The sequence below is a fragment of the Notothenia rossii genome (genome assembly GCF_949606895.1).
Source record: "Notothenia rossii genome assembly, chromosome: 1".
Taxonomy (NCBI): Eukaryota; Metazoa; Chordata; class Actinopteri; order Perciformes; family Nototheniidae; genus Notothenia; species Notothenia rossii.
In genome coordinates this window covers 58,920,160-58,992,248 of record NC_136912.1, presented here as the reverse complement: position 1 = coordinate 58,992,248, position 72,089 = coordinate 58,920,160, and the positions used below count along the sequence as shown (strand labels likewise).

The following is a 72,089-nucleotide window of genomic DNA, read 5'->3' as shown; positions in this document are numbered from 1 at the left end:
AGTAGACGAGAATAGCCGATCGCAGCCGGGGGAGGTCTCAAAAAGCTTGCCTGACCAGCCCCGGAGTACAGGCCGGGCCAGAGGGTCTGGCCCTCTACCAGGGATCTTCCCCTTCATGTGGTGTCACGGAAATTGGCACCTAGGTTGATAGGCCCATTCCCAGTGACCAAAGTAATAAACCCTAGGCTTGTTTGAGACGAGCTGCGGCTCGCCTCGAAAGTAGACGAGAATAGCCGATCGCAGCCGGGGGAGGTCTCAAAAAGCTTGCCTGAAGTCGGACAGCTCGGAGTCGGCTTCTTCTTCTTCTTCTTCTTCTTCTTCTTCTTCTTCTTCTTCTTCTTCTTCTCTCGGTTTTTTGGCGGATTGCAAACAACTTTAAGGTGCATACCGCCACCTCCGGAGTCGGCTTGACTCGGTTTGCATTTATAAAGAATGCACAAGTGTGTTTAATCGTTAATGTCAGATATGTACTAAGTAAATACATTTGTTCCTGCTCAAGATTAGATTCAACTTTATTGTTATTGCACAGATTACAGGTACTGAGACAACGAAATGCAGTTTAGCTTCTAACCAGGAGTGCAAAAAGCAGTAAAGTTAAAAGTAATGTACACAATCTACAGAATAAAAGATAGAATGAAGTGAATGATGAATAAACAGTGACGAGGGGTATGAAGACACTAGATATACAGATGTAGCGATTCATTTCAGACAGTTTGAAACGCGAGTGCCGTGATTGGTACGTGATCTGCCCTCGCTCAAGGGAAAACCTCCAGCTTAACTTGAGACCGCCCCCGTGATAGATAAATGTAATTATAATGAAGCCAGCTGCAATGGATCATTGATCCACCAGGGGGTGCAGTGGGGTTCCACACTGGAGCTCATGTGAAATAAAGTGAGATACAGTATGCTGGATGTACAGCGGAACTTTGTTAATATCCATATGTCACGGATATCATACTACTGTGCTAAATAAGAGACATGTAATCATTTACAAAACATCACCATGTTGTTATTTAACAAAATAATGTTGTTATTCGAAAAAAACGAACGGGAGGAAATGCAGCCCGGCTCTCGATTTTTAATACTAATTTAATCATCATCTTCACCACGATCATTTATGTTTATGTTCCCCGAATTGACATGAAATCACTGACACATTTGAATATACTGTATTCAACTTCATTAAAACGTTATTAACGTGCCTAAACTAAGTAATTCACCAAAAATATTTATATTTTAATGGAGCTTCGTCGGTCGATCAGGATCCCAAAGTGTAGGGATCCTCATCTGGATGAAGGGTGTTATTTTCCACATAAGGAACAAGTCGCTGAAAATTATCCCGCTTATTACATGGCCACATTCTCAACAAAGTAACGACATGACTCCCAATATTAATTGAAATGCTTTTATGGATTTAGAAAATGTTTTCATTGATTTAAAAAATAGTTGTATGTATTGATTTAAATTGACATGCATCCGCTAAGAAAAATAGTCCGTTGTTACCGTTTTTTAAACAGTCTGAATGAAACGGCAGCTCTCAGCTGTGTATTTACACAACTAATGGCCCATCAACCACAGCTCTCTCCCCCCCTCCCCCCCTGATCTTTCTTCTCCAGCAGCTAAATTAAAAGTAGGTTACTCTGAGTGACCATAGACTGTATGTGACAAGCTTACAGTTAGTGACGTAACAACACCATGGTGGGTTGAAAGCAATACGGGAGGTAAAAATAACTAGAATAATTGTGATTTATTTATTGTGGCTTTTATGTTTTTAGGTATAAAATGTTATGTAATTCAGGCTTATAGTTCACCCTTCTCTAAAAGCCTTCAACAATGACAATATTCATTGTAATTTAATAAATCCTTCCAACACACATTGTAAAAAATAGCCGACTGTAAGTTAAGAAATGATTCCAATATGTACATCTTCTGATGTAACAACAATAACATTATAAATAGTAACATAGCTGAACATGGTATTGCACATTTAGCTTTGAGTGTTACTGACCTGAGATGTTTTTATTACATGAATTCAGGTGACTGAGGCTTTTTAACATACAGGGATGCAAACTCATCAGGTATGAAAAAGGTGACAAGGATCCGAGGCCCCGGCTCCCCCACCCCACGGAATAACAGAGGATTTTAGCAGTCAGAACAACTAAAGCAGCAGTGTTAATAATAACAGAAACGCCAAAGAGTCACATCTAATAGAAATATATAAAAGCATTTATTTTAAATTGTGTAGCAGTCAGTTTATAATTTTGGCAGCACTGTTGAGCATTTTGAAAATGTATTTTCATGCCTCTGTGCAAGGCTTAAGTCTTTTTATCTTTATAGCCACATGGTGTAAAGTAACTAAGTTCATAAACTCAACAAGTACTATACTTGGGCACAATTTTGAGATACTTGTACTTTATTTAAGTATTTCAATGTTTTGCTACTTTGTTCTTCTACTCCACTACAGTTCAGAGGTACATGGTGTACTTCGACTCCACTACATGTATTTAATACCTTTAGTTACTTTACAGATCTGGATTAATTAAGTAAAATATAATCAAGTGTTAAATCAGACTTTAGTTCCACCTGGAGTAAATCCACAAGCTACCCTGCAGTATACAAAGTCCTTCAAACTAGCTGCACCTTTACCAGCTTTGAGAACACTTTCATGATCAATCATTATAAAACATATCATATCTATTATTCTGAAATGGACCAATCTGCACAATGACTACTTTTACTGTCGCTACTTTCACTATATTTTGATGATAATACTTTTCTACTTTTACTTGAGGAACATTTTGAATGCAGGACTTTTACTGTAGCAGAGTATTCCTACACTCCGGGACTATTACTTTTACTCAAGTACAAGATCTGAGTACTTCTACTTTTACTCAAGTACAAGACCTGAGTACTTCTACTTTTACTCTAGTACAAGATCTGTATGCTTCTACTTTTACTCAAGTACAAGATTTGAGTACTTCTACTTTTACTCTAGTACAAGATCTGTGTGCTTCTACTTTTACTCAAGTACAAGATCTGAGTACTTCTACTTTTACTCAAGTACAAGACCTGAGTACTTCTACTTTTACTCAAGTACAAGATCTGAGTACTTCTACTTTTACTCAAGTAAAATATATATATACTTATAGCACCTCTGTTTATAGCCTATGAAAAAAACTATTAGAAATAGAAGGCTAAAGCTAACGTTCGCAGATAGTGATAGTATGCTAGCTAGCTAGCTCAACGATTCCTTAAATAATATTGCCACAGAAAAACTTTTCAGTTCACATCACGCTCTGTCGCTCCGACAGGGAGCTCTGCTCTGAACACCTGAACGGCCCGTTCTAACAGCTGTTTACCAGCGGTCCAGTCTGTGCCACAGTGACTCCGGACGCACAGTTAATATTAACGAACGCACCCGTAGGTAATGTAGCTGCTGAAGCTAGACCATCATCTCGGAGCAGCAGAGCCTTATTATACATCCATGACAGTAGAGCCGACAGGCAGGAAGACTCGAGCACACAGCTCGTACTTCATTATAATATATAAAAAAAGAACACCATGCGTGTCATGATGGCACATAACAGCTCACGGCCGCAGATTACTCCGGGTCCCAGCCCCCCCCATACCCCAAAAATATTTGTATTGCAGATCTACATGAATCACACAAACGACTTATTTTGGATTCAAAACGGCGAATTTCGCCGAAAGGTGACAAGTTTGCATCACTGAACATAGACAGAGCACAACTGAAACATAACATCTGAGATGTAACGACATAATACACTTTTTGGGGATGCTTGGGATGTGAGGAGTGAGGGACACGGCTTAGAACGGGCGTGTCGCCTGGCAGGACAGGAGAGTGTGTGCACCAGTCTGCCTTGATCTATGAATTCATGTCCGTGACACTCACTGCTGCCCACAGCTGTTTTATAGAAGGAAATTCCTTCACTTCATGAAAGTGTTTTAACCACACACACCTCTACACACACATGACGGGTGTTATTTTCCCCATAAGGAACAAGTCACTGCAAATTATCCCGCTTATTACACGGCCACATTCTCAACAAAGTAACGACATGACTCCCAATATTAATTGAAATGCTTTTATGGATTTAGAAAATGTTTTTATTGATTTAAAAAATAGTTGTATCTATTGATTAAAAAAATTGTTGTATGTATTGATTTAAATTGACATGCATCCGCTAAGAAAAATAGTCCGTTGTTACAGTTTTTTAAACAGTCTGAATGAAACGGCAGCTCTCAGCTGTGTATTTACACAACTAATGGCCCATCAACCACAACTCTCTCCCCCTCTCCCCCCTTGATCTTTCTTCTCCAGCAGCTAAATTAACAGTAGGTTACTCTGAGTGACAAGCTTACAGTTAGACACAACACTGTCATTGCATGTGACCCTCAGTTAGTTGACTTTTATGTTCAACTGCTAAATTCGTTACTGATAAAAAAGGGCTTCTACTGTACCTATTACCTTAACACTAGAACCGCCAGAGGTTTTTGTATAGGCCTACCTAAACCTTTCAAATCCCGCTATTAGAATGCAATTTTTAACAACATAGGGTGCTACATAACACACTTTCAGGAAAAGTCACGGACTGGGAGACTTTAATATTTTATTGAAAAAATGTTACATTGCACACACACAACACACATCACACAAATTGACCCGATTGGCGGTTCTAGTGTTAAATAAACTCACTAATTAATTAAACCAGTTCAATACACATTATTCTTATTCTTATCATTCTTTATGAGCGCAGAAATAGTCTTAAAATCAGATCTGTTTTTTAAATGAAATCTGACGGCAGGCAGTTAGCACTGATCACCTATGATAAATGCGCCGCACCTAATCGCTGGCCATTCAGCCACAGACACTGTTCGAAATGGGGGGGAGCTAGAGGGAGCTTGGCTCCCCCGAAGAGGCAGGGAGCTCCCTTGATGGCTGACTTCGAGATAAATAGGGGGAGCCCAAAACAATCGTGCTTATTTGTGTCACACAGATTAGAAATGTTGAGTTTCTGTAAATAACAGTTTTTGAAATAAATAATAGTTATTGTTCATTACAGTTTCTGAATATTTGTTTTATATTTGTGAATATGTCTGGGTGTTGCCATCTGTACGTGGCGGCGCTGCATTCTTACTTACGTTGCTATGGTTATGGCGGTGATGCCTACGCGGTATTTGAAATGTTCATATTGATATTTTTTTAACTCTGGCTGTGTAATAAAAAAAGATGGCAAAACAAAACAGCCAAACGTCACAGCTTTTGGATTCACAAGCAAAGAAGCGAAGGAGTCTAAAAATGACAACGTGAACGGAAAACAACTTTTAGTTGGCCGGCTGTAAGCGGCGTTAGGGTCGAGCTTGACAGCTCCACACCGAGGGAGAGGCCTGCCGATGCGGAGCCTGAAGAGGCTTCAACAACGGCCACATCCGCCGGCATAGTGACACCTTCTGTATTAGTAGAAGAGTGTTTTTATAGCAATTGATCGCATCTGCGCTGCTGCGCCAGTCAACAGAGCGTGCGTGTGACATATTTAGTCGCAGGATGTGCTCTGAAAAATAGGGCTCCCCGAAAGCAAATGGGTAATTCGAAAACTGACAGAGCTCCCTCTATACAAATCAAACTGTAGACGGTGTGAAAGCACCTATTGTTTTAAATAATGGTCGGAATGTGACCTGTGAGCCTTCTGAATTACCGTGGGACAGCACATTCTAAACTAAAATGTTCAATCAATAAAGTAACATCTTATCTTATCTTAATAATATCTTCATATTAATAATAATAATAAATCATACAGTATGTGTCCGAAAGGGAACAGGAGGAAGCAAACACAAAAATTGCATATTAAAGCAAACGATTGTAAAGGTTAAAGTATGAGCATAACAAATAAAGAAGTGTAATGTAAACATTTACATTATGATTATTTAATATATAAAGACTATATATTATTGAATTCCAAGATTAGATATACTTTAGTTGATCTAAAATATTGATGTGTTCAAATGCTCTTCAAAACACAACTGAAAGTCCATGAAACTTGTCTTTCTGTATTTGTGAATGAAGCGCCATCTCCTGGTTAAAACCTGAAATTGAAAATCTGGCAACGCCCTCTTGGAAAATAGTGGGAGGGCTTAACATTCCTCTATACTGGTGTTAGGCAAGTCGTAGGCAGGAAGCTGTAAGCTGGAGTCCGAAATTCAGTGCTACATCTGTACACAGCAGCCTGTGAGCAGTATTAACAGTGAGTATGAATATGCTAAGATATATAAAGTATGAAAAGGGTAACCAGTGCAAGTATAGTATAAAAATATATATAGATATTAATTTCATGATGATAGACATTGTGGAACAATGAGGAAAAATGTTAATGGAAGGGGCGACGTAAAACTGACACAAAACAACAACAAACCTTTGCCAAGCCAATTGGAGAGTTTCATCAGCAGTACGGGGTAAAAACCACCAATGAGCGCTCAGCTCGAGATACCATCGAGTCGTTTCCCATCAAGCATTTCGCTTCCGCAGCCCGTGGAGAGAAACTGCGCCGCCCCGCCTCGCTCTCAAGTCTGCGGGCATCTTTGTCCTACGAGATTTCAACGTCTCATGTAGGCGAGCCTCCAGAGCAAGTCGGACAAAATGACTAACCATCATGCAACGCACTAGCAAGACGTTGATCGCAACTGCGCAGGTCTCGCTTGTCTCAAACAAGCCTCCTGTCTCTGTCTGCCTTCGTCTCCTCAGGTCTCTGAGGGTTCATCCCACTTTCCATGTGGGACGACTGAAGCCGGTAAAGGAAAGCCCCATGGCTCCCGCAGCCAAACCCCCTCCACCCCCCCGAATGCTCGACGGCGGCCTGGTCTATACGGTCAAGCGCCTGTTGGCGGTCCGGAACAGAGGCAAAGGGAGACAGTTCCTGGTTGACTGGGAGGGTTATGGACTAGAGGAACGCTCCTGGATCCCATCAAGATTTGTCGAGGATCAAACTCTCATTAATGACTTTTTTCGCCAGCACCCTCAAATTCCTGGGCCGTCAGGAGTCGGCCCTAGAGGGGGGAGTACTGTCCTCTCTCGCAAATTATGTTAGTTTAGTTAAATGTTTTTTTGTCTTTGTCTAGTGATTTTCCCCTTTTAATTTTGAATAGTAATCTTTCCTCTCGTTTCAGATACTCTGACCTCCCTTCCTTGTGTGTCTCCCACTCCTGTGATTGTCGACCACGCCCCTGATTGTTTCCACCTGTTCCCCATTACCTGGTGTTTTTATTGTCCTCGTCTCCCTCTGTCCTGTGCCAGTTCGTTTCGTTTCTTGTGACAGTCAACCAGCGTATCATGCCAGAAAGAATCCCAAGCAGAGCTTTGAGCCACGTCTTGTCTAAGTATTCTTATATTCATGCTCCAAGTGTTTTTTCCTCATTGAAGTGATTTTGTTTTGTTAGTGTTTTTCCTCATCAAGAGCGACTTTGTTTTGATACTGTTTTTCCTCGTTAAGAGTGATTTAGTTTTTGTTTCCCACTGTCGTTGAGTTTTGGTTTGAATAAAACCTTTTTTGTAAAAACCTGTGTGAGTCGTGCAATTGAGTTCAAACCCGTTTATTCAGTCGTAACAAACCCTCTGATAAATTAAAAACCTTCTGATCTATAATGTTCAGTACATATACTATAGTATTAAAATAAATCATCCTAGAGATATTACATTATTGTTCAAAAAGGAATGGACAAAATCTCACGTAAAAACGTATTGCACGTCTGTTTCTGAATTAGGAATAAATTAGATGAATGTCTGTTACTCTGAGCGCTCTCGGGCCCCTGCAGGGTCTTCTGTTATAAGGATGTCCATGATTGGACGAGGACCCTTTGAGAGGGCGAGTGTTTGTGCCCTGCAGACCCTGTTGACCGGTAGGAGAAAGAAGGAGAATTACAGCTAACCTTTATCCCTGATGGACAACATGCAGTTTTTTACTCTTTAAATATTTATTATTTCTTTTTTTTTTTTCAGGTGGACTAAGTAATCAGATATTTTACCTGATAAAATAGTAACACCAGAATGTAGGAACACTCTGCTACAAGTAAAAGTCCATCGTTCAAAAGTGTACTTAAGTGAAAGTACATGTTTCAGTATCAAAAGCACTCAAAGTAAAGTATATCATTCTGCAAAACCACTCAATTCAGAAATATATATATAAATTGTGGGATTATCATTTTTGATGCATTAATAAAAGATGGAGGTTTTTAAAAATAGATCTTCTTCTTTGTGACTCCTCAAAGTGCATTAATCCTTCACACACATACAGAGGCAGAGGTTACCTGCTCACTAGGAGTGATACACATTAACACACACTTACACACCACTGGCTACCGCTTCAGGAGCATCTTGGCTATCAATATCTTGCCCAATGAAACTTCAACAGGAGGACCATAGGCGGAGTTTGACATTTGCGCTTGGGGGGGCAAACCGTTTTTACTGACGTCACTCAGTACACAGTCCCAACCATTTCGTGCTCACCGCACTGAGTATGATTTTTCCACATACGAACACAACTCGTTCCGTCATGCACGCCTCATGCCCGCCGTACACACACACTCATATGGAAGGGGCGGTCTCTCCCCCCAACAACAGTGCATTACATAACTGTAAAAAACGTATCAAAACTGTGCATATCTTATACTTATTTGATAACTACTATATCCCTTGGTGTCCTACCTTAGTTCAGAAGTAGACGCCGTTTTTTACGCTCCGCATATACGTCCACTATCCCCTCAGGTGACAGCTGTGCGGTTATGTCGTCCTCAATGTGAAGAACCGCAAGTGAGGAAAATCTTCTTCCTCTCATCGTTGACCGCAGCCAGTTCCGAATTCTCCTCATTGCAGAAAAACTTCTCTCAGAGGTGGCAGATCCGATAGGCAGAGTCAGTGCCAACTGGAGCATCTTGTATAGATTTGGATAGCTCTCCTTTTTAACAGTCTTTCGGAGATGCTCAAGTGCAACAGGTGCGACAGCAGAGGCTTTAACAAGGTCCATCTCTGATCCAAGAAGGAGAGGGTGAATTTTGAGCAGCTATGCGTATTTTTTGTACGAGAGGTTCAATTCCTTTTTTCTCACATTTAAACACTGCTCCACATGCTCGTGCCAGCTCTATGGACTCTCCCGTGAATCGTCTGTCTAGTTCGTTGATGAGGGTGTCCAGCACAGGGAGATTGAGGTGCTGCTGATATCCAGCTGTATCACTCTGTGACATTTGTGCGCCACTTTCATCAGTTTCTCTTTGGCCCAAAGTAGTTGTAACCAGGAAACTGTCGAGGGAGGTCGGGGGTTTTGTAACCCGTTTTCTTTTGGGTGCAAGGGGACCCGGAGTCTGACACTCAACATCTGCATCCCCAGGTACTGGCACGTTGTTGTCCCGGCAGAACTGTTTCACTGATCCCCACATATTGCTCCACGTATCTGCTTGTCTCTGAGATTTGAAGTGCGCCTTCAGGTTGTCGGTAAGCGCTGCAGCTTCGGAGAGTGTGCTGCTGGAGGACTGTAGGGCCTTGTGCGTAACATGAATCACACGCAGTATGTCTTCCAATACAATAACACATGTAATGAAAGACATTCTGGTCATGTGGGCATAAAGGCCACTGGCCTCCACAGACCACTTGTCTCCCTCGTCACTCATTTCTCTCAGGCACCCTATAATTGCAGAGTAGTGAGTTTTAACGGAATTCACAGATCGCCACTTGTACGCCCATCTTGTCTCACTTGGCTGTATTATTTCAGTTTGTTTCAGATTCAGTGATTTCTGCATTTCAATGAATCGATGATGGTTTGACGGCTCTGCAAATACAGAGTAGAGTTTGTCAATGACGTTCAGGAATGTTTTCACGCTGCGGTTGACAGCACAACATTCCACAAGCACCAGATTTAGTTTGTTTGCCATGCAGTGTACACTGCGTATGGGTGGGTCTCTTTGATGCGCTGCTGCACACCAGAAACGTGACCAGACATGACGGAGGCACCATCGTAACTCTGGGCAACAATTGGGATATGTTTCAGTCCACACATCTCAAGTCCTTTGTTTATTGCTTCCACAATCCCAGCCGCGTTGCGAGATGCTGAGCAATCAATAAAACACAAAAAACGCTCCTTGATTTCAAGCTGCTCTGCATATCTGATACATACTGATAATTGTTCCGTTTTGCAAGACCTGGCCTCATCTGCAATTATAGAAAAAAATCCAGTATCCTGCACTTTCTCTTCAATTTCTGCACGAACTAAGTTAGCACATATGTCAATGACTTCGTTCTGGAAATCCGGGCTAGTAGCATTGAAATAGTTGGACTGCATGTTTTTAAAAGCAGAATCATACTTGGAGAAAAATCCACAAACCTCAAGAAAATTCCCACGCGACTCTGACTCGCTTCCCTCCCGATGCCCACGAAAAGGCATTCCGAGTTTGGACAACAGCCTCACAATATCAACAATTTTGCACAAATAAGATCTGTTCTTCTCAACAGAATCTTTGTGGCTTCGGGAAAGTTTTGCTGCAATAGATCCAGAAGATGCAGTCACTTTATAGTTATCCCATTTAACCATGCAGTTCAGATGGGCCTGGGATTGTGCATGTTTCTCCAGTTTGCTGCTTAGTTTTTTCCAGTCACTCAGGCCCTTTCTAAAGGAATCCTCCACACCGCTGTCAGTCTGGAAGTGGCGGCATGAAAAACAGAAGACGGCATCAATTCGTACTGAATATTCCAGCCTGGGATAGTTCTTGTAATAGTACGTGGAAAATGATCGTTTCGTTTTCCCAAACATTTTTGAGGGGAAATCGGATAAAGTAGGCTGCTTGGGACAGCTGTGCTTTTCCCCAAGATCATCATGACCCACTGACGGCCCCGGTGCCGGTGGTCTCCCTGCTGTGGGGTTAATGTTAGCTGGTCCTGCTAATCCAGAGCTCTCCGCTGTGGGGCTAACGTTAGCTAATCCAGAGCTGCTCATTTGCGTGTCTGCCACTTGACATTGTGACGGCTGCTGGTTGGTAAAGTTAGGCTCAGTCGGTGGCTCTTCTGTTGTTGAAGCTGAAGACGAAATTGAACGTTTTAAAAATCGCCGAATATCCATTACTGCTAATACAATAGCTGAATCACTTGGATACAAAAAAAGCGAGGGAACTTTTGTCTTTAACCTCACACGTCACACACACACACACACACACACACACACACACACACACACACACACACACACACACACACACACGTCACAACCCTTTATATATACAGTCTATGGTCACAACATGCGACTGCTCAAAAATGAAATTATTTCAAACAAAACATGAAATTATTCAGATTTGTATTGTAACAATCATTTTATTACATCTATTAAAATATTTATATATACAAAATATTTGTATTGGAACAGTTTTAGACTTAGTAATGCTATAACATATTTCAGCCACCAGGGGGGGCAATGCCCCCCCTGCCCCCCCGCAAAATCCGCCTATGAGGAGGACCACTCTACCTCCTCAGCCACATAACAGGTTTGTTTATACTATTCTGAATTAATAAAAAACTAAAGATGTCAAAGGTACAATATGTGCTTCTGAATTGTCAAATAAAGTGCATTCTAATAGTATTTAAACATTTCTAAATTGAATGAATACAGAAGGCAGACACACCACACAAAAGTTAATATTAATGATATAACATCAGTCTTTATTTATGTTTGGAGGTGCTTGGTGTCAGCTTTACATAGAGATGAGTTCATGTGACTTTGCTCCTTCATGGAGTTATAATTACAGTTAAATGTCTTTGTGATGGTTAGCCAATGAGATCGTCCCACAGCCTCGCAGCATGTGACGTTGTGTGAAACCAGTTGTGCTAAATTAGGTGAGACAACATCCCATCCACAGGGAAGAAACAGCTTTCAGATGACTGACCGCAGGAAACACACCGCAGGGAGAGAGGAGGAACACTGGAACACTTCTCTGTCCTCTGGAAAGAAATGACAAAAGACATACTGTTGGTAAAAAACTCATTTGCTTAATTATTGTTCATCTGATTTAATTATTGTATTTACTGCTAGCAATGAATATATTTATTTTCATGTAATTATTATATTCAACATGTATTATTATTATATTTGTATCTCTAGTTTATTATCTATTTTCTAAATATTGTCTTTTAATAATTGGTGAACCTTTTTAAATTATTTATGATATTCTATTCCTGTTCTGTGTTAATTGTATGCATATGTTCTCTTATAAAGCACAAATAAATTGGATTACTATTAATTATGATAATTGTGTTTATTTTAACTAACTTGAATCTGCCAGTCCGACAATGATAATTCCCCTAAAAAACTAAAATGAGCGAACAATTATTGTAATATTTTCAAGAAACAATTCATACAACATTAGAGTAATCAGCATCTAAGAATTTAATAACATACAAATTACAAAGTTGGTGAACTTTACAGGCAAAATACAGCTTACATGTTAATATTGGCGAGGAAGAATGACTTAAAACAGGTTTGTGAAGCAATAACACAGAGCGGATTTCTAGAGCTGGGAACAACGTAGGGCTGCTCAAGATATATCGTTAGAATTTGAACACCACTCCATGTGCAAAGAGTTAAAGAATATTAAAGAAAAAGGGAATACTGTGTGTATGATTTAATATGGTTTTAAACAGCAGGGATTTAGAATCATCGCTCAGATTGTTTCCACAGGACAAAGAAGCAGGTTCTGGGGAAATCTGATAATGTATGTCAAATAAAGCTTTAGATTAAGAAGGGGGGGGGGGAAAAGGAAGAAGGAACTCCTTCTACTTCTTTTAAAGGCATATTGTGTTCAAACACTTACAAAGCCTTTTTTAATTTAGTCTTTGGATGCCAAACACTGCAGTGACGGAGGAGAGAGTGAAGACCAACGCATCAGCTCAAGTTTCTTTCTTCTTTTAACCAGTGCATTGGTGCGGTCTCAGTGGGTTCCCTGGGGGTCCGATCAGTTGGGGTATTGAAGCTTGAAGTGGTCAGAGCCTGGTGCTTCACCTGTGCCCCGCCGCCAGCTTCTCAATGGCTGCCTTGCGTTCCTCTGCTTTCTGCTGGGAGCGCCGCAGGACGTTCCTCAGCTCCTGCAGGTGGTCCAGCGTGCCCACCAGCTCGCCCTTCACTGTTTTCATCTGGCTCTCCAGCAGCTGTGTGTGGTGCAGCGAGCTCCTCCTGTGGCGCCGGCTGGAGCGCACCTTCTCCTCCAGATCCTCCACTGCAACCAAAAAACATTAATGTATTGGGTTCAGATATATACAAAACATGTCTCTGAAGCGTTTGGCTCGAAATACCAAACAGATCATGCATTGCAGCATCCCATAATCCCCTCTGTTTCAGCCCTGTTTTCAAAGTGCTGATTCTCTGTCTGTTACTTTAGATGAAAATAAGGAGCCCCTCCCCAGGCCCCTCTGAGAGAGATTTGGTTAAAAAGAACACAATGGTGCTCTAGGACAGACTTTTCCAAACTTTTCAGCCCGCGACCCCCAAAATAACAATGCCAGACTGGCGACCCCCTGTCGATGACAGTAATCATCTCGCAACCCCCACTCGGGGTCTCGCGACCCCCCCCACTTTGGGAACCCCTGCTCTAGGAGGAGATTCAGGTGATAGGGGGGGGGGGGGTGGTCACCTTGTTTGCTGATTGGCTAATGGTTACACAAGACAACACATCGTTATGACATCATAAAGTGGCCAAAATTTGATCAGCTCATTTTCAGACAGGTTTTTATGTAAATGGGTTAGGAGAAAAAGTGAGCTAATCTTTTTTCCTGAAACTTTCTGAATTTCTTTACACATGGTTATAAAATACATGACAAGTGGATTTTGCATAATAGGTGATCTTTAAAGTCAACGTTTCAGCTTTATCAGTGCACCAGATAGAGATTTCAACAACATTTAGTAGGATGTGTCAGTGGTACAGACCCATGTTCTCCTGTAAGTCCATGCTGTCTGAGCAGGATTCTGTCTTCCTGTCCAGCAGGTCCTTGGTCTGCTGAAGCATCTTCTCCATCTTCACCAGTTCAGCAGCCTTAGTGTCGCTGTCCCGGCGAATTTTCAATAACTCCCTCTGCCTCGGAGTCAACTCACTGTGAACATTACTCATGTTGAAGGTAAAAACTCTGAACCTGTAAGTAAAACCAACGCAAGGCCACCTGCGACACAAGAGCCAACAAGAGTCAGTGAGCTCGCGACACCAGGAGGACGCCTCTGATCCTGATTTCAACATCCAATAATATTCCACTCTGAGACAAACGCTTTCTCTTCTGAAATGCTGGTTTGTTTGCAAACGGACAGCTGGGGACTTTTGGCTTTTTATAGCTTCTTCTAACCTCAGCACATGTTTGAAAGTTCTCTGTAAACAGTGGATTCTCAGTACACACCATTATAATTGGCAAGTCATAAGACTGGCTTCACAAAGCCCTCCAGGAAAATTGATCATTTTTACACTTCTTAAAAGGCAGAAGATAGAAAGCGTGACCATTTGCAGGATTTAAATAAAAAGAAACTGTCTTTATTTAAACATGCGTGTTAAAAGAATACATAACAGGAGCTAAACAAAGCTGTAAGCTATTCTCAAATGTATATTGGTGTTAACATTTAGCATCTACAACAAAAACAATTCTGGACAGAGCAAAACATCTAATATCAAATACTAACAAGAGACAAAGAATGCTTTATTTTATTTGCATTACTATTCATCATGTACCAAGAAACATATCAACCCTGTAATTGTATTGCATTCATCATAGAACAGTCAGTATGTACTGTTTGTCAGTGACCTACTTAAAGAGTAACTTGAAGAATATGGAGCTCTGTGCAAATGATCTTCCCCAAAGTCAGACTTATTCCCACATATCATGCAAGCATTCATTCTTAGAAAAAAGAACGTTTCATTGCGTATCATTTGTACTTCTCTAGCAGTGAAGATCTCCGAACAAATCTTATCTGTTAAGATAAATGTTTTATTTAAAAGTTTTTTGTATTTTTTTGTTTAAGGAGGCACCCCAGAGCCAAGGGCAGGCCGAGCAGACCGCCTCCTCCCGCCGCAGGCAGGATCAAACTCTCGGTCCGGCAGCTTGTGAGACCTGCGTGCCGACGTGTCCACAGAGGCTTACTGACCGGAAGGACTTATTTTCTGCATATCGAGCAGATCAGCTTGGATGGTGCCCCTCTAAGAAATACATTGAGAAACAGCTGATTTTGACACACACACACACACACACACACACACACACACACACACACACACACACACACACACACACACACACACACACACACACACATACATGTTCATTGAGGAACACAGTATCAGTGTCTTATTTTATATTCATCCCAGTGAATGCTGAACTTGCCGGACCATATACTGTAGTCGAAAGTACACAATGAAACACTGGCTTGCCTGTTTCAAATCAATACATCCCATACATCATTGGAACAGGAAGAATCTCAGCTACAACACTAACTCCAGTAAACACAGCCTACATGGCAAGCCTTTTTATAATATACAGTAGGGCTGCACGATATTGAAAAAAACTGACATTGCGATTTTTTTTACCGCTGTGATATATATTGCGTTTTTTTTAACTATATTTAACCGGATGAAGATAATGTCCTCCTGTGCCTCGCTCATTTTTTACCGGTGTTTTTGATGGTCTGCAAACTAGCGGGGCGGGGCCTGCTGTGATCTGATCAAGAATTATTGTGATTGGTGGTTTGCTGTGCATGCAGAGCCTGCATGTCACTCACTCAAGTACCCCTGACATGAGAGCCGTGCAAGTTTTTCTTTTGTAGCAAGCCGCAAAATAATTGTAACATGACATCTTTGAGTTAATTCACCTACTTAAGCACTGAGCCTGTTTTTCAGGTCTCAGGCTCGAAAATGACATTCCCAGAACAAATGACCATATCTTCCCTTCTAAAAGGGTGAAAAAAATGAATAAATGAATAAAAGCGCATGTCCCTGCGGTGTGAATATCGCGCATGCGCATATCGCGGTTATCGCCATGACACGGTACATCGTTCAGCCCTAATATACATTAATGTATAGTAAACACTATCTTTGAACTTACTGCAAAATTATAACATGAAATTCACCCCTGGTGTCATTCTGTCAGTCACCCCTTGATTCTATTTACTCTGACTGTTCAAATGAGATGTCAACCATCAAAATGGGATAAGGGGTTCCAGAAATATCAATAGCCAATTTTGTCCGAAAATAGTATGGGAAGGGGGGTATGACCGAACACAAGAGAAGGGTTACCTTAACTTAGGTCATTGCAAATAGAACTTGTTAGAAGATGTTGTAGGAATTATTTTTATAAGATACAAATATCCTCATTTAGCAAACATGCTGTAATTGTTGGTCTTATATTCATATTTATAACATCACATGTTATGTTATTGTTATTTGGTTTTTATTTGTGCTTTTGTCGTTTTGAAGGAAATATTGTATTGAGTTGGTTTCTTCTGTTTTGGAAGCCTTGTATATCTTTTTGGTCTTGTTAGAAATACCCCATAGTAAAACTGTGTTCTAGCAGCAGTTCAAGAAGCTTAGTTTGCTGTCTTAGGCTGCTACATGTATTAAGATGGTTTACTCTATCACAATTTACACTATATACAAATCTGTGTATTGTTCTTCTTGCCTTCATATTCAAGCATGTTGATTGTATATTGGCTATATCTTGACATTATGTTCATGTTATCATACTTGCCAATTGCCATACATTTATTTTAATTGATGTAAATGTTCTCTATACATATTCAAAACACAAAATCCTCTCATCATACTTAATCCTAGACAATAGCACATGGTAGGTGACCAGGGACAGTTGTAACACGGGACAGTTGTAACGCCTTCAATATCTCCAATCACAAACAACTAGAGTGATGAAACTCACTCTGCACATGCTCAGTTAGATGGAAAGATTGCTGTGAAAAAAAGGAGCCACGTTTACATCTGTCGCGAAAGATATCAGATACTGTCTTGAGGTCAAATGTCTAGTATTATTAGAATCACTGTTTTGTTAGCTAAACATATAGCTAAATATGGGTCAAGCTAGCAATCAGGCAGGTTCACAGGGGGTGAAAACATGACTGGTGGTCGTAACACGGACCACCTGGGACGGTTGTAACATGGCACATTTACAATGATGGCTCATTTGCTCGAATTATCAATATTGTTGATTGGTGTACATTGTCCCTGTAAAAATAAACAGCATAAAATACTGTACGTAAAGTGTGTGCGTGTGTTTACAGTATGCCAAATATCAGAAAGAGGAAGACAGACAGGGGAGTGCCACTTCCTCTGCTGCAGAGGGCCTCAAATTAAGTTTAGGAGGGCAAATTGGTCAGGGCACTGGCAAAGTCCCATGAAATATGCCAAGTCACCCTGTACCGGTTCCATAAAAAGAGGCTGAGGTTGGAGAGTCAGGGAGTCATAATCATCCCAAAGAGTAGGCTACTGGACACCCAAGAAGGTGTTCTCAAAAGAGCAAGAGATGCTTTTGAGAGACTACCTGATGGCGGCAGCTGATTTATACTATGGTCTCAGCTCAAAGGAGGTAGGTCTACATAATTAAGGTAGAATAGACTATACAGATGGAAGTGACTTTTACACCTACATACACAACGGTGAATCAGATTAATTCCATCTGGTGTTCTGTTTTAGGTTATGTTCATTGTTAATTGTTTGTTGGAGGATGTGTGAAACCCCATTAAAATGTTGTTGCCTTAGAATTTGACAGCTTTCCCTCTTTTTTGTCATGTAGTGTGAAAAAAGGTAACCGTTATTAACATGTTACAACCGTCCCTGCTGGCATGTGTTACAACTGTCCCTGTACACAGGGACGGTTGTAACAGTTGAGTTAAAAAAAATTAAAAAAAATTTTTTCTCCAACCTGTACTTATTTCATAGAAACATCTTAAATACATTGTTTCAGTAGTTGACACATTGAAAATGTATAATATAGCAAAATAGCTATCCTAGTGTAAATGTTTTTTTACTTATTGGGGAAAACCCAAAAAGTGTTACAACTGTCCCTGGTCTCCCCTATATATTAGTACGACTTTGTAATTTTTGAATGTTGATATGTATTCGCTCATACCCTACTGTGCCTTTCACGCAGACAATAAAAGTGAATTTTTGTTTGCATTTAAAACGTGTTTTCAAACCCTTTTGTTCAAAGTTGATATTTTGTTTCTTAAAAGATTCAATCTTTAAAAACATGCTTTTTGCGACTTCCGGTTGACCGCGGGAACGAAATGGCTGTGTGAGTTTTGAACTCCCTGACAACATCCCACTATTATTACACATTTAAGTCATTTCACGCCGAATTATCTGTTGGAAAGCTATAAGAATGCCGGAGGCAAAGGGAAAATCGACTAAAACGTTGAAAGATGAAGATATTAAATCCATCGACGAAGTGGTGACGACCAGTGGCGGCGCTAGTGGGTGGCTACTTGGGCTCAAGCCCCGGATGTTTTCTGAAAAGCCCCGGATGTTTCACTTAAAAAAAAAAACGTCTTGGGAGTAATGTGCAGTACCGGAGTCCACCAGAGAGGCAGCCGCTGCGGGACAGTAGCCTGCGTACTGCGTAGCCTTCCCTGCCCTGAAGAAGAAGTGATCCATAGTGCCCAGCGCCATATGGCTCTGCTAGTGACTGACGAGTTTTAAGCTAATAGCCTATAAAGTTATGGATATGAGAAAGTTATTTTCATTGAAAAAGGCGCCACAAGCTGTAGCAGCAGCAGTATCAGCAGTTGACAACAATGTCATCACCAGCAGTGAAGAAATGGATGATGTTTCAGGTTTGTTAATCTAATGGTGATATCTGCAGTCTGGCTGACTGAGTAAGAAGTGAAAAAGAGCGATGTAACGTTCATGTTATAGCTAGTAAACATGGAGTAACCACACTAATTATACCCTTATATGTTAGTATGTATACAGAACATGACTAAAAATTACCCTAACATGTAACGTTAACCATTCATACCTCAGTCTACCTTTAAGACACTAAAATAACGTATTCCAATTTTTATATTGTTTTGGTATTATACCGGCTCTCGTTTCAGTACACTTAACAACGGAACCATAGCAAAGGAACTGACAGGGAACGGAACTGACAGGCAACCCTCTGAATCAGACTCCGATTGGCTGTGACTGCATCCACTCAGAGTGTCCGATTCAAAAACGTGAATCTAGCACTCTTTACGTCACAAACAAAGATGGTGGATGAGAATAGGTCTATAAACAATAAGCAATGCGCCAGAATCAAGGTGAGACTATCCACATCCTTTAAAACTCTACGCACATTCGTTTCACCGAAATAGGAAACGACTGTATTTGAGTGAGTTAAGGCATTAGTTTGCTTCATTAAAGGATGTTAATGAATAAGTGTTCTCCAGTGCCTTTTGTCCACTTTAAGGTATTATTAAGGTAGGGTTAATGTTGCTCTCAAAGTGCACCATATTGATGCTTTTAACTTCAATATTTAAAAAGAAATCTTCCCGGGGGAGCATGCCCCCGGACCCCCCTAAAGGAGGCGACGACCCCCTAAAAGGAGGTTCGGTCCACCCCCCAGTTGTAAAAAAATTCTACCCCTGCACCCCCCAACAACTCCTGGGCTAAGCCCCGGATCTCCTTCAATACTAAATCCGCCACTGGTGACGACCTTGCTACGTGAGGAGCTAGATGCTAGCCTCGATCGAGTAGCTAACAAGATTGATGCTATGCACTCAGAGCTAGCAACTGTAACGACAAGGATTACTTCAGCTGAAGGAGAGCTGGATGCTTTGAAAAATAGCACTAAGAAAGATTCTACCGTCCTTTCCACCGTTCAAGAAAAAATGCTGGGTTTCGAACAGAAGATAGCGGATCTTGAGGACCGTAATAGGAGGTGCAACATTCAGGTTTATGGTCTGCGCGAGGACGCAGAGGGTGATGCCCCGGTGCAGTTTCTGGAATGCATGATACCCACTTGGTTCCCGGCTCAGAAGCAACTTAAACCTGAAATAGAGCGTGCCCACAGAATCTTTCGCGGCGGCCCCCCTATACGGAGGGAGAACGACCCCGGGCTTTTATCTTCTGCTGTCTACGCTTCTCCACACGCCAAGCTATCCTCCGTGAGGCGAGGAAACACCCCCCTTCAATCAGCAACAGAGCTCTCCGCTTCGCTGCTGACTTCAGTGATTATACAGCTAAACGCCGAAGAGCATTCTCACGGGCTATGGCTTTGGCACGGGAAAAGGGAACTGATGCTTTCCTGATTTACCCTGCCACTCAAGATTAAAATGGGTTACTCCCCCCACTCTTCACTTCAGCCGTGGATGTGGAGCGGTTTTTGGAGAAGCGCCCCTTCTCATGTGTTGAAATATTCCAAAACTATAACAAGACTAATAAAGAATAATTATACAGACATGAACAACAAGGTTCTCCAGGACCTCAATAGGTGGTCGAGCCAGCCCAACTCACTACAAGCCAGAGCTTCAATAATTAAAATGAATATACTGCCTAGAGTTCATTTAATCAGTTCAATGCTTCCTTTATTGCCCCCCAATGGTCATTGGCAGAAACTACAGTCAGCTATTTCAAAATGTATTTGGAACAACAAGCGGCCTAGACTCCAAATGTCCACTACTCAACGGAGGAGGCTTGATGGGGGGCTGGCAGTACCACATTTTAAATTGTATTTCTGGTCCTTTTCACTAAGACCATTGATTAATTTGTTTGACCCCCAAGCTGTGGTTTCATGGCGGGCTTTAGAAGTGAAGTTGGTCTCCCCATGGAGACTTCAGGACATCATTTACACAAACATATCTATCAAACAATGTCAGCTTAGGTTCGGCCCTCTGATTACTCATGTAATTCAGACTTGGCGAAATGCACAGAAAGTGCGCGCTATTCAATGCCCCTGGCATCTCAATTCGCCAATATTTAATAACAACCAATTACTCATAGGGCGGAGGCCTATTCATTATTCCCAATGGGGGAGGAAGGGTCTTCACACCTTGGGAGATATTTAAAGTGACAGTGGAGCCCTTCCATCCCTCCAACTGCCTCTTCACCCTCCTGCCTTCAGGGAGGAGGTTCTGCAGCCTGAGGTCGAGCACAACCAGACTGAACAACAGCTTCGTCCACCAGGTTGTCAGGAGGCTCAACTCTCAACCTTCTCTCCCCTCCCTCCCCTCTCTCCCCCCTGGACTATAACTCCTCACACACTCAGACACTCAATTCCAGCACCAGACACTTTTTTACGCTGCTATGGACAATCTTGCACTAATGTACATTCCCTAAGATATTGAAGTGACTGTTATTTTGTATATATTGATTGTTGTGTTTTATCTTAATGCATATGTGTAAATGTTTCTGTTGGTTGTATATAAATAGGATATACATATTTTATACATATTTGTATACATATTTTTATAATTTGTATTATTGTATTTGTGTATTCGGGATTATTGCAAACGTTATTTTGATCTCTCTGTCTGTACACACAAACTGAAAGATTGACATTAAAGTTGACTTTGACTTGACTTTTGACTTAATACCTTTAGTTACTTCACAGATGTGGATGAATGATGTGAAATATAATCAAGTGTTGAATCAGACTTTAGTTCCACCTGGAGTAAATTCACAAGCTACCCTGCAGTATACAGTCATTCAAACTAGCTGCACCTTTAGCAGCTTTGAGAACACTTTAATGATCAATCATTATAAAACATATCATATATATTATTCTGAAATGGACCAATCTGCACCATGACTACTTTTACTTTGGTACTTTAACTATATTTTGGCGATAATACTTTTGTACTTTTACTTGAGTAACATTTAGAATGCAGGACCTTTACTTGTAACAGAGTATTCCTACAGTCTGGTACTTCTACTTTTACTGAAGTACAGGACCTGGTGGGGGGAGTACTGCCCCCCCTCTGCACACTGCCTGTTCCCAGTCTCTCCCAGGTCCCTGGCTCATGATCCCTCTTCTTCCTTTTTCTTCCAGACTTGTCTTTTGCTGTTTGGGTTCTGGCATTGTGTGGGCACATCATGCACGGCCATGCCTTGAGGTGTGAGCTGATGCATATAATATGTGGTATCAATAGAGACTCTGTTGTGCATATTTAAAAAAAGATTGAGAATGTTTTGTACTTTTTCAGAGTCACGCATGCAGTCAACAGTTTCCAATTCTTCATCAAAATGTTTGAAAGAGCATATTATTGGTTGTCCCCTATCAAATATATCTGCTGCCTCTTTTTCATACTGAATTCAGCTTTATATTAATTAACACATACAGAGTGTACATTCAAAGTAATACATTCACTGACATGAATGACATGGATATGGCGCCACCTTGTGTCATGTTTACAATGCATATTATTGACATTAGGTCTGGCAATACAGTCCATCAGTATCCAGGGCCCAGGAGTTCAAAAATTTGAATCCCTATCTCATCAGATCAGATTTGGATTTTGGGGAGTTCAAAACCAAAAAACAGGATTAGGATCACTTTGATATCCGATCAGATCAGGAAATCCAATCCAAGCTTTAATCTGGATCAAATCTTCAAAATGGGTAGTTCAAACCGACAACACAGGATTGGGATCAGTTTGATCCCAAAAAACTGGATTATCCTGATCCCACCAGAGGGGTGGATTTCCAGAGCAAAATGTACTGTACAATTTATTTTAAAATATGTTTCAATTTAAATAAGATGGCAATGTTTGTTAACTGAAATAATACACAATTTTTAGCCTTCATGGGGAATACATTTCATTTTTCCATTTTTGCTCACGTTTGTGGTGGCCTATTTTGTTTTCAACCAAATGTTGATGACATAAATGTTTATGCTCATAAAAGTATCACAGCAAAGATTGTCAATCACAAATGTAATTTAGATTAATGAAAAAATATCTTCAACAAAAAAAAGTCCACCATCTGTCATCACCTTTCAAAAGTAATTGCGGACAATAGCATCTCGCGTTGCACCACCACTCAGTCTCTCATTTAGAGGGAGATCCATAGGTGGGCCTGATCATCAGCAGAGGCAAGAGGGCTCTGGGGGATCATCGATGTCAGAGAGGGTGACTCTGCGATGGACAGCGATATTGTGTAGCACAATACAAGCCAGTGTTATTTGGCATGCTCCTTGGGGTTCCACTCTCAGATAGTTGAGGCAGGGGCGGATCTAGAAAAATATTCATGGGGTGGCCAGAGGGTGGCAGGAGATTTTGAGGGGTGGCATCCCCTGGCAGAAGTATATGCTGATTTAATCACAGTCATATCAATCAATGTTAACTTGGAAAGCCTCAATATTAATATTCTAACTCAATAACATTTGGTGACATTATTGTGGCACATCAGTAAAGCCTTAAATAGAAATATATAAGGTGGCAGACTTCATTTAATGAATTTTAACTGAACAATAACTGAATGAGTTTGTCTCACTCTTAGACCAGCAGGGGTACCAAATCTATGCAGACTGCTGCAATGAGTACATTAATTTACTGTCTCATCGATGTTTGTCTGAATGAATAGAATACTATTAACAATCATATTATTCCTATCAGTTGTCAATCACTGTTATGATTCACGTATTCAGTGTTATAATTAAATAAACTATATTTTTTGGAGGAGTTAATGATGAATGTTCCTCAAGATGCTTGCTCACCCTCCTTCAAATTTGAAAGACAAGTAATTATATAATGTATCAAAAGAATCAAAGGAACAGTTCTGTGCCCCACAACTTCATTGCAAACAGTTACAACCTTGACTTTACATCAGAAAGAACAAACATTAAAGAATTGACTAACTGCATCAGTTAGGGTTAAAAAACGTGTATTCAGCTAAAACATATACATCGCTGCAGTTATTATTCAGTGGAAAGCCCGTACCTACTGGCCTAGTTAAATCAAAGTGGTTACTTTTTTTTGGCTGGGCAGTGAAGTTTTACATCTTATTTGACTTTCTCAGGACTTGAAACTGTTTTTTGGGGGCAGACCCCTTCAAAGAAAAAAAAATATTTACACACGTAAGGTCATCATCTTAACAGTTTACTATGCTCATCGACTCATCCGTGAGCAGAGCATCAAGTTGGCATGCCTATAACAGGTGAATGCGGCGATTACCATCTTGTTCAGCAAAACACCTCACAAACTTATTAAGATTTAAAGCTATGGTGCATTTTGATTCAATGCTGACTACAGCCTGAAGAACATATCAAGGATTAAAAAACTAATGTCACAACAGGATTTAGAAAAGCTTGTCCATGCTTTTATCTTTAGTAGACTCGACTACTGCAATAGTGTATTCACAGGGCTGACAAAAAAGTCCATCAGAAAGCTGCAGCTGATTCAGAACGCTGCTGCACGTGTCCTCACTAACACTAAAAGAGTGGATCACATCAGTCCGGTTCTGAAGTCTTTGGCTTCCAGTCGGCCAAAGAATTGATTTTAAAGTACTATTGCTAGTTTTTAAATCATTACATGGTTTAGGACCAAAGTATATTGTTGAACTCCTACATAATTACGAGCCATCAAGGTGCCTCAGGTCTTCTGGGACGGGTCTGCTATCGGTTCCGAGAGTAACAACAAAATATGGAGAGGCAGCATTTAGCTATTATGCCCCGACACAAAGGAACAAACTACCCAAATCATGCACGTCCGCAGAAACGGTTACTATTTTTAAATCGAGACTAAAAACATATATCTTTGGCTGCTTTTAATTGAGCTGCTCATATTCGCACTATACAGTATGCCTTTTAAACGTATTGTATAGGCCTACCTGTGGTGTTTATTTGTATTATTTTATTATCTTTGATTTGTAATGCCTGTTGTACAATTCAATTATATAGGCCTATGTGTTTTTAATGTATGTATTCCTAAAAAGTATTTTAATTTGTTTTGTAAAGCACTTTGAATTGTCGCGTTCAGAAAAGTGCTATATAAATAAACTTGCCTTGCTTTGCCTTACAGCCAAACTTGACAGGCTCTTCTCTGTCATTGTAGACCGCAAATACCTCATTCCTTCCGTCTACTTGGATCCGAAATGCTTCTCGTTTTGCGCTGTCCCCCCCGTTCAAATGAAATCGCCGCCAATCATATTTCAAGGCTCGCGCCAGGGCCGGGGGAGGGGTTACAAGGCTCGCGTCTTGTACTGCATTCACTTGCACTCGGACATTAGAGATTTTCTCTCATAAATGTTGGATGATGTGCCACAACTTTTCTTTCAAAACAAAGCTGCCAACTGGGGTGGCAGCTGGGGTGGCAAGGCATTTTTCTGAGGTGGCAGCTGCAGGGTGTAAGGAACAATTATGACTCCATTGTAGGAGCCACATATGAAGCCATTTCTGTGTTTGTTACGATACATGTTTTTTGAGTCACTATAGGTGGTGGGCGTGTCATTGGATTTGTGTGGTGACGTTTGCGCTTATATCCGGTTGCTTTTACCTGCGCACTTGGTAATAGATGGGGGGGTGAGCTAGAGAAGGACCATTTTTGTTGAACGCACGCACGCATATGGAATATTGCATTTTTGCTTTGCAAATAAAGGTCAAATGCATACGTTGTTGGAAAGACTGAGTTTGTGCGTGTCCACAGTGTTTTTTCTCTTGTTTAGTGCCTCGCGGCACTTTGTTTAAGATTACTGCCGCAATATTAAGTCAACAAAAAGACTTGTACCACAGCGTGGATCTACGGAGATTGCTAGGATCGATCTGTGACGCTGTGGAATTAAAAGGAAACATTGAAACGCCGTGTTCGCCGCTGTATTGGAGAGCGGCTTAAGGAAACTTCAGCGTGCTGCCGGGAGGATAAAGACTGACGGACGATCCACACAGCAGCAGGAGCGAGCGGTATGTAACTTCTTCATTCATGCTGTGTAAATGTTTGTTAGAACACAGTGTGAATAAGTTACTGCTGCGTGTCCATTGGGGACTGACTTGTTTCTTGCGTGTGTTGGTTTGTGCCGCTAGAGGTTGTGTGGATTGGAGCATTTGTTGTTCATTCATTAAAACATTAAAAGGATCTGTCAATAAGTGGATCAAATTCAGATGTCAATGTGGCAAAAATGGATGAACAAAAGAAGAGAGTCGATACTCACTGGCTTTGGCAAATAAAATGGAAAAGCTTTTAAAGGAACGTCAATCAACGGTTCACAAAATGAAAAGTGTGATTAAAACAATGAAGGATCTCATGCAAAGGGATGACAACGCCTCACAAATACAAACTAAACTTGAACATTTAATTCAACTGGTTAAAGAAACCACCCTGTTACACAAGTCTGTAATTCCTCTTCTTCCTGCAGACGAACAGGAAAATAAAAATGTATGGTTTGCCAAGACAATGAAATACAACAATGGATTTATCGACGATGTCAAGCAATGGCTTTCTGAAACTGGGAGCCCAGCTAACAATTGCACGTGGCTGCCACGTGATGCTGTTGTTGTGACAACGTGGCAATTTACGTGGAGGCCACGTGATTTTGTATGGTTGAAATAACGTGGTCACCACATTGAAATGTAACGTTGAAATGTAACGTTCACACCACCTTTAGACCACTTTCTATTTGCAATTATATTTTCTTTCGATTAGCTTTAATTATGTCAAAGTAATCAACACAACTCAAATTTTAATAATACACTTCTTAGACAATTTTATTTGCATTTCAATGGTTAAAATGCATAATACATCATGACATGATTCAAATTGACAGATAGATATATATCAATAAGAAATTCCATAAACCCATAATTAATTTTAGGACATGTAGACAGTAGAATTATATTTATCATATTTCTACAATTATGGAAATTTAAATATTCTCTGCAAACTTAAGGTGTATAAGTAACCAGTTTAATTTGTATGTTCCTGAACAAAAGAACATAATGAAGCCATGGTCAAATGTAGTAACACAAAGAGGGATATAAATGATATCAATTGCAATCTCTTTATATGAAGGCATAACAGGTTTACCTAAACTACTTTCTAAGTACCTCAAGGAAATAACCTAACAATAGATAAAACATTGTCCAAGGTAATACAATAATAGCTGGCCAGCTGAACATTTGTGGCTTTCGAACCGAGACCTTGTAGACTAAATGAACATTTACGTTGGTGGCGCTATATGTATTTATTCAGTTATTATATATATGAATGGCAGTAACATGTATCTACTACGTAGGTGAATTTAAATGAAATAAAATATTTATTTATTCAGTTATTATATTTTTTGTACAAGCTGGCCGAAACGTCCGCCCCGACAAATATACCTGGCCAAAACGTCCGTGCACCAATGACCAGGCATAATATGTGAAATGTTAATCTGAATCTGTATCTGTATCGACTGCAGATGCGACGCTCTTCCTTCTCTTTGCAGCAGGTTCCTAAAAAGCAAGAACGCACATTAGGGAATACATGGTATATTAGAAAATAAAATCCTTAATTGTTCCTAATTGATGAGTAGTGATAATGATAACTAACTTTGTGAGAATGCAAAGATTTAAGTACTGATGACACATACTCTATGTCAAAGTGGTAAATGTATGTGATATGTAAATGCTTTATTGACAGACATTTGGAGAGATGGACCAAATATTTAAGTAAGTCACTAGAATCCACTATCACCTTGTATTTTGGCCCTCCTTTTTTCTTCGGTGCATATTTGAGATTTTCGGACAGTTGCTCCTCCACCTCGGAAGCCTTGGCTTTAGGATGGTTTTTCAAGCATGCTCCTGTAAGAAAAGTAGCACCAAACTGCTAACCCCAAGCAATGCACGGAAGAAAGGAAGAGTAACAAGTATATGTACTGGTGAAAGAATTAACACTAAAACAACTATTCCTCACAAATCTAAACTAAATAATCCTAAGGCAGTTTTATATTTTAATATTTGTAATTAGAATGGTATTCACAGACGAACACAGGATACATCCCCCAAATCTTTACTGGCACCAAATATTCAAGATGGCCAGACAAATGGGTTTCTTGCTGAACCATTTCCCTCATTATCATGATCACCCACTGGGGACCAGTATCTCGCACTTGGGACCAATATCCCCATTAGCGTCGATGTAGGATCAATATCCCCCATTATCACCCACCTGGGACCATTATCGCTAACCGAGATGATTACCCCCCATGAACAGCTGAAAAATGTACGCGGTAGTATGGCCAAACCCCGGAGAAAATTAAGAAAATCCAAGATGGCCACAACAATAAAGATATAAAAATAGAATCGGCACCAAAATCATGAGGGTTCTTGGCCCATGGATGACCAATACTCATACAAATAAGTAAATTAGAATGTCACATAGTTTTTGAAAGATCCACTAACGAAGATGCAGACCCAGACACGTACCCACTCATGCACATGACACATAACATCCCCAAAATGGTCGTTTCGGTTATAATAAATGATAATCAACATGTTATATTGAGTATCTCTGGAGTGCATCAGGCGAGCTTCATAAAATACTGAAGAAGCAATTGCATGCCATTTATGACTTAAACACTTACTGATGAGGACCTTGGTGACCGACAGGTCAATCAACGCGTTCTTGCCCTTCTTTCCCTTGAGGCTATACGTTGACCATAAGGCATTGGTTCCCAACTTGGAGAGCATCCTACGGATGGTGTCTCCGATGTTGTGGCCACCCAAGGAAGTCATATAGCATGTCTGCAATGTAGATAATTAGTTTTCTTAGTAAAAAACCCTTGAGTACATCCAAGTGAAAATGCTAAATTGTCAGATATATATAACAAAGGCAGCATTGAATATAACTACTACAGTTTTGAAATAATTCAGTGGTCCCAATTATGTCTATCTATCTATCTATCTATCTATCTATCTATCTATCTATCTATCTATCTATCTATCTATCTATCTATCTATGCCTGCCTGCCTGCCTGCCTGCCTGCTGCCTGCTTAGGTGCCTGTCTGCCTGACTGTCCGTCTGCCTGCCTGTTTAGCTGTCTGTGTGCCTGCCTATCTGTCTGTATACCTGTCTGTATGTGTGCCTGCCTGCCTGCCTGTCTGTCTTGGTGTCTGCCTATCTGTCTCTTTGGAAGATGGAGTTACTTCTTCATAAAATGTAAGCGATTCTTAACAAAATAAGTTTTTCTTTCACAATGGAACATACCAATTGTCTCTTGAAGGCCTTATCTGTAAGCCTCTCACAAAGCCTATCCAGCTCCTCAGTACTGCTGACAGGGTCTGGTAGTACATCGTCCAACTCCTCTCCTGCTGCTCTGCTGGCACTTGTCAAGAAGCCCAGCATTCTAAGGATTTCCCCCTGTGACTCTTCAAGGTTTTGCATACACATCAGCATCCTGCTCGGGAATCCTGTAGCAAGATAACACAATTCCACATTTTTAAATACTATGCTTAGAATTTGCATCTATTCACCCACATACATGTATAATGCATTAAGGCAATTGCGACAAATGATTCATTACATTTCATGTTGCGTTGAAGTTAAACACATATTTCAAGCAACGGCAAGTGCTAGATCCCAAGCTAAATGTAAATGGAATGAGAAAAAAATGCGAAAAGGATGCCATAATCATCAATCAATTTGTCTCAAAAGAACACAATGTTTAGAATGAAGAAATCAAAATTGAATATTTTCTGGATCACAATTTTGAAAAATATTCTTGAAGTAAAACTGTTACATTAGGCTTTGTTACCTGTTGGCTCACTTTCAGGATTTATTGCAGCAGATGTAGAAGCTCTGAGTGTTGTGGGGGTGCTGAAAACATAACATGAAATTATTACTTCACTGCAGTACATGCCAACAGTAAGCCATAGTTACATGGCATGAGTAGTAACAGAGATTCGCTACAGCTTAATATCAGATTGGTCTAATGTACTACATGTACTAGTCTAAATGCTTTAGCACAGGGTGACTGTACCAATGAATGGCCTAGACCAATCATGGTGAGCAATGAGATATACATGTACGTACTACTCTCAGTAAATACTTGGGTAAAACTACCATGCCTCAGATTCCTTACCTGGTATGGAACAGTTGCTTTCCTCCACGATGATCCTCAGACAGTCGTGCACTTGAAGTCATCACTGTATACAGAGATAGTAATGTAATTAATTTATAAATGTCTGTATCAGAATACTTAAATTAATATAAAGCGAAAGGCTAAATGGAGCAAAGTGAATACAGTGGTGCCCCTTTTGAATGACCTCATATTTAAGACCACGTCTCTTGGGAGCCCGCAACATCATGCACCAATGGCTACACATCCCATGCTATTGAACCTCTTATGAGAGACCACCCTTTATGACAGATCGGTTTGGCTTGGCAGATGGGGTGGTCTCTCAAGAGGACCAATGTATATCATTACTCGAAACAGGTTTTTTTTTTTTTATATGAAGACAAATGCACAATGTCAATAGTCCTAAATACCTGATCTTGTGTCACTGTTAGGACACACAGGAGACTGGATTCTATGCCCAGAAATAGACCTGGAAGGGGTACTGGTACTTGGTGATATCGCTCTCGGTGCAGAACAGCCTTAAACAGAATTTAATGAGTGCGGTTATCGATAAAACATTATTAATGCATTTTTCATTAGGACATGAAAGCAATACTTTATTTTCACTGCAAGAAGATACTCCCAAAATATCAATTTACCGGTACTGATCTACCTGGTACTGCATAAATGTCTCTACCAAAAAGTAATCATTGTTCTATACGTCAAAATAGCCCATAGTTAGCCAGTTAGATACTGTGTTTAAGAAAAGGTTGGACCTCCTGGGAATAAAATTAGCATACAAGCAAATGCTGTTTTTTTCCTTTTGTGACTCAAGCTTCATGTTGAAACTAAAATAATTGAAATTAACAGTTGAGGATATAGCTCTACTTGATCCTTGTGCCAACCTCATTTACCATTTGTCCGTTGAGGAGGTGTTGGTAGCTCGGCCAGAACTAGAGCAGGGACACTGTCACTTGCCTCCAGTATCTCCCCTTCTTCGTCTGTATTAACATTATTTAATAAAGATTAACAGTTGAAGTGAAGCACCACATTAAATTACATTTAATAAAGAAAACTGAAAGGGTTAATATTTCTTATTCCGTTGAGCTGTTTTTCTATTAATTTGTGGCAATTATGAAGCCATCTATGTCGTCACATATTTAAATATACTCTTATGCCCAATTCTCTGTATTTACCATCAGCATCTTCAGTTTCTGAAACCTGAAACTTTGCAGGCTTCTTAGTTTTCCGTCGACATTCTTCTGTGTCAGTCTCTACATTGGAGGTATCCTCAGCCTTTCTCGTCCTTTCTTGAGCCTTCTCATAGGTGTCTGAAGTTGGAAACAATGTTATATTAAGAGACCTGATATACTGACAAGGTAATAAAATTAACGTCATTCTGTTTCCTTTTTTCCCTTCAATTTATTACAGTTCCCGCTTAGTACACAAAACTAGCATGAATTATGTACTTAATCTAACGTTTCAAACTGTAAATATTAAATGCTTCCTACCTCCAAATGAAAATATCCTAACTTCATAAAGCTCCCATTTCTCTTTGTCAGGCAGCTCCCCTCTCCTGGCTTTTGAAGAGGCTCCACCCCTTGCTGGCCAATAGCAACACAGACGCTGAAATATAACAGCAGCGACTGAATGTAGTTAAAATGTTTTAATGAATTGCGTAGTGATATACAGTGGTCCTGTATTGAGATCAAGGGCTATACATCCCATGTTATTGAAACTCTTATGAGAAGTGACCTCTCTTAAGAGACCACTTTTTTGGCCCAAGGGGTGGTCTCACGAGGCCTGTAGATAGTAAAGATGATAAAAGCTTAAGGCGCAGTCACCGAAATGTCACTAAGACCCCCCCCCCCCCCCCCCTTGACTCCTGACTAGTACACCTCCACTGAGTGTGGAGGGAGTGGAAAAGTGCGTCCACCAGTGGGAAAAAGGGCCAAAATTCCTCTAAAGGGGGAAGAAAAGCCCCCTAGACACCACCGCCCCAACCAACCACATATGTGAAACGCTTTAAGTTCCATTTTTTATCAAATGGCTGCAAACCCATATATTTGACAATGTTCCAAGTACATGCATGTATTTACTTACATCTCTTGTTGACTGTATCCATGACTTGTGGACGACTTCAACAGCCACCTCGTCCACAAACTCTACTACAAAAAATTCGCCCGACATCTTTTACCTGAAGACCAAGACACAAAAGCTGTTTATCACTAAGCTTACTATCATATATTTAATTGCTACATCATCTGTGGTATACTTTGGATAAACTATAACCCATGCAGAACAACTAAATACTTGCAAACTTTGTAGCAGTGGTGCTTATTGAAATGAAATAATGCACTTAACTATTATAATCCATGCAGAATGGTAAGAAACACCGCCTTTCTGCCATTCCCTTTCTCAACCATGATGGCTTTAGTGTGGAGGCTTTTTCTTGTCAGGAGCTTCATGCAGCTGTCGTTCAAGTGGATGCAATATACTCCAATAATCTGGGAATCGCAGGGCTCCATGAAGACAGATTCAGTTCTGTTGTACACCCTGCACAACACTTTCTTATTTCCCTCTTCATCTTTCTCATTTGATAAAGCCACCACCTCACAACAAGATGGACCATCCAAAATAAATGCATTGTTCGGCTTCTGTAGTTGCATGGTGCTTTCTGCCCTTGTCAAACATGTTGTGCATGGAGCGTTTTCCAACTCGTGAATCCTTTTCACAATCTGTGCCAGGGCATTCTTCCCAGAACGGACCATTCTCTTCATCTTATGGAGGTAGTTTTCAAATGGGAATGCCGCACAGCTGTCCAGGCTTCCAAACCGCTCAGCATCAGCGGATATGTGGAGCATGGCATGCACGTTGTACACAAGGAACTCTTTGCCATAGAGTTCACGACCCCTCCGTACAAAGTAGACTAAAAGGTTGTGAGCATACTCCTTATGAATTTGCACAAGAGTTGGTGAAACAAGAATGCACATAGCAACAGATATGGCCATGAAATGATCATAAAGGTCATTCCTAAGAATGCCTTTGAGTACCAGCTTTCCTGTATACAGCAAAAATTGACGGTACTCTGTAGCCTTCCATCTTTCAATATCTCCAAGGCCTCTGGGTTTCCGCGCAAAACTATTTGGAATACACCTCCGAAGGTCCAGAAGTTTTTCACTGATTTCTTCTATGTGTGTCGCAGGAAGCCTCATTTCCTTTTTGCCTCTGACCCACAGAAGAATTAGCCTTCGTGTGACCCCAAGACAGGCCTGGTGCATATCATCCATAGAAAATACATTCACAGCATCCACTTGAAGAATAGTGAAAGGGGAAACTCCTTTATGGTGTTCTTCTTGAGACTGATCCCTGAATGACTGGTTTGTTCTTAGCACAATGTTGTCAATGTCTTGGTATGTCAGCCTGCCATACCAAACACCTCTCTGCGTACATTTTTCACAACCGTAGTATCCAGAATACTGTTTTGTAGCCCGCACCATTGCTTTTGCAGGAGCATTGCAAACGATGCACTTCAGTATCACTTGAATTGCATTGTCCTTGTACTGAATGCCATGTTGCAAGATGTGATTCAATTCTGTTATTGTGTCAAGTAAGAAATCTAAATTGCTTGGTTTTGAATTGCCACATGTTATGGCAACAGGGAAGACAGTGACTGGTTCCATCATTATTGCACACAAGACTGGCCACACACATGTATTCGAGCTGCGGAAAAGAGGGAGACCATCGATATTGAAAGAAATTTCAATGCTGTCTGTATTTCCTGGGGGTACCTGTCCAAGGTCTTCACCAAGGAATCTTCAAGTCCCAAATATACATAACTCATGCCCGATTTTTCTTCAGTTGTCACCTTCTTGTCTGTTTTTAATAACGTATGAGCTGTTGCTGGCAGATTTTTATGTCCAATCTTCTTGAACACTTTGAGTAGGTCATCTACTGCCATATGTTTTATTTGGTGTGCATTGACCCATGGCACTAAGTATTCAGCTACCGGTACATGTTGTTCTTCTTCTTCTGATTCAGATGAAAGGATGACTGGATTCGCGTCAATGAAGTCCCACATTGACCCATCATCATCGCTCTCAGCATCAGCATTTTGTCCATTTTCTTCTTCCACAGACTCGCTTTCCAAAGTAACATGTTCATTCATTGGAACATCAGCTGCCTCATCTGAATTGCATGCAACATCTAACACAAAGTCAGTAATGTCACTATCACTGTCACTGTGTCTTGTCTGGACCTTTTTATTCATACGTGATGCCGATCTTTTGGCTGAAACCCACTTTCTATTGTATTGTGTACGACGCCGCCTCTTCTCATCCATTTTGCTGCAAAACAAGATTGCGCATGCATATGATCAAATTAAAATAAAAAAACATGCCCATGCGGGCGGATCCAGGAATTGAAAATAGGGGGGGGGGGGGCGCAACCACAAGCTAGGGGAGCCTTCAGACATCCTGGTCTGTGAAATTACATGGTCTAGGCCAAAAAATAGAGGGGGGGGGGGCAAGCCCCCCTGGATACACTACTGCCATGCACCACTGCCTGCACGGTAAGATTGTATGTTCCTCATTTCTTTTAAGTTAAGAATATGAGCGATCAACAAATATTACTACTTTTTGCCCCATTGCAATTTGTACAAGGTTTAGTTGCAAATGCTGATGGAAGACTATTGATTACTTCAGGATGTTACTTTTTCCAACTTAATCAACTTAAATAAATTCAGGGCAAAAGATAATCATAAAAACATAATTTCAACTGGCTGAAAACTATCAACCAATGTCCATTCAAAAACATAAAGAGTCTGTTACTCTGAAAAGTTGAATTTTGCATAGATCTAGACTACATAAAAAAAAATATATATATATATATATATATATATATATATATATATATATATATATATATATATATATATATATATAGCAGCCATAATTTAGCATCCTCTAGCTTTCTTGATGGAAATTCACAAAAAATCTGCAGTGTTCAACTTCACATTGTCATCTAAATTACCCTTCTAAAGTTCTATAACCTTAAATACCAACTTCTAGCATTGAAGGACCTAAACACAGTGTGTACCTGTGTTTAGGTCTTTCTTAGCCAACTTCATGCTCTATTATTAATCTACAATAAAGAGCCAGCGACGGATCCAAAGGGGGCGGGGGGTGCATTGCAGCAAGGGGCGCATGCCCCCCCCCCCCCCCCCCATATGTGTTGTCCTAGACTTTGTAATTTCAGACCAGGATGTCCCCCCCCCCTATTGGTCGCCGAAATCACATACAGTCAAGCTGAGTCCACTCTATAGCCCATCGAGCATCCGTATGCATGGCCTATACTATTACTATGGCCCAACACTACGAGACTGCCAACGAAGCAAAGCACTGGTCGCCCTACTCCTGGTGCCCCCCCCCCCCCCTGCCACCACAACAGTACCACTCTACGTCCAGCCCCCCCCCCTCCTCCTCCTCCTCCTCCTCCCGCCCGCCACAACTACAGATACATGCCTGCCTTACCGATCTACGTCCACCCTCTCCCTCTCCCACTCCTCCTCCCGCCCGACACAACTAGTCTACAGACATTGGCGCGACGCGGTAACTTCGCTGGCTCGCTGCCAACTTTGCTGCAGCCTCTTGGAACTAACTAACTGTATGATCACTGTTGACTCTCGTGGTTGTAAAACTACTATAATCTGATAATGGCGGTTACGAGGGCTGGGCGCAGTGTGGGCGCGCGTGGCTAGCTCTATTAGGCTTGCACCTGGTCAGCCTGTCGTAAATTCCTTTACATTCCTATAGAGTACGTTCGTCTATTAACTGGGTAGTCGCTATCTATTGAAAAGTCGGGACATATCTCAACCAGATATAGATCTCCCACGGATTTAATGTAAGCTTTGTTCACACAGCCCAGCGGCCCTGCTGAAAAAAACAACATGGAGGCCGAGTCCGAGATTAGGCCACACATGAGGCCACAAGGCACCTGCTTAATTTCGGCAGAAAAAGTGTAAAATATGCTGAGAGCTGTGCATAGAACACTCCCCCATATGTTCATGACCCGAATTACAAAACTTTAAAAAAGGATGGCTTCCTTACCTGCAAGTATATATTGAAAGTTCTTGACTTGAATTAAAAAAACGCGGTTTAGGCCTAACGTTCCAGAGATTGACAGCGTGTCCTCGTTTTCGCAGATCCATTTAACCGTTTGTAGGTCGCTGAACGGCATTAATTTTAACCAGCGCTAGTGGGGGCATCGAGGGACAGGAAAGGGTGTCGAACTGGGAAAAACGATCGAATAACTGTCTGTTTTGCAAAATACATCCCATCTTCTGGGAGAATAGATGGATATTTGAGGGACTATATAATTTATATCCGTATGGATCGACCAGGATGTGAAGTGGTAAATCCAGAACACTGAGAAAAGGCGCAAACGAAATTTGCCGTGATTGGTTGAATTCTTAGGCTGGTGAGAGCATATACAGTTATAAACATCAACAGCAACAAATGGACGAACAATATTCAACTACATAATAGAGTAGACTCCATCTATTTGCATACAAATCATATGTATGTGCACCCACTTGCATGGAAAGGAAAACGTTATATTTCAACGTGGCCACAACGTGGTATTTATACGTTATATTTCAACGTGGCCACAACGTGGTATTTTCTTTGTAAAACCACCCAAGTAATATTTTTTGCACAAATTACTATCCTTCAAACTCATATTCTGACAAAAAGGAAATAAATAAATAAATCTATAAAATTAAACAAATCAGTATTTTTAGACGGGTGCTTGTGGTGAACCACAACGTTGGGGCCACGTGGCTACCACGTTGTGCACACTTAGACGGGTGCTTGTGGTGAACCACAACGTTGGGGCCACGTGGCTACCACGTTGTGCACACTTAGACGGGTGCTTGTGGTGAACCACAACGTTGGGGCCACGTGGCTACCACGTTGTGCACACTTAGACGGGTGCTTGTGGTGAACCACAACGTTGGGGCCACGTGGCTACCACGTTGTGCAGAGTGCCACCAAACTACCACTTTTAGGCCACGTGGTGGCAACGTGGCGTGTTAGCTGGGAGACAACCGAGCAGCACCATTGCACATGTTTCCTCAATTGAGATATCTGATGAACACCAACAAAGTATGTCTCATGTTTCAAAACAATCTGGGAAAAATGTTGAAAATTCTGAAGCACAAGAGGAAATAAAACCAAGCGACAGTGTTTCAAACATAGGAAGCATTGGGTCTTGCAAGCGGAGCTCTGCTGGAACCAGGTCCAGTGTTTCAACTACATCATCATGCATCAAAGCTGAGGCTGACATGGCCGCTCTCATGGCACGACAAATGTTATTAAAAGACAAGCATGCATTGGATGAACAAGAGGAAGAGCTCAGGAAGAATAAGGAACAGCTCAGGAAACAGAGGGAGCAACTGGAAATGGAAGTTGAAATAGCCGCATCAAGGGCTAAAATGAATGTGCTAAGACGCTCTGGAAGGTCTCGTGCTGCAAGTAATACATCTGTGAGTCCTGATGGCATGCATTCTTATTTGGAAAGGGGACGAAAGGAAGCCACACTCAGTGCTGGAGCAAAAACATTTGTGCCTGACACAAACAGGCCTACAGGTGGCCAGTCTGACTTACAGTTTTCGCACAGAGAACATGAAGTAGAATGTGGACATCTGCAACATCAAACCACAAGAAGCTCAGAGGCCAATATACATCAAAGTTCAACACAATCACATCCACAGTTACAGCACCAAAGCAATCACCCAGCAGCACTGGCACCAAGCAGCAGTGCTCAGAATCCTTTAATTAATGTTTAGGAAAGACAAAATGAAATCACATCCATGTTGGTTCAGCAACAGTCTCTTTCTTTTCTGCCGAAAAGAGAAATTCAGATTTTTGATGGCTCTCCATTTCAATATCAAGCATTCATAAGAGCTTTTGAGCACAGCATTGAGGAGAAGACTCGCAACCCTAAAGACTGCCAGTATTTTCTCGAACAGTACACCAGGGGGCAGCCTTTGGAGCTTGTCAGAAGCTGTCAGCATATAGCCCATGACAGAGGATATGCCAAAGCATAGGCTTTGCTACAGGAGCATTTTGGTAATGCACAGAAAATTGTTTCAGCTTACATGGAAAAGGCTCTTTCATGGCAGCCAATAAGAGTAGAAGATGTGCGAGCTCTGCAAGCTTACGGTCTCTTTCTGAGAGGATGCTGCAACGTCATGGAAGAGTTTGAATACATGTGTGAGTTGAACATGCCTAGCAATATGCTAGCCATCATAAAAAAGTTGCCCTACAAATATAGGGACAAATGGAGAACTCTGGCCTATGACTTACAGAAAAGGCAGGGCCGTAGAGCTACATTCATGGATATTGTTAACTTCGTTGAAAGACAGGTGGATATTGTGAGCGATCCACTGTTTGGAGATATACAGGACACTCCACCAGCAGCCAACAAAGATGTGAGGAAAGCTAAGTTTGAACCTCGTTCAAGGATGAGGAGAAGCAGCTTTGCTACTATTACGACTGCGGAAAAGAAAGTGGAACATGAAATAAGAATGAAGGAGAGAGGCTCACTAGGTACAAGTGTTTGCCTGTTTTGTGGAGGTGGACATATACTGGATCTGTGTTTTCAACTGGAAAGAAAGGCTCATAGTGAGAAAATCGCTTTCTTAAGGGAACGTGGTGCGTGTTTTGGATGCTTGTGTATTGGGCACATGAGTAAAGACTGTAGGAAACGCCTCTCGTGCAAAGTATGCAGTCTGAAGCACCCAAGCATACTTCATATCTATCAGAAAGAGAAAGAAACTGACACAACGCAAGCTAAAGGAAAAGCTATAAGCAGTGCTCTGATCTCCGTTCAGTCCAGTGGTCTTACAGGGGCCGGTGAGCCAGATTGTACTCTCTCCATAGTGCCTATTCAAATAAAGTCTAAGTAGGGACATGAAACATTAATAACATATGCCTTCCTGGATCCTGGGAGCTCAGCATCATTTTGCACGGAGCGGCTGATGAACAAACTGAATCTCAGGGGAAGAAGAACAGACATTCTCCTTCGGACAATGGTTCAGGAGAAAATAGTTGGAAGTCACATTGTTTCTGACCTGCATGTGGCTGGATTAGACAGCTGTCATTATTGTGAGCTGCCCGACACCTACACCCAGAAAACTATGCCAGTTCATCGAGGCAACATTCCTCGGCAGAAAGACCTTCAGAGATGGCCTCACCCAAAACATGTAATGATTACTGAGATTGATTCAGATGTGGACCTGTTGATTGGGACTAATGTTCCTGAGGCACTGGAGCCATGGGAAGTTATTCGGAGTGTAGACGGGGCCCATATGCAGTTAAAACTATGCTGGGTTGGACTGTCAATGGACCTCTCAGAGGAGACAGGAATAGTGAAATGACTTGTGGACAGCCAGATTTCACTGTCAATAGGATATCTGTTGCAAGCCTTGGAGATCTGTGGAAGCAGCAGCTAAAGGCTGATTTCCCTGAATGCAGTCAGGATGAGCAGATGGGACCGTCAAGAGAGGACTGTCACTTTATGGAGTACGTCACAAAGTCTGCTAAGTTGATGGATGGCCATTACTGTATTGGCTTACCTTTAAGGAAAAGGGATGTTAGTATGCCAAACAACAGGAGAGTAGCAGAACAACGTACACTGAGCCTCAAGAGAAGGTTTGATAAAGATGTTTCATTTCATGCTGATTACACCGCTTTCATGAATGACATCCTTTCGAAGGGCTATGCAGAGAAAGTGCCAGTTGTGGATCTGGAACGCAGTGACGGCAGGGTGTGGTATATACCACACCATGGTGTATACCACCCAAAGAAGAAAAAGATCAGGGTCGTATTTGACTGTGCAGCTACATTCCAGGGAACATCGCTGAATGCGCAGCTCCTACAGGGACCAGATCTTACCAGCACACTGGTTGGAGTCATGACAAGATTCAGAAGGGAACCTGTTGTACTAATGGCAGACATTGAAGCCATGTTTCATCAGGTTCGAGTACCAGCTGAAGATTCAGATCTGCTGAGCCATCTCTGGTGGCCAAATGGAGATCATCATCAGAACTTAGAAGAGCACAGAATGGTTGCACACCTGTTTGGAGCTACATCGTCGCCAAGTTGTGCTAGTTTTGCCCTTAGAAAGTGTGCAGAGGACCATCAGGAGCAGTTCAGCCCCAAAGTAATCAACACCGTCCTGCACAATTTCTATGTTGATGATTGTCTAACATCTGTGGTCTCAGAGGAGGAGGCAGTGGTACTCTATCATGACCTTTGTGCTCAAGGGGGCTTTCATCTCACAAAGTGGATTAGCAACAAACGTATCGTGCTTGCTGCTATACCTTCGATGGAGAGAGCAAAAGAAGTTAAGGATCTGGACTTGGATAATGACACACTCCCTGTGGAAAGAGCATTGGGCGTACAGTGGTGTGTTGAGTCAGATGTCTTTAAGTTCAAGATCATGATCAAGGACAAACCCATAACCAGAAGAGGGATCCTTTCCATGGTTAGCTCAATATTTGACCCGTTAGGAATATTGGCACCTGTGGTCCTATCAGCCAAGATGATTCTTCAAGACTTGTGCAGAAGAGAACTTGGTTGGGATGATATTATACCAGCCTCAGCTGCACAAGAGTGGACAATTTGGCTGAAGGAGCTCTGCAATCTCGAAGAGTTTAAAGTTGACGGATGCCTAAAACCGGTGGATTTTGGGGAAGTGACCTCTGCTCAGCTACACCACTTTGCAGATGCAAGCGAAGACGGCTATGGAACAGTGACTTACCTGTTATTACATAACATCAAAGGACAAGTGCACTGTGTCTTCATTATGGGAAAAGCTAGAGTGGCCCCATTGAAACCAATAACCATCCCTCGAGTGGAATTGACGGCTGCCGTGGTTGCAAGTCGTATGGACAAGATGTGTAGGAAGGAGCTGCAAATGCAACTTAAAGACTCCATCTTTTGGACTGATAGTACTTCCGTACTGAAGTACATCAGTAATGAGACCTTAAGGTTTTGAACCTTTGTCGCAAACAGGGTTTCAAAAATACGCAGAGTATCAAATCCATCTCAGTGGAGATATGTTCCCACCGCAAGCAATCCTGCCGACTGGGCTTCCAGGGGAGTCAAAGTGGAAACGCTCCTGAAAGATGACACATGGGTGTCTGGACCTCAGTTTCTCACTGGACCTGAAGAACAGTGGCCTGTGAACCCTGATGGCTCTGAAATGGCACCAGAAGACCCTGAGGTCAAGATAAGTCTGAATGTGAACGCTGTGCAGGTTGAAAAAGAGATGGATGCTGTAACCCGATTGATCAATCACTTCTCTTCTTGGATCCACCTGTAGAAGACAGTTGGTTGGATCCTTAGGTTGAAAAACCTGCTGCTGTGCCTTAGTCGGAAGAGGAAGCAATTGAGTCTGACTCTTGCTCAGTCTGGCTTGAATAAGGAACAGCAAGACCGAGAGATAAAAAAGGAAATGTAGACTATCAAGGCTCAGGTGGTCTCTGGTTTTCTTTCTATTGAGGACCTCCGAAACGCTGAGAAAGAAATTATCTGCTTTTGCCAAAGAAAAAGGTTTCCTGATGAAATCAAAGGCTTGCAAAAGGGAGAAGGTGTGAAAAGGACTAGTCACATCTACAAGCTCCACCCAGTACTTGAAGATGGTGTTCTGAGAGTGGGAGGACGTCTCAGTAGAGCAGCAATGCCTGAAGAATCTAAACATCCTGCTATATTGGCAAAAGACCTTCACATTTCTGACATCATTCTGCGGCAAGTACACCAAGATGTGGGACACGGTGGTCGTAACCACATGCTATCTAGCCTGCGACAAATATACTGGATTCCTGGTGCCAGTGTGGCTATAAGGAAAACCCTGTCAAAATGTATTGTTTGTCGGCGACTAAATGGAGCTCCAGGAATGCAGCAGATGGCAGATTTACCTCGAGACAGAGTCACTCCAGATGAACCTCCATTCACTCGTGTTGGAGTTGACTATTTTGGACCTTTTGAGGTCAAGCGAGGAAGGAGTACAGTTAACAAGTATGGTGTTCTCTTCACATGCTTAGCAGTAAGAGCCATCCACATTGAAGTAGCTTCATCTTTGGATACAGATTCCTTTGTTAATGCTCTTCGACGCTTCATCGCAAGACGTGGACAAGTATTGGAATTACGCTCAGATAATGGAACCAACTTCGTCGGAGCTGAGCGTGAATTGAGAGAGGCAATAGAAAGGTTGAATATTGCTAAAATCAACAACACCCTCCTTCAGAAAGGAATAAAGTGGACTTTGGATCCCCCTACTGGATCCCATCATGGAGGAGTATGGGAAAGGTTGATCAGATCTGTGAGGAAGGTTCTGAATTCCAGCCTGAAGGCACAGAACCTTGATGAAGAGTGTATTCACACGGTTCTTTGTGAAGCTGAATCCATCATCAACAGCCGTCCCATAACGAGAGCATCCACAGATCCCAATGACTTGGAAGCACTAACCCTTAACCATCTGTTGCTGCTAAAAACCAAGCCATCTTTTCCACTTGGACTGTTTCAGAAAGAGGACATATATGCTCGTCGAAGATGGAAACAAGTTCAGTACATCTCAGACTTGTTTTGGAAACGATGGAAACGATGGATTAAGGAGTACTTGCCTCTACTCCAGGAGCGACAGAAGAGGTCAAATGTCAAGCGCAACTTCATACCAGGAGATATTGTGCTCATAGTCGATGACTCAGCACCTCGCAATTCATGGCTTACAGGAAGGATTTTACAAACCATTCCAGACAGAAGAGGACTTGTACGTCAGGTGCGAGTGAAGACAAAAACTAGCCATCTGGACAGGCCTATCACAAAGATCTGCCTTCTACAGGAAGCAGAAGAGCCGTGAGGAAATTAGTGGGTTATTGAACTTCCTAGACCTTGACATTGTCGTTTTTTCCGATGTGATAGTAAAGATCACTCCTTCATAGGCTAACAAATTATATATTTTATTTTATTTTCTATTTTTTGCCTAAAGAAGAAAAGGACACTTTAACAAAGGACGTTTTTATCCTTAAAAGTTTTTTCCTTGATTGTCTCCTACATCATTTTTTCAGTTGTGTAATTATTATGTTGATATAATTAGGGGCCGGAATGTAGGAGCCACATATGAAGCCATTTCTGTGTTTGTTACGATACATGTTTTTTGAGTCACTATAGGCGTGTCATTGGATTTGTGTGGTGACGTTTGTGCTTATATCCGGTTGCTTTTACCTGCGCACTTGGTAATAGATGGGGGGGTTGAGCTAGAGAAGGACCATTTTTGTTGAACGCACGAACGCATGCACGCACGCACGCACGCACGCACGCATATGGATATGGAATATTGCATTTTTGCTTTGCAAATAAAGGTCAAACGCATACTGTGTTGGAAAGACTGAGTTTGTGTGCATCCAGAGTGTTTTTTCTCTTGTTTAGTCCATCGCGGCACTTTGTTTAAGATTACTGCCGCAATATCCATAGTTGGTAGCTTTAACAGAGAGGGTGGAGCGACAAAAGTAAAGAGCGAAATATGGATGGAAGTTACAGACAATGTGAATGCCAGAGGATCTGGACACAAGAGGACGGTGGACCAAGTGAGGTTGAGGTGGAAGAATTTGAAGCAGCAAGCTACCAAAGACCACAGCCAGGCTAAAAACCCACAGACGGGTAACAAACCATATAAAAGGGGGCAATACACAGATGTGGTACTTGATATCATTGGTGGTCAGCAGTCACAATCTTTACATGGAATACCAAACGTTGTACTGGATGGTGAGTCGCAGGTATGTGTGATTTTATCCTTGTCCCTATAGAACTACAATTATTATCTTGTATAATTGTTATTTTCATAGTACTACAATTGCTATATGTCTTATATAGCATCCTAGTTCTACAATTTTCCAGGAGCTTGCATACTTGTGATCACCTTATTAAGGGGTATAAAGTATATTGATAAACTTTCATTTCAGGTTGTCAATGCACCTGATGTGACACACACCATTGAAGATGAGGTCCTCCTGACCCATGTGGATCCAGAACCTTCAGCCAGGCCTGATGACACACTGCAAGAGCCAACTCTAAAGAGAAAATGCAAGCGCACCAGAAAACCAGAGCAGAGGGATGATGCCTACCAAACTCTGCTGAGCCGTGAAACGGAGAGGGCAGAGATGCAGATCCGTCTGGCCGAAGAACAAATACAGCTTCAGCAAACTGAAACCTCACTGAGAATTCAGCTCCTCAAAGCACGCCGGGATGATCCAGCTGCCTTTGAATTAATGTTTTATTGTTGTTACCCTATGGGAGTATTTTTTTAAATTACAATTTCATTATGATTTGATGTCCTTTATGTATTTAAAAATATAATTAAACATTATAGATGTCTCTGCAATGTGGTCTCTTGTCTTCCTTGTATTCTTTTTCATGTCCACTAGATGGCGATCGGTAGGATTAAAGCACTGATATTCAGGATCTAGTCCTCTTGACAAATCGTAATCTGGATCAGGCTGATCCTTTCCTGAATTGCTTTGAACTCCAGGGACAACATTTGGCAGACTTGTCTGATCCTGGATCACAAAAAATGGGATTTCAAAATCTGATCGGATCTGATTGAGATTAAAAGTTTTGAACTCCTGGGCCCAGGTGATTATTTCTCAGATAAACCTAGTAACCCCGCCCCCTTTTAAAAAAACGGCTCTTTTGAACGGCTCTTTGAAAGGAACGGAGCCATAAGATCCGGCTCCCTTCAAAGCAGGGGCGGATCTAGACAAATATTCATGGGGTGGCAAGACGGTAGCAGGAGATTTTGAGGGGTGGCATCCCTTGGCAGAAGTTTATGCTGATTAAATCGCAGTCATATCAATCAATGTTAACTTGGAAAGCCACAATATTAATATTTTAACTCAATAACATTAGGTGACATTATTGTGACACATCAGTAAAGCCTTAAATATAAATATATAAACAGGCAGACATAATTTAATGAATTTTAACTGAACAATAACTGAATGAGTTTGTTTCACTCTTAGACCAGCAGGGGTACCAAATCTATGCAGACTGCTGCAATAAGTACATTAATTAACTGTCTCATCGATGTTTGTCTGTATGAATATGATACTATTAACAATCATATTATTCCTGCAGCTGTCAATCACTGTTATGATTCACATATTAATTTATTATTGAAAAAACTGTTTTTTGGAGGAATTAATTATGAATGTTTCTCAAGATGCTTGCTCACCTTCCTTCAAATTTGAAAGACAAGTAATTACTATCATATATCAAAATACAAAAGATCCAAAGGAACAGTTCAGTGCCCCACAACTTTACTGCAAACAGTTACAACCTTGACTTTACATCAGACAGAACAAACATTAAAGAAGTGACTAACTGCATCAGTTAGGGTTAAAAAACGTGTATTCAGCTAAAACATATACATCGCTGCAGTTATTATCCAGTGGAAAGTCCTTACCTACTGGCCTAGTTAAATCAAAGTGGTTTTCTTTTTTTTGGCTGGGCAGTGTCGTTTTGTCTTATTTGACTTTCTCATGACTTAAAACAGTTTTTTGGGGGGCAGACCCCCACAAAGAAAAAGAAAATAAACACATACAAGGTCATCATCTTAAAAGTTTTTTATGCTCATCGAGTCATCTGTGAGCAGAGCATCAAGTTGGCATGCCTATTACAGCTGAATGTGGCGATTACCATTTTGTTCAGCAAAACGCCTCACAAACTTATTAAGATCTGTAAGCAGGGACGTGCACAGAAATGTTGGGGGGCGGGGGCTCAAGTGAGAAAAAGGGCACTTCCCATAATCATTTATAAAAAAATGTTTTAAAACAAAAAGTTAAATATAGTTGCAAATCTCTGACTTACTGACCAATTTTTTTTAATGCCCTCACACTCACGTAATTGTTTAATACTCAACAGAATTCTAAAAAATAATCAGCTAACACAGAGACAATGGTCTTATTTAGTATTCACTAAGCACAAGAGCAGACAACAAACTAGTAAAATTAATAGTTATTAAATGAGCAGCCAACAATCAAAATTAGGAAGTTACTGTTTAAGGCAGGACATTACAGGCAAAAAGATTGTTTTTTCATGTAGGCCTACTTGTTATTTTGGTCTATTTTGCTTCCATGTTTTCTTTCACTCTAATGGAAATAAAACTTCCAAGAAACACATACATTGTGTTCGTTTTACTACCATGACTGAATTCATCTGTAGATTTAAAGCTAATCTGCATATTTAAACATAACATTTCAGGGGATAATACTGACTTGACCTAAGTAACTATCTGGGGAAGTTGTGAGGTGATGTGTTTTTTAGTTGTATCCTTTTCACCTGCAATGCCTTGGTAACTGCATGCAAATGAGCGCATTTTAATTAGGCCTAGTTAACGCCTAATTTGCATATCAATGTGGCAATTGTGATGACGTTATTAGATTCACATTTTACTGTATTCACTTTAAGTGTCTCCCCTTAAGTACAGTACATTAGCCTCCATGATAAATTACCTGAGCTACATCTTGAGCTAACTTATCCATTTGCCAGTAGCCTTAGTTAACTATGATTGTTATTGTCTTTTAGCTAATTAGCTGTAAACTCGAGGCACTGGCAGTTTAGTAATTTGTTCATCACCACTCGCCTTCAAAATAAGCCAAGAAAAGCCGGCATAGCATGGGACTGTAAAGTGGGAAGTGCTGCTACCTGTCTGTCTGAAGTGACGATGACTGTCCGCACCGCTGTGCAGGAGACGGGGAGGGACGGTAGAGAGAGCATCGGAACTTCAGTCTAATCTCCCGACCTGATGTTTTTATTTTGTATTCAATCAATATATTTTTGGAAAGGGAAACTTTGCGCCAACAGCAGTAGAAATATATTCAAGGGCACTTTCTCTGGATGGAGAAAAAGGGCAGGGGCTCAAGCCCACTTTGATGTCTATGTGTGCACGTGCCTGTCTGTAAGAGTTGGTGAGGCATGTTAATTTATTCCGGGAAATTACTCAGACCTACTAATTGACCAAACCAAAGTTATTGAGTCTATGTAAGTTTACTGCTTGGCTCAGGTCCACCAACGTCAGCAAGATCTCACCTCTATTAACTCCTGAAGAACCAGGTTCAATTAACTGCTGTTTCAATTCAGACAACTCTCTTAAATCTGTTTAAGCAATCCCAAAGGATTTTGATATCAGTAAATGAGGCGTGGCCCTACCTAAGTGTGAGTGTGGCAGGGTGCAATCTTACCTTTGAAGCAGGAGAGGAGAGCGCAGATTTCTTTTAAGTTGTCCCAATCCAAAAGGTGGGATCAGTTTATTTGAAGAAAAATAGGTCCAAACTAATACAGGGTTTTTATCTTCTCTCTTTACAACATTATAGTCATACTAAACCTATTATGCTGTGATCATGTTCTAATATTAAACTTTAATTCACTGTTTTACATTTATTACTCAAATTGTAATTTCAACTGCCCGATTCAGTTTGTGATTTTTAAATCTCCCGATAGAATTTAGTGGCATTTCCTCATAAAAAGACCGGTTATAATAAAAAGCACATTCAAACTTTCCTTTTCACCCAATCAATTCACATCAATTTCATACCTTTTTTCCGACACAGATGGCGGGAATAACATTCAAAAACCCATACCTATCCGCATGAATTCGGAGGAAGATTCCTCAAAGATGGCGGGCCTAATATTCATACACGTTTTTCCGACACAGATGGCGGGAATAACATTCGAAAACCCATTCCTATCCGCATGAATTCGGAGGAAGATTCCTCACAGGTGGCGGGCCTAATATTCCCAAACACATCACAATTCATTCCACTCATTTCACAAAGAAATTCACTCAACATTCAACCAAGAAATGTGAGAGATATTTACCAAGTCTGAGAGAACCTTACAGAGAGAAAAAACCCAGCTCTGAGGGGTATACCAGGGGAACCCCGCCCTCTCTCTCTCGCTCTCTCCCAAAAAGAAAGTTCCTCCCCATCCGCCAGTGTCTTTATGCTCGAAAACAGGATAGAAAAACCTAAGACACCTCCTCCATATCCATATTTGTGGAAACTGGGCATGGCCTCTGATGTACAGGACTGGACATGACCAGAAATATTTTATTGGCTATGGCATAAGACACACCTTCCCATATTTGTGTAAAAAGGACATGACCCCTACTGTGCAGGACTTGCAAAATATTATTCTCGGCTATGACATAACCATCTTTTAGGGGCCTCAATGTGTTTCTCCTTAAGTCAGGAGCCCCCCTCCCTGTGTACTGCTGTGAGAGAAGAGGGAAGAAACGGCCTTCTCCCTTATCAGTGACACCCATAAATCATTATAGGCCTTACACTCAACTTAACAAACCACTTTGTTTATACTGTAAATATAGAAAAACATAACATAGGAAACATTTTCATTGTGAGTTATACAAGAATATAATTGATTATACTTGATTATAATTAACTTTCGTTTTAAGTATTCAACATACTATGAAGATCTCAACAGATCCAAAGCTTTAGTGCGTTTTGATTCAATGCTGAGTATAGCCAAACTTGACAGTCTTTTCTCTGTAATTGTAGACCGCAAATACGTCATTCCTTCCGTCTACTTGGATCCGATTGGTTCTCGTTATGCGCCGTCCCGTTCAAATGAAATCGGCGCCAATCATATTATTTCCAAGCTCGCGCCAGGGCCGGAGGAGGGGTTACAAGACTTGCGTCTTGGGCTGCATTCACTTGCACTCGGACATAGAGAACCGCAGTGACGCGTCCTAAAACCCGGAAGTAAGTTAGCATTTTTACCACTTCCGGTTCCTTCGACAAAAAGCAATGCAATTTCTCCATAGGATTTTGGAAAATAGCTGGAAATAAGGTCTGTGTTTGACACAAATTGAAGAGACAGATCACGTTTTGTTCTACGACATTAAATACATCGGCAGTGACCCCACTGGTGATTTTTGAAGAGTTTACGTGTCTGAAAAACAATGGTTGTTAACATGTGGCTGAATAGGACTACAGAAGTTGTCGAAGCCGTTGTACATCATTACACCAAAAATGTAAACACTCTGCTAAGTTTGTTTGCCCTGTTCTGCTTGAAAGCAAGTACCTGCCTCCTGCAAACTGTTCAAACAAACGCTTCAACTTGTACAATTTTGAATCTGTAGTTTTTAATATGGATCTTAAGTTGGCGTGACGTTGAAGCAGTGATCCTGTTGTAGTTCGTTTATAGCATAACGTTAGCATTTTGCTTCTGGTGACTAGATTTATGATTCGAAAATTATAAAAGTAGTGTAGACATGTGGATATTATCCGGTTGAACAAAACGTGATCCGTTTCTTAAATGTTTGTCAACCACAGAACTTATTTCGAGCTATTTTCCAAAATCCTATGGAGAAATTGCATTGGTTTTTGACGAAGGAACCGGAAGGAGTTTACATCTGTGTTTTAGGGTGCGTCACTGTAGATCCACCCCTGCTTCAAAGAGCCATAATTTCCATCACTACTGAACTCATTCCGCATCATAACCACAAAAGTGTTTTAAACCAGGTACGTTTTTATTATTTATGTTCTGTAACGGTAAGTGTGTGATCATTACACATTTTACGTATTACTATTGGTGCCGGTGCGTTAAGACCACCTCTAGTGTCGGATTCTGGGAAATTGATTTTGAGTTTTCTCATGACAGTTAGAGTATAGGGGACAAACCAGCGGACTTTACTTCCTCTTGACACCGTCGGTTATGTACAAAAAAACACCTAAATATAGCCTATTTGTTATTGTGCTTCTGTCTTTCTGTGTCTATTCATCTGCTCCGTAAACTCCCTCAACGGGCCACTCGTTGTCTTTTCTTGATCGCCCTCTCACATACGGGAGAACACTTCACTCTCCCGCTTTAGAATTTCTGCCATGTTTCTACCACTTTAATTTGACCCTCTCTGTTATTATAGGTGGGGTAGGGCATTTTGGAGAAACCAGCTTGAGTGCGCTAGAATTTGAAAATACACAGCTGGAAAAAATCTGCCACTTCCTTACAGAGCCCCTCCTCCAACACACACGAACGCGCACATGACCAATGAGGGCACGAGACAAGTTTTTGCACAGATGGAAGGCTGACAGGCAGGTAGGCCATCCAGTTATTTTAGCCGGGCCGGCTAAAATGATTGGTCGTGCTTTTTACAGCGCTACGGCTTCCACAGATGACATTTTTTTATGGATTTTTTGTCAAAGCACTTAAGATATTCATTGCTATCGGGATGTTAAGAGCATTCCATGGAATATAACAAAAAGCGTATCTCGAGCCGGTTTCTCAAACTTACCTACCCCACCTTTAAGTTATGGAATACTAAATACATATGTAATTAGATACCTTACCATTACTGCGCTCATAAAGAATGATAAGAATGCGTATTGAACTGGTTTAATTCATTAGTCAGGTATCAAAGGCTCCGTTTACACGGAAATGAAAACGGACAGAAATCGATATAAAAAAAGTATTCCGTCCACACGGAATCGGCTCAATAAACGTGTCCATCCACATGAGACCGCTGGAGACGCTGGAGACGCTGTAGTACATACAGTATACCACAAAATACACCAAAAGCAGTGAATAAGACCTCCCGAGCTTGGTTGCCATGGTGCCCTTCTGTTTATTCTCCGCGGTGGATTCAGCGGTGAGCGGGGGTGAGCAGCAGGGGCGGACAGGGACTAAAAATCAGCCCGGGAAACTCGACCATCCAACCGGCCCAACTCAGTACCGCTAGTCAATTGTCAACGAGGGGGGGTGCTAGTGAATTGTCCGACCGGCCCACTTCGGTACCGGACCACCGGGAAAACTCCCGGTATTCCCAATGGCCAGTCCGCCCCTGGTGAGCAGCAGAGGTTGGGAGAGGCTTGGCTCTGGCTGGGCTCTGGCTGGGCTCTGGCTGGGCTCTGGCTGGGCTCTGGCTGAGCTCTGGCTGAGCTCTGGCTGGGCTCTGGCTGGGCTCTGGCTGGGCTCTGGTTGGGCTCTAGCTGTTTCGGCGGCCTCTGTTTCTCTTCTTCTCCCTCACTGAGGCGAGTGTGTGCTCCTGCTGTAAAAGGCAGGTGCACCGCACCCACTGCCACTAACTCTGAGCCTGGCTCCCGAGCAGGACGTTCTCCCCGGTAGTCTAACAGAAGATGAAAAACATCCACTGTTAGAAATTGCATGTGTGTAACCCTCCTGTCCACAAGAGGCACTGTGTAGGGAAGCAGGTAGAAGTTCCTCACAGGCTATAAATAGAGGCCTGGATGAGGACTTCCTCCTCTGTACAGGTTATGTGCGCGTTCATGTGTGTTGGAAGAGGGGCTCTGTAAGGAAGTGGCAGATTTTTTCCGGCTGTGTATTTTCAAATTTTTGCACACTCAAGCTGGTTTCTCCAAAATGACCTACCCCACCTTTAATAACAGAGAGGGTCAAATTAAAGTGGTAGAGACATATGGCCCCCCCTAAAAATGAAAAAAAAAAAAAAAAAGTTCATGATTAAACGATTTCTTGGCTGACGGAATAGGCGGAAGTAACAATTTTTGTCACTCTAGTCAGACCCATTAGAGCAGGGGTCTCCAACACGTCGATCACAAGCTACCGGTATCTCGCAAGCCCTAAATAGCCCCCAATTTACAAATATGTTGTGTTTTTTTTTTTAACGCAAGCCGTCATCGCCGCGGAATAGCACACAGCCTCTGTGAGCGAGCGAGACAGAGAGAGAGAGCTAGAGAGAGCACACCTTTATCTATTTAATGTGTTAAATAAAGAAATCATTCCAATGATATAGGACAGTACAAAATAAGAAAGAATACTAACTATAGGTAACATAATATAAGAATAAACTAGTTTAAATGATTTGTTATTGGTTGTGATCATATTCTAAAGATGTGTTGATTATTGAAAAGTATACAGCTCAGAGTACAGAGTGTTGAGAGCTGTATCCATAAATTCATTTTGTGCTCAAAGTGCACCAGATTGATGCATTTAACTTCAATATTTAAAAAAAAATCTTCCCGGGGCTGCATGCCCCCGGACCCCCCTAGAGAAGGTTAGGTCCACCCCCGAATGAAGCAGGTTCAAATAATTAAATTGCATACATTTTCTTTTAGTAAACACTGAAAACGGGTCCCACAGACCCAAACAGTACACAAAGGTAAGTGTATAATAATGTGTAATGAAACAAATGCCAATAACTGTATTGCATTGTTTTCTTAGGTGTATGCGCTATTACTTCATACTGTCTTTGTCCTTTTCGTTCTGCATTTATTGTGCCCCCCTCAGAAAATAACTGGCCCCAGCCTGGCCCCCCCAGTCAAATTGGTCTAGAACCGCCACTAGAGCAGTGTGTATAATCAGGGGTGCACATAACTTTTTTGCCCTGGTTCCAGTGGCGGTTCTAGACCAATTTGACTTGGGGGGCCACTGTGGGGCCAGTTATTTTCTGAGGGGGGCACAATAAATGCAGGACGAAAAAGAGAACTAGAGAGTATGAAGTAATTGGGCATAACAAAACAATGCAATACAGTTATTGGTATTTGTTTCAGTTAGGCTTGGGCGGTATTACGGTATAACAGGGTATTTCGAAATACCGTCGGTATGATTTTCAATACCGTGACGTCACAGACTGTGCGCCAAATCACAGATGCGTTTCATTCTATTACACTGACACGGAGTTTTGACAGGGACGACATTGGTTGTAATGCACAGCACGCGCCAGCAGAGGGCAGGGGAAGGCAGTCCGTCTTTCCCGCTCTCAGAGCTCAGCACAGAGCTGAGCTGAGTAAGATGGCGGCAGCATTTGCCGGCCCCGAACTCGGACAACTAGTAAAAAAGAAAAATGCCTCTGCGCCTGTTTGGGACTATTTCGGGTTTACTCGTCGCCAGTGACTTCATCCAGCACAACGAGAGACAGAGGCACTTCTTTGGGAATGTTTAAGTCGGGGTGAGTGAGTGTTGACATTTTTTAATCCTATGCAACTGGTTGATGGTTTTGTAGTCGAGGTCGGACGGTTTTAAAAACGAAAGCATTTACGTGCTAAACATTCACGCGAGTAATCCAATGAATCAAATAAAAATAAGGTTTTTAACACATGCACGGAATAATATTGCCAAACTAGTTAGTGAATATAGCAAACTTTATTCAATAAGTCAAGTATTTACTCCCGGAAAATGTTTATGTATGATGATATATTGTTAACTTAGCTCACTATGGAAACAACGTCGGACATCTACAAACGCGTCCTGTATCCGATCTCAAAATGTGCCATTTGCACAATGTGTCATGTATGCAGCCCTTGTTTTGCACTTGCGCGCACGTCGCGGCACTTTGCGAGCGTCTACCGGCTCGGGCTGCATTTTAAACCGAACATATAATATACCGTTCGAAACATCTATTTGCCACCGAACGCCACCTCACTCAAGTCGACCCAAGTCATACCGTCAGTGGCGGCTGGTGGAAAATATTTTTGGTGAGGCTGTTGATATAGTGAGTAAAACATGAAAAAAAAAAAATTTCATTGGGAGAAATGGCCCCTTAAATTGGGACTGATACCGTCATATACCGTATACCACGGTATGATGTCAGCAAGGTATGACGGTATGAAAAAATGATACCGCCCATGCCTAGTTTCAGTACACTTATTTATTTCAGATAGATCTTATAGTTATTACTGTTAGCTTCAGCTTAAGTTATAGTACCATTTTTGCACTATCACCATATCATATTTATATAAAAATAAATGCAATGAACAGTTACATCTCTACTTTACATAAGGGTGTCTGCATCCCAGGCTGTAGTTTCCTTCCCAAAATCTCACATTACAGCAACAAAATCCTGCGGTTTTTGGCAAACCGATCAACAAGTTTACGCAACAAGAGTACCAGAAAATATACATTTTTAAATCCACAGAAAAGGATTTAATATACAAGTCTACAAATCTTGAATGTTGACTTAAATAAAATACATGGATACAGATAGAAAACATAGATGTCAGATGTATTATTTCCCATAAGCACAGACACGTAGGCTATTTAACAAACATGAAGACTGAATACAGAATGCACACCTGTTTGCACGCGCACCAATCCTGCGGCTTTTGTGATTTTTGGCAAACCGATCAACAAATAAGTCAAGATTCAAAGCCTTTGACCTCCTTGACTCAATGCTAAGCACACCCAGATTGCTCAGTCTCTCATCAGTTATGATGGATCTGAGAAAAGTTTTGACCAGCTTCAATGTAGAAAAACTACGCTCACAGGAAGCAGAACTGACTGGGATTGCGACTGCTATTTTGCAGAGTCTGAAGAGCTCAAAAAACACTTCTTTATAAGGCTCAATGAACTGAACAAGCTCCACTGTACTATCAGGTCTCTGCATCCCAGTCTTTATTTTCTATCTATATCTAAAATTCTGCTGAACTGATGTAGTTCATGCCCCAAGTCCTCAATATTTGCATCATACAACTGAGCAAATGAAAACAGAGTTTTCCTTCAGAAATGCATCACTTTTGGGGTTAAGAGCTTGGATGCTATTCATCATGTCACAGTTTTTGTTTGAAAACCGTCTATTAAGCTCATTGAGCCTCTGATCAATGACAGGGTAGAAAAAGGCTGTACGAAACCCGTGTTTATCTTGTTCTGTCTCTCTCTGTCCAATAGTAGTCAGTACGAAGCTTTCAGCAAGTTTAGAGCTCAGTCGTTTTTGTCGTTTTGATGCTGGCTGTATTGCAGTATCACATTGCTCAGAAATTTTCAACTTCATCCCACAAGTTATCAAAAAATGACTCCTGCCTGAAGTCATTCAATGTCTGAACTAAAGATCCAACTAAATCCACAGCCTTTGAAAGGTCAAGGGATGAAGACTGTAACATGTCAGAGAGAAAGGTTGTTTCTGCAAACACTTTATGGAGTGTTACAAGATGCACAATGAATTCTAGATCCAACTGTGCCAGCAGACCACGTGCCTCAATAGATCTCTCACCATTGAGTTCTTGGGATATGTCTTGCAGTACTCGCTTGAGGGCCGGTAATCTATCCATAATGTTAATGTTTCTATTATGCTACAATGATGGGGAGTTGTCTTTTCTCTTAGTGTGCCACAGAACAACACAAACAATTGTATTTTTATTGTTATTATTTTTTAAAGTAAAGTAACTTGTTACTAGTTACTTTTATAATTCAGTAACTAATAAAGTAACTAGTTACTTTTTGAGAGCAGTAACTAACTATTACTAGTTACTTGTTTAAAGTAACTTGCCCAACACTGGTAACAAATCATAATATTTTAATTGTTTTCACTTTTCATTTTTAGGGGGGCCACAGGGGAGTCAGAGGTCAGTGTTAGGGGGGCACTGCCCCCCCCCCCCTAGAACCGCCCCTGCCTGGTTCTCAAAGGAGCACCTGGAGATGTTGCTTGGCGCTCATCCTTAAAATGAAATAAACCGTAACTTTTGAGGGGGTCTTGACTTTATTTGACACACGGCACTGAACACACATGCAGAGGTGAAAACAAGACAACATTAGCACAACCAGTCCTACAAGCTGTCATCACTACCCTCCTGACTGTTCTCCTCAATGTTCTCCTCACTGTCTTCCTCTCTGTCAGACATGGCAGCTGATGATGTAGGCCTACTACTTTCTCTCTGGTTGAGTCTGATTAGCTGCTTGCATCCACAAGTCAACAGCTGCTTTGGGTCGAAAGTCTCTTGTCATCTTAGACAAGTGGATGTAATCAAATAAGTACAGTATTTGAAAATAACCAATAACCTAACCTAATCAATAACAAATTAATGTAACTTATTTTATTTGTGTTGTTCATTAATATCTTATTTGACCTATTACCATTTATTTATTTATGCATTTTTTTTATTTTTGGTTACTGTCCTATAGTATACATTGAAATGATTTCAAACCTGTTTATCCCAATAATTATAAAGGAGTGCCTTGGAAATATGCGTTTACATAAATTGTGACCAAACCGTTTGAACTTAGACTAAAGTTAACTCTAAACACTGAGTCCTTACCTCACTGAGCTGTAGTTATCAGCCTCTCAGTCTGACTGGAGAGGACTCTCCCTCCACATTATTGTAGAAACATCTTCTTCTTATATCCGTTAGCGCAGCTAGCACCAGATTCTAATAACAACAGCGCCGGTATCGGTGCACTGCACCCTCCCTCTCTCCCCCGCTCACTCGCACTTTGGCTGTGAGCTGCGGGCACCAGATAAGCCAAAATCCCCCATTTTCATCACTTACAGCACCCATCGTACAGGGCAAATGAAACGTGTAACCGGGGTGAAAAGGGTGTTACATTTACTTAGTTATGAATATTGTTACATCAAGGCCGAAAATTAGGATGAGCCCCAACGGTCAAACATTTTTTTTCCCCTCCTAGAACTACCAGCTCAGCGCCCACCCAGATCTGGCGCCCTAGGCGACCATCAACGTCAGTGCTACGGGCCGGCCCTGAGTTCAACTCGCATATCTTTCTCTCTCTCTTCTCTCTCTTCTCTCTCCTCTCTCTCTTCTCTCGCTTCTCTCCTCTCTTTTCTCTCCTTTCTTTTCTCTTTTCTCTTTTCTCTCTCTCTCCCTCTCTCTCTCTCTCTCTCAATGTTGGTACGCAAATGCGCCTTTTTTCAAATGACCCGGTGCTCTTTTTTGGGCGGAGGTGCGCATGCGCACCTGCGCACCAGTTATGTGCAGCCTTGCCTATGTTAATGAAAAGACAGCCACAAGGTCGAAACAGGACAAAATGGCTCTTGCTCTTCTTTATTCCAAGACAGAAAGAGTAGAAGATGGTGTAATGCGCTATGCCACTCCCCTGCTGAGAATTCCCAATATGCCTGCCTTTCAAGCCCCCAAGGAAGGCGTTCTGCCTCGTCTCTGTGCCACAAAAAGACGCTTGTCCAAAGACTCCCTACTTTCTGAGAAATACCAGGAGGAACTGAATAAACTCACAGAGTTATGTTCAAATGTGTTCCTATGTTCAAAGGATCCCCAACGAGCAGGCTGAGCAACCACAGGAAACCTGGTATTTTCCACATCACATAGTTGAACACAACAACAAACACAGGATTGTATTTGATTGCTCTTTTGAATACATGGGACAAACCCTGAACAAATGTCTTCTGCCTAGCCCAACACTTGGTCCCTCACTCATTGGAGTACTGCTCAGATTCCGCCAAAATGCCATTGCCATCTGCAGAGACATAAAGGCTATGTTCCATCTAGGGCTGCAACTAACGATTATTTTGGTAGTCGACTAATCGGTCGATTATTTTTTCGATTAGTCGACTAATCTAACGATTATTTCTGTCACACCCTCCATCTCTGCTTCCTGTGGGCACGGCTCCTTTTCCGGGCTCCAGTGCATGTTTTACCTCAAGTCTGCACACCTGTGAATGTCACCCTGTTGTCCAGTCCCAGGATCAATTCAATCGCATTTTATTCTTGTCATTTCGCAGACCCTTGTTAATTATTATTTTAAGTTTGGAATTAATTACAGCGTCCATAAAGCTCTAGTGTGCTCTACTACGCTGTAAGCTTGGCGCTGTTTAGCAGCTCGTTGGTGGACACGCAGCCTCAACATAACTGAAATAGCGTTTGCTTAGCAAGCATTAACCATGAGACGTTCTGTTTTCCAACATGTAAGCTAACGTAAACATGACTATGGCTAACTTGCTCAAACTTACCCATGATCCAAAGTAGCAGTCCTCACGGTTCCAGGGTGCTTGCGTTTTAAATGCTCGTGCATCACTGTAGTGCTGCCGTGGAATGCCAATTCCCCTTTACAAATTCTGCATTTCACTGACTTCTTTGGCTTGTCGTCTGTGAAATACTCCCACACTTTCGAAACTCTCGGTCTCGCTTTTTTGAGCTCTTCATCACCCTCATTCTCTCTCCTTTCCGCCATCGTTCGTATTCTTTCTTCTTTGTTGTTAGTACAGAATGCAGTCATGGCAGACAATGGAGAGTATACTGCCCCCAGCACTTCCTGTAGTGCATTGCAGTTACAAATGAACATTTGCGCAGTTTTGAATTAACGTTACCGGCTCTCTGATTGTTTTTATACGACGCGTCGACACTAAAATTCCGCGTCGACGAATTTTTATGATCGACGTCGTCGATTATGTCGACTAATCGTTGCAGCCCTAGTTCCATCCGGTACGCCTTTTGAATGAGGACAAACCCCTGTTGCGCTTCATTTGGAGAGGGATGCAGCTCGAACAGGAACCCAGTGTGTATGAATGGCAAGTTATTCCATTTGGAACAACCTGCAGCCCATGCTGTGCCACCTTCGCAGTTCTAAAACATGTCAAAGATCATTGTGATGGAAACGAGGAGTTCCTTGAATCCGTCCAAAATTGTTTTTATGTCGATAACTGCCTCTGAACTGTGAACACACATGCAGAGGTGAAAACAAGACAACATTAGCACGACCAGCAATACTACAAGCTGTCATCACTACCCTCCTGACTGTTCTCCTCACTGTTCTCCTCACTGTCTTCCTCTCTTTCAGACATGGTAGCTGATGATGTAGGCCTACTACTTTCTGCAGCCCATGCTGTGCCACCTTCGCAGTTCTAAAACATGTCAAAGATCATTGTAATGGAAACGAGGAGGTCAAAATTGTTTTTATGTCGATAACTGCCTCCGAAGCTTTCACTCCCCCCAAGAAGCAAAGTCCCTCATCGACAAAATGAGACCTCTTTTCTTAGAGGGTGGTTTCGACATAAGACAGTGGGCTAGCAATGATCCATCCACTATAAAACATCTCCCTACAGAGTCCAAATCCAAGACTAACGAGCTGTGGCTCTCAGAGGGTGGAGACCCTAAAGAGCCTACATTGGGCCTTCAATGGAACTGCCTTGAAGACACGCTGGGCTATAAAAACAGAACAATCACTTACCACCAACCAACAATGAGAAATATCTACAAGGTCTTGGCATCTCAATATGACCCCTTAGGCTATCTGATCCCTTTCATTACCCGTGCAAAGATACTGGTGTAGGATCTATGGAAGCAGGATAGAGGATGGGATAATGTCATTAAGACAGAAAGCCTATTGAGGAAATGGCAATCATGGGAGTTGGAACTGCAAAATCTCCCTGACATCAACTACCCTCGCTGCTATCTCCCCATCTTCACCAACACAACCACCGACCACCATGTGCATGTTTTCTGCAACGCCTCTGAGCGTGTGTATGGAGCTGTTGCGTATACCTTCAGACGCAGGATAAACATGATCAAACTCATCTCAGTTTCATAATGGCCAGATCTCGTGTTTCCCCTAAACACCGGCTATCTATCCCACGCCTTGAACTATGTGAGGCCCTATCTGGTGCCCAACTGGCCAACCTCCTTAGTACCGATCATCATGGATAACATCCGACTCTTGCCGTTACAAGGTGTTTGTTGGCACACAGACCCTGACCGACACAAAGCTGGAGGTACACTGAAAAAAATTGACATAGGGGTTCTTTGAATTTACAGAAATAAAAACAGTAAATGCAACGGAATTAGTTCCTGTTTTGTCTCTGAATGTGATTTCATTAAGCAGACTTCATTTATTTATTGAGAATGTTAAATCTACGTATTTAAAACACTTTGACTGAACGTGATTTCATTGAAACATTTTAATCAATGTAATCGAGTGTGGTTAGAACCGGAAATGAAGTATATTTTCAAATGGCGTCCGGAGCTGTGATTGGTCCTCAGGAACTGCCGAAAAAAAGTACAGAAGAAGAGGTGTCGACAACCGCGAAAAGTATCAGTTGGTTACACAAAGCCAACCTCTGTGAGAGACTCCAAAAGTAAGTTAATTAAATGTAATGTTTCTGCTCAATACATGTTTGTACCCCTTTCCAATATAGTGCTGTGTTCGTTCGGTATGTTACAATTACGTGGACGTGTGTGTATACATGACACCATGTATTGCTAATGTTAGCTATCAAGCTAGCGCTGACATTAGCATTGATGATAGATATTAAGAATAATTTCATTATCACCATACCCGCTAATTGGGCTAATAAATACAGGCTATGGTTACGGGCCATTGTTACTGGCAGAGATGGAGAAAGTATTCAGTCTGCTTCACTTTTGCGGTTACTGCTGTGGCGTTTGTGTGATCACGTGCGCCATGCCTGTGTCGGGCATGGCGCACGTGTAGCTGTGTTTGTGAGTGTGCTCGCGCGTGTGTATGTGAGTCGGTCTCGGTCAAAGTACGTACAGTTATTTCGCTTATTTGCCGTGATTTCATTGTAATAAACGTATAACAATGAGGCCGAATCAACAACATTCTGACACCGATTAATTTAAACCATGATTGACTACTGTGGGAAGTGTAGTTACAAAACTGCAGGCAAAACACTTTAAAGCAGCCATTTTTTAATGGAGATCGGATCGGGCTAAGCTATAGTTGTTGGTGCCCTTTCCACACTTATAATAACGTCATATAAACTTTTAAAAAACAGCGACTGTTTTCCGCATGCCAAGGACCGTCTGTGACAAGGATTATTATTCATGTTCTGAACAAATATGAGATAATATGGGGATATGTGTGCTGCCAACGGCTGAAGTTTTGTTTTGCCGATTTAACATAAAGTCAGTGACGACGGACAGGCTGCACGGCTTCACTCGTGTTGGTTGAGATGGAAAGATGGAAAATACCTTTGCACTCAGAAGACACAAAGTTGTTCGTGATGGTCCAATGGTGGAGGATTTCATGGCAAGGTGGCCTGCTCTGTTTGAAGTCTCTGAGGTAAGGCTTATCCCATGCTCGGTTTTTTATCCTGAATTTTGAAGTTGATAAAAGGAAATCTATGGGCACACTGGCAAACTGCTAATATACTGTAACTGATTATATATAATTCATCTGTGCTTTTTAACCTCATCCTGGTCTCCAGTATTTGATTAAGAGGTTGCTTTTTCTTTGCACAGCATGAAAGAAAGGCCAAATGAATTGGCTGTGATTTTAGTTTTTTTAAGCAGAGGTTGAGTTCAATCATTTGTACGGCCCTCGGAGGATGTTGTAAAAATTGAAAGGAAAAAGGTTCCCCACCCCTGCTGTAAATAATAATAAAAAACCCTTGATTTATAACTTAACATCTCTGTCTCCTATTGATCTGAGTATATTATAAATAATAGCCAGTTAATTGAAGCATTATAGCACAGGCCTTTGTCAGATGGTATATTACGCAGTTTTTTTCCTGCTTCGAATAGTTCTCTCTTTTTTCACCATACCTGTGTTTGCATCACTGTGTTAAACAATGATCAAATTCCTTTTTGCTTTTATGCGTTTTCAGATCAACTCTGAATTCAAGAGAATCACGACCAAGCCACGACAATCCAAATTCCTGTCTTAGCTGGACCTCCACTCTGGCACCCTGATGAAGCTGTTCCAAAAGCGAGGAGGACAGCTTGGGGGAAGGCTGGAAACAATAATTTTGCAAATGGCTAATGTAAGTTATACAGTATCCTCACAATTATGAATAACCTATAAACATAAATGATTTTGAAAATGCTTTTGGAGAATCACGAATTTTAGAATTGTGAAAAGAGATGCTACAATATTTTACATTTTAGTTATTACATAATTTATTTGCAAGAATGGCACACAAAAAGTGCTCATCGCCAAGGAGACCATTAGTGCTTTTGCTTTTTTTTTTTTTTTTATCTTTCTCCTTTCAGTAGTGTAGTAGCTCTGCAGTGAAAGTGACCGGAGTGCCGGCTGACAGCAGCTCTAACACACTGCTACTCTTTGGTCCTCCAGTGCCACCGTAGCTTCTCTGATTGAGTAGAGCGTTGCCATTCCCTCTCTAACCACACCTTTAGCTAAAACACCCTAATTCTACACATTGTAACTTTAATTGACCCTGTCTTGAGCCATCTATCCATCTCAATTTTAAATGTGATATATAATAATTCAACTCGTATTTATCCACTGGCCACCATTTGAGAAAGATGTCCAGGGGATGTGGAGCTCACAGCAGGGCTTGCACTTTCTTAGGAACTGTGATGTTGTATTCTCAAAGTAATATGTATCCAAATGACAGTTCACACCAGTAGTTGACTTGAATTAAAGCACACGACCTGTAACAAGACACTAATCAAGTACATTTACTTTCAGTGTGATGATGTAGATGCTGGACGCGACTCAATAATCAGGGGGCTATGCATCTACATGGGGGAGGATCCAAAAGACCTTGTGCGAGAATATGTGGTATGTACATGAATCTGCCTGCTTCTTTTATACTTCTCTTCACTTTTGTTTTCATACATGATGTCTTGGGCTGAAATTGTTAATTGAAAATATAGTGGGTGTTTTTTGTTTCCTTTGTTTCATATTATGAAATATTAAATTCAATATTTCATCGTTGCTGCTTCAATTAACTTAATACATTTGGAACGTGACTTAAAGGTGGGGTAGGTAAGCTTGAGAAACCAGCTCGAGATACACTGTTTGTTATATTCCATGGAATGCTCTTAACATCCCAATAGCAATGAATATCTTAAGTGCTTTGACAAAAAATCCATAAAAAAATGTCATATGTGGAAGCCGTGGTACTGTAAAAAGCACGACCAATCATCTGAGCCGGACCGGCTAAAGTAACTGGATGGCCTACCTGCCTGTCAGCCTTCCATCTGTGCACAAACTTATCTCGTGCCCTCATTGGTCATGTGCGCATTCTTGTGTGTTGGAGGAGGGGCTCTGTAAGGAAGTAGCAGATTTCTTCCGGCTCTGTATTTTCAAATTCTAGCGCACTCGAGCCGGTTTCTCCAAAATTACATACCCCACCTTTAACTAAATCATTGATTGTTTGAATAATAACAAAGCAATCAGTGTTTTAGCTCTATGTAAATCTTCACAAACTCAATAACTGTTCTGTTATCATTCTATTTGTCTCTGTCATAGCCACTGTTGCAATTACAGGTACAACTCAATACATTTGAATATCGTGGAAAAGTTTATTAATTTCAGTAATTTTGTTTAAAATAGGTCCCCTATTATGCAACATTTTTTCACAAATGTCAATGTTCATGTCTTTTACATGTATGTGTCCCCAATGTGTTAAGAGACTCCCAGGATCTCATGGAATTTTTTTTATTTTCTATAGTTCTGATCCAACTCAGACGGAACACAAACACCTACTGAATTTTTTGTTTTTATTAGCTATTGTAGCTAAATTGTAATCATCCAGATTAAAACCAATAAACACTTGGAATAATTAACTTTGTGTGTAATGAATACATGTAATATGCGTTTAACTTTTTAAAGAGTTACAGAAATCAATCAACTTTTCCACAATATATTTTTTTTTACAGGACACAGATGAAGGCGCCATCAAGCACACGACTGTGGGGATTTATGTTCTTAAAGATGCTTCCACTGATGAACCGGAGGACATCGGGATTGTTCTAGAAGGCGTCAAAGTCTTGACAAATCTGGATAATGTAGCATTAGCTTTTGCAATGCTGTTCGGACTAATGTACGCGCTGAATTTCAGCTACCCTGCTAACCTCCAAAGCATTATTATGGAACTGGACTGGTAAGCTCTCAAACAAAGCAACTGCTCTGAAAAACACGCTCCTTCAGTAAAACGGTTCAGAGACTGCTGCAAGGAACCCCAAACAATTGAATCTGTTATTTTTTCTCTGTTATGTTTGGTATTGAAATACCATTTTAGGATTTGTTGTTGTATGCTTCGTTACAACTTGTGTTTTTAACCTGAGACAATTTTAAAGGCCATTGCTGTCTTTAGTATTTATGTTTGAGACTCTATTATAAGAAACCTTTCAATCCTGCATGTGTCTGAAATCTTTTATCTAGCATCCTCCCCCAGCTGAGAATTTAAGGAACTGTGCAACTGTTCAGCCTGTTCACTCTTATTGTTCCTTCATATATTTCTTCTAGACTGATGTTGGTCTAGCCACCACAGGTAATTTTATGTCACAAATGCTCAGGTTAAAGCATAGTTCCATGCTTTAATTATTCAATGTTCCATGCTGCAGTATTTTTCTATATTGCCTGTGCTGTAGCACCTCTTTTAAAGGTTTAAAAAAAAATATATTTGATAAATTCTATTGTTACTGTGAAAAGGGTAAAACCCAGAATTAAACCACATAATGGAGAACTAGTTTGAATGTACATAAGTGTGTGTATAGTGGTATTCTTGTTGCTTATTTAAAGCTCAATAAAGTGTTTTGATACAGAACTGCTTGAGTTTGTATTTGCCTCCATTAGAAGCTATGTGTGCAATGTATTTGAATGAGATAGACTTAGCAAGTCGTATTTGAAATTGCTTTAAACACGCATAATACGTTTTAATAATATTAGCATGAAAAATTCAAGGTACATTTACTGGTCAAAATCTAGCAACCAGAACATGATGAAATAGCTTAAAACCTAGACAATATATTTGATTAATAACATGGCTGAGTCAGCAATAACTTTCGAGGGGTGGAGGAGGTATGTCCATTATTTTGAGTTCGTCCGAAGAATAGACAGGAATGTGACGGTGAGGTGCAAACTGTGTCCATGCCAGAAGCTGTTATCCACTGCTGTAAACACCTCGTCAAACCTCAACAAACACCTGCAAAGAACACAAGCTAAGGTGAAGCTAACGCACACGCTATTTGTTGTTTGTTTATATCAACAAACAACAAAGTCTGTTCTTGTTCTCTGTCTTCCGGTTGTTGCCTGTTTTGAATGACAAATACACACTACCGCCGCCTGCTGGTAAGGAGAGTTATTGCCACTCACGCATGCGCAGTTCGTACGTGCTCGGCGAGTAAAGTAATTTTTTTGCTGCAGTAGCTTAGCAGTTGCTATATGACAGCACGGCGTTGCTAGTTAATTTTCAAAAATAAATAAACAAACAATACGAGTGGGCCAAGCACGAGCCTGTTCATATTGTAGCGTTCACCGCTATTCAAGATCACAGATCACGAGCCTTCAATTTCGAAAACGTTCTCTTTATTTTCTGGTATTGACGGCCACAGCCACGCCTTACAGAACCAATATGTAGTATAACACTCATGACTTTTCCCCACACTCGAAGACAACTCCTACCGTCTCGTACTCCCTCCACACACACACACACACACACACACACACACACACACACACACACACATACACCGGAAATGCACACACACACCTGGAAGGGGCGGTCTCTCTCTAACTCCCACCAACAACATTGCCTAAATAACTTTGGGCACGCTACAATATTATCGTTCATATTTACATTACTTTGCAAGGTAAGCAACTTCCACACTACGCCGCTCCTCCGCTCCCTTCACTGGCTTCCGGTAACTGCTAGAATAAACTTCAAGACAATGGTACTTGCGTACCATGCTGCGAATGGATCTGGCACTTCCTACATCCAGGACATGGTTAAACCGTACACCCCAGCACGTGCACTCTGCTCTGCATCAGCCAAACAGCTCGCTGCACCCGCACTGCGAGGGGGACCCAAGTTCCCATCAGCAAAAACACTTAGGTTTGCTATCCTGGCTCCAAAATGGTGGAATGAGCTCCCCATTGAAATCAGGACAGCAGATAGCTTGCACATCTTCCGGCGCAGACTGAAAACTCATCTATTTCGACTCCACTTCGAGCGATAGAATTACTAACAAAGCACTTATATACTAATAAAGGGCTGGCTTATCTAAAGCCAGTTGAGTAGCACTTGAAATGTTTGGCTCTATGAAACCTGATGTACTTATATGATTCTGTTTTCTTCAAGGTTGTACCTTCCTGGTCGAATGCACTTATTGTAAGTCGCTTTGGATAAAAGCGTCAGCTAAATGCAATGTAATGTAATGTAAGCACAACCAAAATAGTTTTGTAAAAGCAGAATTTGAACACTGTTTCTGTGCTCCTACAATTTTTTTGTATAATCCCATTACATCCTGAGCGTACAAGTACACAATAGCGATCGTTCACTGTTTCAACTGGCATGCTGTGGCATTTAACCTCATCACCACACCGCAAACAGACAGACAGACAGACAGACAGACAGACGCACAGACACGCACACACACACACACACACACACACACACACACACACACACACACACACACACGGATAGCAGGGTTGTCCACCGTTGGAGATCGCGGTCGTTTACGCTGACTTGTGAGAAATCTTTCCATTTTCAATCTATGTTCACATACTGAGAATTATAACAACATTAGCCAAGTAACAGTTTGCGCTTTAACTTACAACGACCCCTGAAAGATCTCGCGAGAATGTGTATATATATATATATATAGATACATTTTCGTAACAAAACAATGGGGTTGCTAAGCCGTTGCTAGGCCAATTGTTGGAGTTGCTATAGACAACTCCAAGCTACCCCCTGGCGCTGCCCCTGTGTGTGTGTGTGTGTGTGTGTGTGTGTGTGTGTGTGTGTGTGTGTGTGTGTGTGTGTGTGTGTGTGTGTGTGTGTGTGTGTGTGTGTGTGTGTGTGTGTGTGTGTGTGTGTGTGTGTGTGTGTGTGTGTGTGTGTGTGTGTGTGTGTGTGTGTGTGTGTGTGTGTGTGTGTGTGTGTGTGTGTGTGTGTGTGTGTGTGTGTGTGTGTGTGTGTGTGTGTGTGTGTGTGTGTGTGTGTGTGTGTGTGTGTGTGTGTGTGTGTGTTGATGTGCCGACATATAGACATATAAATGGTCCAAAAAGGTATATTCTCCGTTAGCTTACGAGCTCCTCGTTTCAGCTAGCAAGTATTTTCTTCACAATTTAGCATCACATTGGAATTTCCGATCCAGCACAAATTGAATTTGTGCTGAATCGGAATTTTTCCGATCATTCCCCTAGGAGGAGTTGGCAAGAATGTGATTAAAATGCATGAAAAACGAACATTTCTGAAAATGGCCAACTTTCTGGGGGACGGGGCTAATGAAAAGCAATTAGAAATATGTGTGCAATCATAATAGCAATGTGTATAAAGTGTTTTGTGAATATCGGAATAACTATATCCGAGTAGTTTCGAGTAATTTGCAACATGTAAATCGTAAAAAATTGTGTATTCGCTGTTAGCTTACGACCTCCACGATTGATTTATCAAAAATATAATCTGCAATTCTTCATAACATTGGCCAGGGGGTGAATCTTTCCTGCATTGGAATTTTTCCGATCATTCCCCTAGGAGGAGTTCGCAAGAATGTGCTTAAAATGGCTGAAAAACGCACATTTTTCAAAATGGCCGACTTTCTGGGGGTCGGGGCTAATGGAAGGCAATTTGAAATACGTCCGCAATTCCATGAGGAATGTCTGCGCCAAAATTCGTGAAGTTCTGAGAAACTATATGTGACTACCACACAATAGGGGGCGCTAGTGAGCATTTTTTTTTTTTTAATTCCTTTTTTTTTTTACATTCTCGAAAAAGTCGTGGGCTGTGACGGGTGTCCCAAGTTTTGTGTCCGAAGCTGATTTTATGCTATCGCAATGTAAAAAAAACGGTATAGGCCACGCCCACATTCTGCACTTGTTACGACACTTTAAATTTCAGTTCGTAGTCATCCCCAGAGAATATATAAAACTTTTTTTTTTAAATCGTCCATCCGTTCTTGAGTTATACATTTGTGGTGTTTTTGGCAGCCCCTAAAGTCCAAGATAAAAATTGTTTGGTGTGCCTATTTCCAAAGACAGACTGAACCTATCCACCAAAATCTGTGGTGAATGGATACATTGTTGATGAGTTATGAGCATTTATTTCTAAGCCCCGCCTTTTTGCGAGTACGTTTTAATTCATGGCGGAAATATTTATCGTTTGAACATGCTCATCTCCTAGGGTAATGTGTGTGACCCTGAATATTGAATATTTCACTGTTTTTAACATTATGCTAATTTGGAAGAAGAAAAAATTTAGGCGGAGCTTAGGGTTCCAAGAGGATTATTTGTAGAGCAGGTCCACCCGGATATGTGTGCATACCGAGTTACGGTGCGACTTTGTAAATGTATTCCGAAATGGGATTTTGATAGGTGGCGCTAGCGAGCACGTTGGAATATGTTAACCCATTGACTCCAGAATGTTGCAATCTTTACCGGTCCTGGCGTCCGTGCAAAATTATACAACTTTTGAAGCATCCTAAAGGCCTCAAAAACAGGAAAGATGGCGACTAAAAATAATAATAATAATTCCTCCAATAACAATAGGTTACTCGCACTTCGAGCTGGGACGCCGTCGGGTCCTAGAGCTCCGTGCTCGGGCCCTAATAAAACAGGCCCTTCATGTTGCATTAGGGAACCAACCAACCACACAAACAGTCCTTCACACCGTCCTGATTGAAGTGGAAGGTATTCTGAATTCAAAATCCCTCGGATATGTCTCTTCTGACCTTGCTGATCCAGGCCCAGTTACACCAAATATGTTGTTGATGGGGTGGCCCAACTCCTCTCTTCCTCAGGCAATCTACTGTGACAGTGAGCTCCAGGGCAGGAGGAAGTGGCGTCATAGTCAGATCCTAGCTGATAATTTCTGGACAGCCTTCATTCGCCGTTACCTTCCGAATCTTCAAACCAGACAAAAATGGAGGACAAACAAGGAGAACCTGGATACTGGGAAGGTTGTGATGGTGGTTGACCCCCAATATCCTCGAGCATCATGGCCTATTGGAAGGATAAGTGAAACCTACCCTGGAAAAGAGGGAAATGTCTGCAGTGCTAAGGTCATTATTCAAGGTCGGGAATATGTAAGAGCTGTTTCAAGATTAATCCCGCTCCCTGAATTCACGGAAGACACCGATTAAACGTATTTGCTGCACAAATCCGGGGGCGGCTGTTAGAAATTGCATGTGTGTAACCCTCCTGTCCACAAGAGGCACTGTGTAGGGAAGTAGGTAGAAGTTCCTCACAGGCTATAAATAGAGGCGTGGATGAGGACTTCCTCCTCTTTGTCCTCAAACACCCACACCAGGATGAGGCGCGTTCACACCAAGTACTTTTCCCACAAAGGTTCCTGAGAACTACGATTTAGTTGCGTTCAGACCAAAAAGTCCCAGGAACTAAATTAGTTTTTTTACCCCCTTTTCAGTCCCTGCTAGAGAGCAGGGACTTTCTTGGGAGAAAAAGGTTCCTGTGTCTGATTGGCTGGGCGGAATGCAAACCACGCCCCGTCAAACTTCCAAAAACTTTTGTGAAGCAGCATTGCATTATTAGAATTAGCATTACCCCAGCGCAGAAACGCAGAGAGACTAACTTATGACAACACAAAATAAAATATAGGAGCGGTGGAGATGAGGAGGTGTCGGCGTTCTGGCCGTTTACTCTGAAGGCTTCAGTATAAGCTGCTGGGAGTCCCAGCAGCTTATACTGAAGCCAGTCCCTAACTCCGGGGACTTCCGGCCGGGGATTTTGGGCAGCAGTATACGCCGTGAAGTTGTTTGCGGCCTGCCAGTAAACCCAAAGCAGAAAAAGAAGAAGTGACGTCAGCAGCTTCATTTGCCTAATCCACCCCCAGGAACTAATTTCCGATGTGAACGCGATCTGTACTTAGTTCATGAGAACTAAAGAGTTCTCAGGAACCTTTGTGGGAAAAGTAGTTGGTGTGAACGCGCCTATTGAGTGTTTGGTAGCTGTTCGCCATGTGTCTTTTGATTTACCAATGTAAGTAGAATCCTCTTTGTAATTTTGATGTTTGCACTTGAGTAACCTCAATGGTATTGAACACATTTGTTGTTCAATGTAGTAATGAATATAATTTAGTTCCAATTTGATATAATTACGGAAGACATATTTCTTAACTTTAATGTGCAAGTAATATAAGTATTATTTTAATGTGCAAATGCTGTAATCAGTTTATTTCACCTTTTCTACTAGAACCATTGGCAACAGCTACCATCCCGCCAACTGAATACCCTGATAAATAAAACAAAGAAGTTTAAACTCCTGTCTCCTGGTGGTTTGTGGCTCCAGTCTGAACATTCATCTCCAACACCCACCTCTCCGCCTCTTCCAAGGGACGAGGGAACCTTGCGGGGGTCTGCTGGAGGCTCCTGCTGGGTGCACTGTCCTGCGAGATACCGGGACCTGCCTCGAAACACTGTTTTTGTTGTTGTTGTTTTTGGCGAAACACATCAGCAATGACGGGGGTGAGCAGGAGAGGTGGGGAGAGGCGGGGCTAGGGTGTACACACAGAGCTGTTTGACCCCCCAGAGCGTTCCGTCCCCAGATCTACCCACCCTGGGACCCGTTATCGTTTGAGGGCGTATGTTTTTTTTGGGGGGGGAGTAGAGGCTGTGGCCGTAACAAGCCCCTCCAAATGTCTGTGCATGTCCCTGCTGCTGCTCATATCGCGGTGTGTTCGGAAGTCTGCAGACTCTCTGGAGCTTCAGCTGAGGTCAAGTGAAAACATCCGCCTGCAGTACATCCATCTGACCACCAGGCGAGGTATAGGACCGGGGCGGCTGTGGCTCAGTGGAAAGAGTGCTGGACTTCAAATCAGGGTGCAGCAAGTTCAAGTACCACTGCAGTCAGCATGTCGTTGTGTCCCTGGGCAAGACACTTCACCCTAAATTGCTCTTGTAGGGGATGTCCACAGTACTGAATGTATGTAAGTCGCTTTGGATAAAAGCGTCTAACAAATGACATGTAATGTTTATGACTTAAGTATTGCCATGTGAAATCTGAAATGTGTTTTATCACTCAAGCCCATTTTTTTCATCCCAAATCCTCATACATTTAAACGAAACTAAACTGTAATGCATTGGTGTTAAATTGATTGCAAGATAGAGAAGAAACGTGCCAGTAAAAGACACTTAAAGATGAGCATTGTTTTTTTACTGTTCATTCGGTTTATGTGCTTTAAAGGGGCCCTATCGTGCATATTTTCAGGTCCGTATTTGTATTTTGTGTCTCTACTGTGACATGTCTCCGTGCTTTGATGTTCAAAAAGCTCTTAATTTGTCTGTGCTGCAGCACCTCGTTTCAACCTCTGTCTGAAACCAGAGCCCAGTCTGCTCTGATTGGTTAGCTGGCCGGTTCTGTTGTGATTGGTCAACCGCTTAGAGATGTTGCGCCCATTAGCCTATCACGTACAATGTGTTAGAGAGCTCGCCAATAGAAGCATGAGTGTTACATAGTGATGTCACTATTATGACTGAAGTAAACCAAATAGTCAAAAACCTATAACACACTACAGGGAAGGGAACAGCCCAACAAGAATAATATGACCCCTTTTAAAATGGTAGAGAAAACCTTGACCCTTTATAACTTGAATACTTATTTTTGGCAAATTCCACAATATTTTTAGTTTTCAACCATTTAAATCGGATTTATAAACACAACTGTCTTTCTCACTTTCCTCTCAGTACTTAGTACTAAAAACAGATTGTCTAAATCCCCAAAAAGATATATCCCTTGCTGTTGTGTTTAAAGATTATAGAACTACAAAATAATTAAGTTCAGGATTTCAGTATCGTTTTTACCTTATAATCTGCCTAAATCTGCTCTCAGCAGTTCAATTTGTCCCATCTAACAGGCATAAATGGGTCAGTCTAAATAATGTTTCACAGTGTCATTCCGCAGGCTCAGCATGAAAACATTAGTCATCACATATACATAAAACAAGATGAAAGCCAGGACAGCAGCTGTTTACAACCAGCATATTCCCAGAAAGGCTGTCCTTAATAAAATGTATCTTTCCATATGTGCTGTGAAATACTTTGAGGAAAATCCCAGCTGCTGACTCATCGAACCAACCTCAAAATCACTTACATTAACCATCTGTTACTGGAATAATTCAGGCTTGAATGCCACTCTATCACACTAACTAATGATACAGTGCTTCCTCCATACATAGGTAAGAGTTTTTCAAGTATGTCAAAAAAAATTACAATAATCAGTCAACCCATTTATAGACTATTCCGTGGCCTTAAAACATGTTTCTATTGAAATCGTTTCAGCCCAAAGGCCATTGAAGAAGATGCAAAAGATGGTTATAGATAAGCACTTACACAAGGCAAAACTGTATAAAACTTGTTGTGCTTTTAGCATGCAACAGTG

The 72,089-nt window shown here is 41.4% G+C and overlaps 2 protein-coding genes and 1 long non-coding RNA gene across 3 annotated transcripts; 1 reads left to right on the top strand and 2 right to left on the bottom strand.

Moving 5' to 3' along the window:
* Window positions 1–12,410: 12,410 nt before the first annotated feature.
* On the bottom strand, window positions 12,411–14,343 carry LOC307040602 (uncharacterized protein). Its single transcript, XM_079683606.1, has 2 exons — window positions 13,968–14,343; window positions 12,411–13,260 (listed from the first exon to the last, which is right to left on the bottom strand). The coding sequence occupies exons 1-2, from the start codon at window positions 14,269–14,271 to the stop codon at window positions 13,043–13,045; spliced, it is 522 nt and encodes a 173-aa protein (XP_079539732.1). The 5' UTR covers window positions 14,272–14,343; the 3' UTR covers window positions 12,411–13,042.
* Window positions 14,344–25,374: 11,031 nt separating this feature from the next.
* On the top strand, window positions 25,375–64,274 carry LOC307040611. Its single transcript, XR_013808536.1, has 6 exons — window positions 25,375–25,897; window positions 58,605–59,898; window positions 60,690–60,845; window positions 61,390–61,545; window positions 62,214–62,306; window positions 63,410–64,274. It is a non-coding gene; the product is annotated as an uncharacterized lncRNA (long non-coding RNA).
* Window positions 26,802–48,590, bottom strand: LOC307040597 (uncharacterized protein). The gene is made up of 13 exons (XM_079683593.1): window positions 47,970–48,590; window positions 32,134–32,227; window positions 31,542–31,656; window positions 31,227–31,361; window positions 30,945–31,031; window positions 30,462–30,569; window positions 30,055–30,118; window positions 29,728–29,789; window positions 29,181–29,383; window positions 28,558–28,717; window positions 27,669–27,775; window positions 27,314–27,427; window positions 26,802–27,282 (listed from the first exon to the last, which is right to left on the bottom strand). The coding sequence occupies exons 2-12, from the start codon at window positions 32,218–32,220 to the stop codon at window positions 27,362–27,364; spliced, it is 1,194 nt and encodes a 397-aa protein (XP_079539719.1). The 5' UTR covers window positions 32,221–32,227; window positions 47,970–48,590; the 3' UTR covers window positions 26,802–27,282; window positions 27,314–27,361.
* Window positions 64,275–72,089: the final 7,815 nt, after the last annotated feature.

Bases quoted from the DNA above. Each gene is read 5' to 3' on its own strand.
- LOC307040602 (XM_079683606.1), bottom strand. From the start codon at position 14,271: ATGTTGAAATCAGGATCAGAGGCGTCCTCCTGGTGTCGCGAGCTCACT. The intron at 13,261-13,967 runs GTCTGTACCACT...TTTTGGTTGCAG, and splicing joins GGACTTACAGGAGAACATGG to TGGAGGATCTGGAGGAGAAG.
- LOC307040597 (XM_079683593.1), bottom strand. From the start codon at position 32,220: ATGTCGGGCGAATTTTTTGTAGTAGAGTTTGTGGACGAGGTGGCTGTT. The intron at 31,657-32,133 runs GTAAGTAAATAC...GTTATATTTCAG, and splicing joins GGATACAGTCAACAAGAGAT to CGTCTGTGTTGCTATTGGCC. The intron at 29,384-29,727 runs GTAACAAAGCCT...ATCTTGCTACAG, and splicing joins TCCTGAAAGTGAGCCAACAG to GATTCCCGAGCAGGATGCTG.